The 72,089-nt window shown below is 35.0% G+C and overlaps 2 protein-coding genes across 2 annotated transcripts; one reads left to right on the top strand and one right to left on the bottom strand.

Moving 5' to 3' along the window:
- The first annotated feature begins 27,651 nt into the window (after positions 1-27,651).
- LOC149572891 (StAR lipid transfer-like protein) lies at positions 27,652-46,378 on the top strand. The gene is made up of 4 exons (XM_089813996.1): positions 27,652-27,801; positions 27,959-28,254; positions 28,380-28,454; positions 45,934-46,378. The coding sequence occupies exons 2-3, from the start codon at positions 28,018-28,020 to the stop codon at positions 28,449-28,451; spliced, it is 309 nt and encodes a 102-aa protein (XP_089670122.1). The 5' UTR covers positions 27,652-27,801; positions 27,959-28,017; the 3' UTR covers positions 28,452-28,454; positions 45,934-46,378.
- LOC149572892 (uncharacterized) lies at positions 39,131-42,403 on the bottom strand. Its single transcript, XM_089813995.1, has 4 exons — positions 41,898-42,403; positions 40,332-41,765; positions 39,908-40,196; positions 39,131-39,789 (listed from the first exon to the last, which is right to left on the bottom strand). The coding sequence occupies exons 2-4, from the start codon at positions 41,723-41,725 to the stop codon at positions 39,226-39,228; spliced, it is 2,247 nt and encodes a 748-aa protein (XP_089670121.1). The 5' UTR covers positions 41,726-41,765; positions 41,898-42,403; the 3' UTR covers positions 39,131-39,225.
- Positions 46,379-72,089: the final 25,711 nt, after the last annotated feature.

Genomic DNA, 72,089 nt, shown 5'->3' with positions numbered 1-72,089 from the left:
AGGCCCTCTTTCTCTAATTCCTCATGCAGTGTCGATGACACCTGCCTTTATTTGTGTTTGTACCTCACTCTCGATGAGTTTGGCTCCTGTGTTGTAGGAGATTTTTGGCCCATCTTTTCAGCTGCCTGTCACCTCACCTGCCTTAAGGGGAGGTTATATTGCTGTTCTATGCTTCTTTTGTTGATGGTTCATGCCTTCTATTTCCATGGAGGTTCTACAGATCAGCATTTTGACAGAGTTTTGCGGTTCTTCATGCTTCAATGATTCTCTTCTGATCTCTTTGTTCCTTCTTCTGGAACATTCTTTGCTATCTCTTTTTGGAGTAGGGTTTTTCCCATGTGGTTTTCTCTATTCCTCCTCTTTATAGATATTTTTTTGTAATTGGGTACCTGATCTGGCCTTGTTGCCAGGACCCAATTCTCCTTCATAGCTGTGCTAGGTTAGCTTCCTCCCAAGCTTCGCTTAAGGGGGGGTGTTAGAGTAATGATTTGTTCTAACTTATTAATTAAATCACTTTGATTTAATTAATTAAGTTGGAACAAATAATTACTCTAACAGTATTCAAGTGATTGAAGAAATTTATCTTCAAAATCTTATTCAATCCATTCAATATCCTTTATTGCATCTTCTACATCCATTTATCTTCATTTTCTTGATCCAAATCAATTGGTGAAACAAGCAAATTGCATTTAATTCAAGAGATCCTAGTATTGTAAGGTGAATTCATATATTTACTTTACATATTGTGTTATTTTCAATTATTTCAATTCATGGTTAATTCCTAAACTAAGGTTTGACCAAGGAATATCCTCCATCAACAACAAAAACCCTTTCTTATTGTAGGTTGTAGATTTTGAATCGATGACAAGGTTGCAAATTTGAGTGTCATTTTCAGCTTTCTTTGGAACTACATAAATAGAATTAGCATCACACTCATTCTATCAAGGCCAATAAGTCTATCCCTAATGTATCAATGGTGACTAGGCCACTATTGATCACCCAATTCACCCCTAAAAGATCACTAAAACAAATTTTGAGTTTTGTCTGTTGCACAATTTCAAGCCCAAATTTGACAATTTCCTTTCATTATAATTAGTACAACAAGCATAAAAATATATTCTAAATGTATGTTCTCTACCCTCTTTTTTCTCTTATCGTATTTATGTATATCTATCTCTATCTTATCATATCATCTAGGGATTTTAGAATCTAATTATCTTTATCCTTTTTCTTCCTAGACCTAGTTTGCATTAGTGCTACTTTCTTGTTTGGTTAGCACCAATCTCTCTAGAATTGGGATTGAAAGGACTTGTTTTATTGACTTCCCCTTCTCTATTATGTATGTGTGTTGTTTATGTGATGAATTTAGGCTTGATATCTTTGATTCACATTTCAAACCCTACACACACACATTGATGCAAGAGCATCATGGGTCTAGAAGCAATCTTACACTACCCAAAAATATTTCCTTTATGTTTTTTGAATAAGGGTTGTCTCAGTACATAGTTTTTATCTTTGGTGGCTTGCTACTTAGTAAATCATTCACATGAACTTAGAATGTCCTATATTTAGAGGTGGAGATTCATCTTGACTATATCAAATTGCTAGTTGAGGCTTAGTGCCATATCATGAGTATTCATGAAGTTATTGTAGAGTTTTGGAGAATAATTTTGGTAGAAAAACATCATGCTCAATTCTTTAATCCTTAGATGCCCTGGATGGACTCCAAAAAGGGGTCACTAGAGCTTATGCTAGTCAATCCCTATAGATTAGAAGCTGAGGATTCTAGAATGGGGATATAATAAATAATCAGATAAATAGTTCACAAGTTATGGTCTTTTGAAGTTGGGTCAAACAAAATTTCCAAAATAAATGTCATCATTGATTTGAGCCAACTCTATATGTAATTTTATGTTTGGTTGACCTCAAGGGTAGGGTTTGATGTCTAGAAACTTCTCAGGCGGTGTAAAATTGCCTATATAAAGAAGGATAATAGATTATCAATGACAACTCTAGGTGATAATACACATCTCTATCTTGCAAATTATTGTAAGGAAGATGTCCATGAGAGTTTTCTTATTGTATTTCAAAATTGTGTAATTCCTCATTTATGATGATAATAAGAAGTCCATATTTTACTCTCACATATTGTTGTTATTTCTTTGTTTCTATTATGTGTTTGTAGTATTAAGGGGAGCACCCTTCTTCAAGTGGAATCAAAGAAGGAGTTCCTGAGTGTGTAAATAGATTTTTGAGCGTGTAAATAGATTTTTGACTATGAGGTAGTATACACCAGGACTATAGTTTGGGCTAAGTGTGTAGATAGATCACCGATTATAAGGCATTTTGCACTAGGGTTTCATCAAAAGTGTGAAAATGCCTCCAAAAAAAGAGATTGGTGAAAGAGCCACAAGTGCTACACCTAAGGATTTTAGATTCCTCTAGAGACAGATGCAAGCATTAGCAGAAAAAATGCATAGAGGAATAAATATTTTCATAAGAGATGAAAGTAAGGATGAAGGAGAAGAAGAAAATATTGAAGAAGAGGAAATTATAAACCAAAAAGAAGAGAGGATTTTTTGGGCAATCTCCAAGATCGGAAAAACACCTAAGTTTGATGTTCCCACATTTTTGAGAAATCTTAACCCAGAGGAGTTGATAGATTGGATAAATGAATTGGAGGAATACTTTAGGTATGAAGATATTGAGGATATTGATAGGGTCAAGTTTGTGAAGGCCAAACTGAAGGTTCATGCAAAGATCTAGTGGTAGGAGATTTAGTTGGAGCAAAATAGAAGAAGGGAAAAATCACAAGAAGGGACTAGATGATAGCTAAATTGAAGTGACCATTCTTGTGGATTATGAGCTTGATCTACCAAAGAAAATTCAAGGCTTGAAGAAAGTAGGAAGATCTATTTAGGAGTATACCAAGGAGTTCTATCGAGTTCTTGTCAGAATAGGCCATGCAGAAGTTGACAATGAGAAATATTCCCACTACATTAATGGGTTGAGCCAAGTATTAAAAAGGAATTGAGTCTAGTCCAAATCAAGAGTATTGAAGAGGCATACCCATTTTACCTAAGGGTTGAGGAAAATATGAACAAGAATTTTGATAACAAGAATAGTGGTAGAGGGCGTGGTGGAAGATTTGGTGGATGATCTTATGGAGGCCAAAATGAAGATCCAAAGAAGGATGAGGCTAGAAGTAGTAGTTAGAAACAAAGGAAAAATAATTCCAATCATTTCTATGATTAGAATAATAGAGATTAGTGAGGAAGAGGAAGAGGGAAATGATCTAGTAGATGAGGTTTCCATGGAACATATTTTCACTATGGAGAAGAGTGGCATAGGGCATTTAAGTGACAAGTGTCCCCAATGCCAAGGAAGGATGGATAGGAGAAATGAAGGTTAGGCCAAAGTTGTACATGTTGATATAGATGCCCAATCATCATATTCTAAAGATGTTAAAAGAGGAGAAGTCCTAGTTAATAGAAGAGTCCTATTGAGTCATGAGAATTAACTTGATCAAAGGAGGAACTTGTTTCATACAATGTGCAAATGTGAAGAAATTTTTTGTGATGTGATCATTAATGGTAGTAGTAGTGACAATCTAGTGTCATAAAAGAGGATTACAAAGGTAAATCTCAAGAGGCAAAAATTCCTATGCCCATAGTATATTTCTTGGGTGCAAGATGGCCACAAGGTCATATTTAATGAACAATGCCTAGTGAAGTTCAAGATTGGAAGCTACTAGGATGAGCTGCTATGTCAGATCATACCTATGGACATATGTCATATCTTGTTGGGTAGGCAATGAAAATTTGACATCCATGTTGTACATGATAGGTGTACAAATACCTACTCTCTAAAAAGGGATGGAATGAAACATAAGTTGAAGCCATTGAAGGATATAGATGAAAAGGTACGTAGTGCTACTAGAATATTCTTTATTGATGGAAAATGGTTCTTAGAGGGTATGAGGCATGAACATATGTGTTTTTCTATAATTCCAAAATATAAAATAAGAAGTGGAAGAGGGACTTTCAATAGTTGTAGATTTGTTGGAACAGTTTACAAATATTGTATCTGATAATGTACCTAATGGATTACCACTAGTAAGGAAGATTAGTCATCAGATGGACTTGATTCTAAGAGCTAATTTTCTAAATAAGGTAGCACACAGAATGACACCAACAAAAAGTGAAGAGTTGAAGAAACAAGTGCATGACTTATTGCAGTAGGGGTTGATTCGAGAGAGCTTGATTCAATGTGCTATACCAATAGTATTAGCACCAAAGAAGAATAGAGAATGGAGGATGTACATAGATTCTTGAGCTATCAACAAGATCACAATCAAATAAAAATTTACATTGTCGCAGATGGATGATATTATGGACTATTTGAGTAGAGTTGTGTATTTCAAAAAGATAGATATAAAGAGTGGGTATTATTAGATTTGGATCCGAGAAGGAGATGAATGGAAGAGTACCTTCAAGATAAGGGAAGGATTTTATTTGTGGTTAGTCATGCCAAATGGGCTAACCAATGCATTGAGAACTTTCATGTGGTTCATGGATGAGGTACTAAAGGATTTTTTGGGTAAGTTCGTCATTGTTTACCTAGATGATATTTTGATATTTAGTAAGACATTAGAGGAGAATTTTATGCATGTTAGTAATGTGTTAGATAAGATGAGGAAAGAAAAGTTGTTGATAAAGTTGAAGAAGTCGATTATTGTAAAGAAGGACTTGGTGTACATGGGATTTGTAGTTTCAATAGAAGGTCTAAAAATGGGCCTTAAGAAAGTGAAGGCTATCCTTGAATGGCCTACAACAAGGAGTGCAAATGAGGTAAGATCTTTTCATGGATTGGCTAGTTTTTATAGAAATTTAATCAAAGTATTTAGTAGTATTTGTGGACACTTGACTGAAACAATGAAAGAAGATAGGAAAGAATTTAAGTGGATTGTAAGAGTAGATAAGAGTTTTAATTTATTGAAACATAAAGTTACAGAGTAGCCTATTTTAGCACTTCCAAATTTTAACAAGGTGTTTCAAGTAAATTGTGATGCTAGTGGTACTACAATTGGAGCAATTTTGAGTCAAAAAGGTAGACCTGTTGCTTATTTTAGTGAGAAGTTGAAAGATTCCAAAAGAAATTATTTTGTTTATGATCAAGAATTTTATGCTATAGTTTAGGCATTGAAGAAGTGGAGACACTATCTTCTTCCTAAGGAGTTTGTTTTATATACTGATCATCGAGCTTTACAATATTTGAATAGTCAAGGAAAACTGAACCAAAGGCATTTGGAATGGGTTGAGTTTTTGCAAAGTTATACATTTGTTTTGAATCATAAGAGTGGGAAGTCTAATAGAGTTATAGATGCTCTTAGAAGGAGACAAGTTTTACTGATATAGATGCATATTGAGGTGGTTGGTTTCAAGGAACTCAAGAATTTGTATATGAAGGTTCTTAATTTTGGTGATGCTTGGAAATATTGTATAGAACCTATAACACTTAATATGACAAAGTGGTTGGATTTTGTAATCCAAGATTAAACAATGTTCAATGAATGCCAATTGTACATTCCCATAATTTATATGAGAGATAATCTCATTAAGGAGAAGCATAGTGGAGGATTGGTTGGACACTTTAGTACAAATAAAACCATTTCTTTGGTTGCTAAGAATCATAATTGGCCACGGTTTCAGCAAGATGTCAAGAAGTTTGTACAGAGTTGTAGAGTACATTAGATGGCAAAAGGAGTGAAGAAAAATATGGGGTTGTGTCAACCCTTTCCTATACTAGAGAAGTTGTGGGAGGATGTCAAAATTGATTTCATTCTTGGTTTACCAAGGACACAACAAGGGCATGGTTTGGTATTTGTTGTGGTTGACGGGTTTTTTAAGATGACACATTTCATTCCCTACAAGAAGACTAGTGGTGTTGTTCATGTGGCAGAGTTTTTTTTTAGAGAAGTGGTAAGAGCACTTGGTTGCCAAAGAGTATAGTTTGAAATTGGGATAGTTAGTTTGTTAGGTATTGTTGGTGTATATTGTGGAAGAAGTTGAAGATAGATTTGAAGTTTAGCTCATCACATCATCCATATATTTATGGACAAACATAAGTTGTGAATCAGAGTTTACAAAACTTATTGAGTGCTTGGTTCAAGATAAGCCAAAAGGATGGGATTTGATTTTATCATAGGAAGAATTTGCATACAATAATTCTATCAATAGGAGCATTGGTAAACCACCATTCCAAATTGTCTATGGGAGTAATCCTAGAAATGCTTCTAAATTGAGGTAGTTAGGTAAAGGAGAGATAAGTAGTGTTGAAGCAGAGGGTTTTGCCAAAGATTTGAAGAACATCCATGAGGAGGTTGTTAAAATGAATACTGATGATATTCCTATGGGGGAGTATTCTAGCATTGTTGGAATAATGGAGAGACAGTAAGCATGACTTTTTTTTGCATTCATGACTATGTTTTCCATTGATCTCAACATATTGAGAAGATTGTTAGAGTAGTAGAGAGAGAATGAGGCCCTATGGATTAAGTATTAATGATGAGGTCAAGTGAATTTGAGGATATGTTCTACATTGTATCCTAATGATGTGGAAAAGTGTGTGTATAGAAAGTCAAAGATATGTGAAAGTTATTTGTGATTTATAGAAGTTAGTGTGTTGATAGAGTACCTGAGAAGTGGTTTCTAGTGTTAGGATTGTATCTCCTAACAAGTATAGAATCTTGATGGGCATAGTTAGACAGCAATAGAAGATAGCCTGATGATGATGTCAGCAAGTGCACAAAGTCCATGGTCGTACGTGTGACAAATTGTGAGGATTGTGAGCCCAAAATATTTTTTACTAATGAAAGGATGTAATGAATTATATTATCTTAATGAGATCCTATTATAATTATAATTGGGAAAGCCTCAATTCTAACTCAATGAATTATTTTGAAGACCTGATATAAAGGAAAGTTATTTTCCTTACAATGACATGTATGAGTGGTAAGTGAATTGTATTGGATTTGGGAAGATTGGTAAATGAAAGTAAGTGATCAAAGGGATCATTGTGATGTGAAGTTGGAGATTTGGTATTGAGATATGAGAAGTATTTGGTGCAGTATTGGCATAGTAAGAGGAAAGAGCAAGATTTTGAATTACTGAGATCAGTTGTATTTTGATTATTCTAAAAGGAATAATAAAGAGGCCAGTTGGACAATGAGTTTGGTGGTCTTTCCCCATAAGTTATTTGGACAATGGTTCCATCTACCTTTTAACACTCCTAACAAGGTTACCACAACTACTAATAGGGTTGGAATCTTCTCATAGGGATTCAAAGTCTCCTCACAGGGACTGATATGTACTGAATGTATTTAATTGACTCCTAATAGAGTCCATCCTCTTATAAGGAACATTTATATTAGTACATCATGTTGTGGGTACCATCCCTACTGGGGTTTTCCCTCTGATCAAGGGTTCCCCTTGTTAACATATTTGGTGTTATTGTGTATGTGTATCTTCTTATGGTTACTATTTCTATTGATTACATATTTAAAGTTTAATACTGTTGATAAAAATTGTATTGATCAGATAACTAATTCACTCCTTCCCTCCCAGTTATCTTGGTGGACTTTACTTTCTAACAATTCATATTAGAGCATCAAGTCCTTCAAGGAAAATCTTAAAAACTTAAGAAGATCAATGGTGGGTCATTTCAGAAAGGATAATCTAAAGTTTGATGGAGTTAACTATGATAGTTGGAAAGAGAAGATGATGACACATCTACTATGTATGGGTCCAAGATATTGGTTGATTACGAAGTGTAAAAAGGTAGTAGTTGAAGAAAGAAATATTGAAGAGTGTAGTGAAGATGAAAGAGATTTGTTCATGTGTAACATGCTTGCTAAAGAAGCACTTTTGTTGACTCTTCCTGAAACTGAGTACAGTCTAGTAAAATATTTAAGACTATCTCATGAAATTTGGATAGCTTTGGAATCTACTTTTGAAGATGATAAGAATGCTAAGAGAATTAGATTCCAAAACTAGATATATTTATTTCAAGAGGCTAAAATGATGGAAGATGAATCTATAAGAAGTTATATTGGGAGAATATCAAAAACTGTTGTAGAAATCAAGTCTTGTAATGGAACTAAAGATTGGGATTAGATCATATGGAAGATCTTGAAGACTTTGACACCACCATTCAAGAAGATAGCATAAATGATTGAGCAAGTGATAACTTGTACTAAGAAATTTTCCAGAGAGACTCTTCATGGAAGATTAGAAGTAGCAGAAGTAGCTTGAAACAGTCTAGGTATTTTCCTAGAGTGGAACTTACTTTTAGTGCATTAAGTGTCTATGCTTCCTTATTAATAAGTGCAAGCACTAGTAGAGATTAAGCTAGTAGCAATAGATCCATATTTGAAGAAGATATAAATATTAAAGAAGGAATTGCCTTGCTTGTGAGGAGAGAACTAGATGGTAAGAGAATCTTTAAATGTTGGACTTGTGATTAATTTAGTCATTATGCTTCTAAATATCCTAAAAGAGTGAAAAAGTACAAAAAGAATTTTAATTCTAGAAGGCCTAGAGAATTTTTGTATGTAAATGATGATGATAAGTCTAATGAGAAATTTCAGAGTGAAAGTGATGACGAGTTAGGATTTGTGGCTATAAAAGAAGAGAATCTAGAAAAAGAAGTCAAAGAAGAAAAAGACCTAGTGTTACAGGTTGAGAAAAAAATTTGATTGGATCATAGATAGTGGTTGTTCATATCATATGACTGGTGATATGAGTAATGTTAAGTTCAATAGCCATGATGGAGGAATTGTCAAAGTTGGTAACAATGCGGCTTGTCATATGAAGGGAATAGGATCTACTACTCTTGATGGGAAAGCTAATATAGATGATGTTTACTTCGTTGATGGATTAAAACACAACCTATTGAGTGTTGGATAGTTGGTTGATAAGGGGTATCAATTACAGTTCACAAAAAAGACATCATTATTAAGAACAAGAATGGTAAGTTCATTGGCACTGATACAAGATCTAGAGGTAATATTTTTCAACCAAACCCTATAGAGATGACATATTTGGTTGCTAAAGTTGATAATATTTGGTTTTAGCATAGAAGGTTTTATCATATAAATATTGATAATATTGTGAAAGAAATTAGTACATTTGTTGTTAGGGATCTACCAAGAATTGTGAAACCTACTACTGTTGTGTGCAAGGAATGTGTTATGGCTAAGTAGAAGAAAAGTTATTTTCGTAGAAAGAATTTCACTACAACAAAAAAATTGGAGATTGTTCATATAGATTTGAGTGGTCCCACAAAAACAAGAGGATTCTATGGTGAAAGGTACTTCATGATTATTGTTGATGACTTTACTAGGATGATGTGGGTAGCTTTCCTTAAAGAAAAATCTAAATTATTTGAGAAGTTTAAGTTGTTTAAGAGTAGAGTTTAAAATGATTATGGATTGAAGATTAAATGTTTAAGATGTGATAGAGGTGGAGAATTCACCTTGAATGATTTTACCACCTTTTGTAAAGTGAATGGAATTAAGAGGCATTTATCATCCTTTAAGACTCCTGAGTAGAATGGAATTGTTGAGAGAAGAAATAAATCTATAATAGAAGCAACAAGAGATATGATGTTTGAGAATGATGTATCAAAGAAATTTTGGAGAGAGAAGGAATTAATACAATAGTGTATACATTGAACACAGTGCAAATCAGAAAAGACACAAACAAGACACCTTATGAACTATGGTTTGGACATGCACCATTAGTGAAGTATTTGAGAATTTTTGGAAGTAAATGTTATATCAAGAGAGATGATGATATTAGTAATTTTAATGCAAGAAGTGATGAAGGTATGTTCCTTGGTTATTCATTGAAAAACAAAGCTTATAGATGTTTTAAACAGATGACTAAGACTATTGTTGAAAGCTCAAATGTAAAAGTGGATGAGAAGTTTGGAGTTAAAGAAAGAATGCTTGATTATAATTCTAATGATGAAGAAACTAATCCTAAGCATATCCAAGAAAATGTTGAGACTTTCTATGAGACTAATAATGATTTGCAAAATGAAATTCAAGTTGTAGAACAAAGAGAAGAACCAAGATCTGAACCTAGAGCATAAGTAAGAATTAAGTTAGTGACACCAAAACTAAACAAGAACTTCACAAAGAATTACCTTGTTGATAAGATTATTGGAAGAAAAGATAGGGGAGTTGTGACAAGAAACATTGTACATGAAGAATTTTTTTTGATTTCTCAAGTTTAACCAAAGAGTGCATATGAAGCATGCAAGGATGATCATTAGATTCAAGCAATGAAGGAAGAACTAGATCAAATTGTGAGGAATGAGACATGGGAATTGCTCCCTAGACCTAAAGATAAGAATGTTATAGGAACTAAGTGGGTTTTCAAAAACAAGATAAATGAACAAGTTGAGGTTGTGAGAAATAAAAAAAGATTGATATGTAAAGGATATTCATAGCAAGAAGGTATAGACTATGAAGATGCATTTGCACTTGTTGCTAGAATTGAACCAGTAAGGATATTCTTGGATTATGCAGCAACTAAGAAGTTCAAAGCATATCAAATGGATGTGAAGTCAATATTTATAAATGGAGAACTTGAAGAAGAAATCTACATTGAGCATCCTGAAGGATTTCCTTTGATAGAAGAAGGAGATATGGTATGTAAGTTGAAGAAAGCATTGTATGGATTAAACCAAGCACCTAGAACCTGGTATCTAAGGTTGGATAAGTATTTAGAAAAATTGGGATTTACTAAAGGTATTAAAAATAATAACTTATATTTGAAAGAAATTGAGAATGGTTTGTTGATTATTGTGATATTTGTGGATAATATAATCTTTGGAGGTAATGATGAAGCAAGTGACAAGTTTGTTGATGAAATGAAGAATGAATTTGAGATGAGCATAATTGGTGAGATGAAATGATTTTTGGGTTTAAAGATTGTGCAGAACATTGATGGTATTCTCCTATCATAGACTAAGTATTTGAAAGACTTGTTGAAGAGATTTGGCTTGCAAAGTTATAAGCCTAGTGGTACACCTATGATAACTAGTCACAAGCTATCTAGCAAAGATGAGACTCCTACAGTTGAGAAAAAGAAGTACATATCCATGATTGGAGGTTTGCAATATCTAACTCACAGATATAAAAAATGCAGTTGGAATAGTAGAGAGACTTCAAGCTAACCCTAAGGAATCATATTATGCAATAGTAAAGAGGATATTCAGATATCTAAAGGGTACACCTAATTTTGGGTTATGGTATGATATATCAAATGACTTTACTCTGTGTGCATAGATTGATGCAGATTGGGAAGGCATAATGGATGAAAGAAAGAGTACATGTGGTGGAGCATTTTTCCTTGGAGGAAGATTGGTTTCTTGGCTAAGAAATAAACAAGATTGTATTATACAAAGTGCAACAAAAGTAGAGAATGTAGCAGTAGCGAACAATTGCAATCAAATCATGTGGATGAAATAGATGCTAAAGGATATTGGGATAGAGTTTTTAGATAATGTTATCATACATTGTGATAACACAAGTACAGTGAGTATGTCTAAGAATCCTTTGTTACATTCTAAGATAGATCACATATTGATTTAGTATCATGTTCTGAGAGAGAAAGTTATAAGAAAGAGATCAAATTAGAATATGTTAATACAAAGGAGCAGATTCTAGATATTTTTACAAAGCCTTTGCCTAAAGATATATTTGAGTATTTGCAAGGTATGCCTAGGGTTATGCCCTTGCCTACTTCATAGTAGATAATGTAGGTTTTGCATCAATTTAGTGGTACAAAGCACTATTGTTTATCTTGAATTGAATGTTGATGCTTCCTCTATGAGGGGAGTATCTCTTATTGAATAGAGTCATGAAGGACTCATGGTAGCTAGTATTGAATAGTGTCTTTGGACACTTGAGTTGGTTGAAGAATTTGAGTAGATGATTGACATAATGAGGCATTTGTCATTGATGTCAATATGGAGAGTGTGTATAAAAAACATATCATATGAATGGGGAGAAGTAAATTCTTATCAGAATCTACAATAAATGGGGGAGAGTTGTGAATAAAAGCTAGATTTGATGTCAATGGGAGAAGAGATGTTTATCAATGAGGGAGTAGCAGTTGTGCCTAAAAGTTTTAGATTTGATTGATGAGGAGGATTTGAAAAGATAAAAGCAACAACTATATAGTTGGATTTGGTATTCTTGGAACTTAGATGTTTTTTATCTATGTTTCCATCAATGCAAAAGTAGGAGATTTTTACATGAATGTTGATAATATTCCTATGGGGAAGTATTATAGCATTTTTGAAACAATGGAGAGACAATAAGCATGATTGTGTGTTGCATTCATAACTATGTTTGTAATTGATGTCAACATATTGGAAAGATCCTCAGAGTAGCAAGCAAAGACTGAGGTTGTATAGATTGAGTATTGATGATGAGGTCAAGTGCAATTGGGGATATTATCTACATTGTGTCTTGATGATGTGGACAAGTGCACATGCAAAAATTTGAAGATATGTGAAAGTTGTTTGTGATTTACAAAAGTCAATTTGCAGATAGAGTACCTGAGAAGTGGTTTCTGGTGTTCAGGTTGTATCTCCTAACGTGGATAGAATCTTGATGGGAATGGTTAGATAGTGACAAAAGAAACCTGATGATGATGTTATTGAGTGCACAAAGTATGAGGTTGCATGTGTGAGAAGTTGTGAAGACTTTGAGCCAATAATATTTTGTAATGATGAAAGAATGTAAAGAATTGCATTATCTTAATGAGGTCCTATTATAATTTTAATTGGGAAAGCCTCAAGGCCGACTCAATGACTTATTTTGAGGACATGGTATAAATGAAATCTATTTTCCTTGTGATGACATATATGAGTGGTAAGCAAATTGTATTAGATTTGTGAAGATTGGTAAATGTGAGTAAGCGATCAAAGGGATAATTGTGTTGTGAAGTTGGAGATCTAGTATTGAGATATGAGGAGTATTTGGTGCATTAATGACATAGTAAGAGGATAGAGCAAGAGTTTGAGTTATTGAGATCAATTGTGTTTTGATTAGAATAGTGTAAAAATTGATTACAGTAAGTCCATCATGAACTGTTCAGCATATAGAAAAAGAAACTTCTAGAGTATCATAATTTAAAACTACCCTATCAGCCTTATACATGACTTATAGGGTAGTCAACCCGTTTGACTTACTTGAAAATGTAGTAGAATAATATAATATTTATACTATATATCAAAAAGATTTACATAAAGTTGACTATCAAATTCAAAACATGCTATTCATTTGTAGTCAGGCCCAATCCATCATTAGAATCCAGTGCTTGCAAGAAAGCTGCATCGAACAATTCATCATTCCATCCTGCTAGAACACAATCTTTAGTTAGTTTGAGATCAGTTGTATTTCTATTATTATAAAAGGAATAATACAAAGGCCAATTGGACAATGAGTTCAATGGTCTTGCTCTTGACATTGTTTGGATAGTGGGTCCACTTGCCTTCTACAACTCCTAACAGTGTTGGCACAACTCCTAATAGGGTTGGAGTCTCCTCACATGGATTCAAAGTCTCCTAATAGGGACTGATATGTACTTAATGTATTTCATTGGCTCCTAACAGAATCTATCCCTTACAAGGAACATTTATATTAGTACATCATTTTGTGGGTACCATCCCCACCAGGGTTTTCCCTCTGATCCCTAGTTAACATATCCAGTGTTATTATGTATGTGTATCTTCTTATAGTTACCATTGTTATTGATCACATATTTAAAGTTTAATAAGGTTGATAAAATTTGTATTGATTTGATAACTAATTCATCCTCTCCCCCTCTCAGTTATCTTGGTGGACTTTACTTTCTAATAGAGGTGAGAAAGCACATTACAAAGATGAATACACAATAAAAGGCTAATATAGATGTCTAAAGGAGGTATAAGGAATTTTATATTAGAGGTGAAGTCATGTTTCATTTTAGGAAGGAGATATTTCCAGTGGGTACATATAATAAGCTAAAAATAAAGTAGTTTGGACCATGCAAAATATTAAAAATGCACGATTCTAGAAATGCCTATGAAGTAGAGTTACCTATTGAAGTAAATATTTTACCACTATTTAACATTTCATATTTGACTAAATATCATGAAGGAGGTAATGGAGATGAATTCACAAAAGCACAGTGGAGTATTCTAGTAGCTACTTCAGCTAAAAAGGAGATTGAAGAGATATCGAACAATCATGTTAGAAGAAGCACAAGGAATAAAACATAGGAAGAGTATCTAGTCAAATGGAAAGGGAGGCTAGTAGAGGATTTATCATGGATAGGAAGGGAGAAGGTTGACCATCTTGGTTTTCCTCTTACTACCTAAGACATGACATGGTCACTTCTCAAATTACCTCGGGTGTCTGATGCAAGAGCATCCTATGTGTAGGAGCAATCTTGCATCACCAAAAATGTTTCCTTTATGTTTCTTGAATAAGGGTTGTTTCATTGTATAGTTATTGTTTCTGGAGGCTTTTTATGTAGTAAGTTAGTCATACAAGATTAAAATCTCCTATTTTTAGAGGTGGAGGTTCATCTTGGATATATCAACCTTCCAGTTGAGGCACAATGCCATATCATTAGTATTTATGAAGTTATTGCAAATTTTTGGTGTGTAACTTTGGTAGAAAAACTTTAGGCTTAGTTTGAAGACCTTAAAGGCCCTAGTTGGGCTCTGAAATGAGGTTGACTAGAGCTTGAGCAAGTTATGCCCTATAGATCAAAAGCTAAGGACTGTAGAATGGGGTTATAATAGCCAATCAAAGCAATGGTTCACAAGTTATGGTCTTCTAAAGTTGGGCCAACCAAAATTTCCAAAACAAATGTCATAATTGATTTGAGCTGACTTTATATGTAATTTTAGGGTTGGTCAGCCTCAGGGGTTAGGGTTTGATGTCTTGAAACTTTTTGGATGGTGTATAATTACATATATAAGGAAGACCCACAGAATGCCAAGGACAGCTCTGGGTGATAGTTTGCAACTCTGTCTTCCAAATTATTGTAAGGAAGGTGTCCATGTGGGTTTGCATATTGTATTTCAAAATTTAGTAATTTTGTATTTGCTGCAATAATAAGAATCTTGTGTTTTTTTCTTGCAAATTTTTGTTATTTATTTGTTTCTTTTATGTGTTTGTGGTATTAAGGGGAGAACCCTTCATCACTCACACACACACACACACACACACACACACACACACACACACACACACACACACACACACACACACACACACACACAATTTGAGAGAATAAATAAAAATGTGCATGAATTGAGGATGCAAGCTAGTGGCCTATTGTGATAAAATGAAGTATTACCAGTGAAAAAAAAATTACAATGCTCAACTTAAGATAGATATCCCATGCCAATTAATTTGATTATCCCAGTTTAAGATAGATATCCTTGCAAATTATTTGAATCTCTCGGCTTAAGATACATCTCTCTTACAAATTATATGAATCTCCTATATAAAAGAGATTCAAACAATTTGTTGGGGAGATCTATCTTAACTCAAGTATTGTAGTTTCTTATTCACTAGTAGTACTTCATTTTATCACAATAGGCCACTAGATAACATCCTCCCTTCATTCACATTTATATTTATTCTCTCAAATAGCTAAATTTTGTTACCCCTTCCTCTTCAAGATCAATGTCCCTTACAAAATAAAGAGGACACTTCTCAAAAAATAGGCCAATGGACATTAGGGGTGGTCATCATTTTTCCCTTGCTTAATATTTAGTGAGTATTTGTAGTGCTCAAAAGTTCAAATATCACTAGGATGCAATAAATGTGCACCTCATTTATGGTATGGTTAGGTGCCTCATGCATGAAGTACATGGTAGTTTTTTTTATTAATGTAATCATATGTAGACACAAAAATAAATGAATGGTATCATGGACTATAAAATCTCTTTTCCTTTCCTTTTGTCTTATTCAAACCTAGACTTATATTTCATTTCTATTTGGATACTTGTGTACGTTCGATCAAATGGTCCATAACACCACCCATACTCACTTCCAAAATATTACATTTCATGCTAACCATATAGAAGTAGGTACTTGTGTTTACTCATAGTCATCCAACTAATTAAAATCTACATAATAAAGTAGATATTTGAAAAAAAATTAAAGTGTCTCCTTGGGATGGTTTGGTTTTAGTTGACTGGATATATACTTTACTCTCATTGATCAAGGTTCCATGCTTCATAGGAAATTTAAAATATATCTATTACTTAACCGTAGTTTACACATAATGGGATATACCCCTTTTGTAATCAAATTATTTGTGAATCTTTAGGATATGTTATATGTTTTTGATACTTTTGATGATGTGCTTAAATAATATTAGGAGTGCATAATATATATGAGTTAGATAGAGATAAAACTAGAATTAGACAAGGTATGTCAAAATACTTTGACAAAAATATTAGAGTAAAAAAAGCATGTCCCTCTCCCCTACTCTATTTGACTTGTATATTGATAGACTTGAATATGGTAAAATAAAACTATTTGAGAAGGCATACATCTTTCTACAAATGTGAAAAAATTACTTCTTTATGTAGATGACCTCATTTTAATTAAGTTACCCATGAGTTTTAGAACATTTAAAAAGTTTTAGAGATATTTTTATAGGAGGTTGTAATGCAAGTAAACACCAACATAACTAAGAGCATGGTTTCCTCTTTAAAGAGGAAGAATCAATATGTTAATTTCATCTTAGAAGGAAGGTCGCTAGATATTGTTAAGGAATTAAAGTACTTTGGAATTGATTTGTACGACAAGTTTATCCAGACAACTTACAGAGAAAAATAAATACAAAGGGGTTGGAGAACTTTCCTACTACAAAAATATATATAGAAAAGTAATGTTATGGGATTGGAAAACAAACAAAATAAACCTTTTAATATGTTTTTCATGGTAGATGCATCCTAGAGTTGTAAGGTTTAAAGGAACATCCTATCAAATCACAAATAAAAATAAATTGAATGAACCCAAAAGCATCTTATCACTAGTAGCCTCAAAACCAAACCAATACTCCATAAGAGATTCTCTTAGTTGAAGAAGGTATAATTTTTTATAGAGGATTTAATGGTAATTTATTTGTAAATCTATCTAAAATAAGTAGAATATATGGATGACTATATTTGGTCCAAAATGGTTGTTGAGGAGAAGCTAGTCCACATAAATATGTGGATGAAGGAAAATAAGAAGTCAAAGACAAAATAAGATATTAACTTGCAAAAAAGCCCCACAAAATTAATAAAGAAATAAAAAGATTTCTATCAAAAAAATTTAGGGTTTCCATGTGCACAAAGAAAATTGGTCAAAAAATCTTAGTATGTTGAAGAATGTGTCACTCACTAGGATATCTATTGTCAATATGAGAAAAAATTGAATAAGGACTATCCATACGAACTTTTTAAGGAAGCAAGTCTTCACAAAAGTGTAGGATTCTCATTAATGATTTGGAATTGATGGGTTGACATTAGAAGAACATGAAGACTACTTAAGATGTGATTTTTGGTCCCTTTGACTGCTATTCTCATGAACGCCATTAAAACTATTTCAGTTCAATGTTATTTTCAATTTAATTCAACAATCTAGGGGTTAATAAAATCAAGGAAATATTTAATGCATTTTGCAAGTACAACTAAGACTCTCACTCTCTCTTTTACTAAATCAATCAATATCAAAATAAAAATAATAATTGGGTAGTTCATAGATTATTGAGAGGTAAAGGAGAGATAAAACTCTAAAAAATACAATTAGTGACTGAAATCATACTCTCTTTCTTTTGGCAAATTTAACTATTTATAGCATTAAATTTAGGACATTTTATTGCTAATAAAAAAATGCACTATTTTCTATTGAATAAGTTTCAAATAATATTCATCGGGTTAGCTATTTTTGTGCATACACATTATAATAATACTAGATATAAAAAGGAAGATGCCATGTGATTGGGATCTAAATAGAGGTGAGACTCAAAGTTTTTTGGTTGTGTACATAATGATATACTACAAAGAGAAGTTACTTATATATCACTTGGTTAATTTTATAATTAGAAATTCATAGTTATTTAATTTAAATTAATTAATGTATATGCACGAGTATTCTTATTTATTTATTGTGTTGTATAGGGAAGGTTTACCTTAAACCATTACATAAGAAATGCACTTGGACTAAGGACTATTATAATTAATTGTTGCATGTTAGAGGGTAAGAAATATACACTTATATCATTATGTTTCTTTTGTTAACTACTTGATATTCAAATATTGTCCATTATATCTCTTAGAATGAGCATTAACAATATTTTACTCATGGACACATGAGATGGAATAGTAAATATATGTGTCTATTTGAGTCCAGCTTCATATAGTTATATATACATATATAGAAAATCATAAGTATGTTAAGGTCCCCTAAAAACTACGATGTATCAGTATCATTATATTTTCCTTATTCAGTAGCAATATATGCTTTTATCAAGTTCAATAGAAGGTAGATATAAGTATATATTGTTATTAAATATGGAAGTCATAAGCTTATGAATTTGAATTAGTAGTATTAAATACATTATTGTTTTACTTTCAAAATTGGATATATTCCTATTGCATATTATAATAATGAGAATCTAAATGAGATATATAAGTTTCCCTTGCTTACAAAGACCTTGTGTAAAGTTCTAGATTAAGGTAAAAGCAGGTTTTGGAGGGGTCCCGAAACCCTTTACATCAAAAAGAAAGATAAACCTTTAAGCACACCCAGGTTTTAAGAGGACCTGAAACCAAAAAAACACCTAAACCAAGTTTTACAGGGACCTGAGACCAACAGATGTGACTAGGAAAATCAACCATAAGAACATTTGAACCTGTAAAGTCAATAGATTGGAACAAAGCAACCTGACAAACCTCCCAAACCAGTTTCCAGCAAACCAGAAACTCGACCAGTTCACCATCACTAAAAAACCAATTAGCATAAGGGAACAAAAGATTTTCCTTTTGATTTGAAGTTATCCTTACGTGACTGAAGGATCATATCTAAAGGGGGAGCAGAAGACTTAGTCTTCTTCCTTTTAACCGCAATCCAACCTTCCTCAAACTTCACTGCCTCAACAACCCAATCCTTAGAAGACAAAGACCCGAGGAACCCAGGGGACACAGAAGTTGCAAAAAACTCCTTGTGAGAATCAAATGACATATGGACCCTAGGAGGATCATCTGAAGCAGGGGAAGACACCAAAGCATCCTCCTCAACGACCGACACTGAAAGAACACAATCTACAGCCACAACATCCGCAGGAGCATCCAAGGAATTCACCAAATCATCCACCTCAACCACTGACTCAGAATGGATGCTAGCCTCAGCCTCAGAATCCATAAGAGTAGCCCGAGTTTTTTTCACCATGCAGTGCTTAGAGGAGGCCCCAGACCACCAAGAAGGTGGTTTCCTAGACTTGGATTTCCTAGCAGCACAATGGGCAACAATGTGCCCCATCAAGTGGCAATTCCTGCAACGAAAAGGGATACCCTCAAAATCCAACAGTTGTGTCCAAGAACCCCTTGGGGAATCCAAGAAAATTGCCTCAGGAAGGCCCTTAGAAACATCCAAGTTAACAAGAAAGCAAACACAACTCGAATGGAGAATATCCAAAGTGTCAGCATCCACATATAAGAGATCACCAATAGCATTACCAATAGTTTCAAAAACTAAATCCTACCAAAGATGAATCAAAAGATTAGGAAGCTAGACCTAGATAGGGAACTTATTAAAGAATTTTGAGAGTGGATCAAAATCCATGTGCCACGATTTGGCCATAAGTGGAAATCTACCTTGCCAAGAAAAATTATTGTTACACAAAATAATCTTCCTGTCATCAGAACTTTGAAACTTAGCTATAAAAAAACCTTTTGCACATGGGAAGATGTGGACATTATTTTCTATAAGTGGCATCCAGTTCTTGGAGATCCATACATGTAGATCGGCAAGAGAGGGCCAGTAACCTCGAAAGTGAAATATGGTAGCAAGAGAGGAAAGCTCTTCTGGTGTTTGAAAAATATCTTCAACAAATTCTGAATCAAGAGAAACCTTAATGGGTTTTAAAGCTCTTATAGGCGACACAAGAGGGGGCCCAGTTGAAGCTGCATGAGGGAGAGTTCCATGTAATCTAGCATGAGGGAGAGTGCCATGTAATTCGGCTTCGAAGGTAGCCATGTCTGCAAAAGTCCTTCCCCCCAAACAAGGAGGAGACTCAGGAGCCGAGCGAGGGGCAGAAGAAGCCCTAACCCCACCCACAAAAGAGGCTAAATGAAGCCCATCATCACTGGTAATAACAACACCTCCACCTGTGTGACCTGCAGGGGAACCAAACGCAGAAGGAGGGATGCCATGAGTAGAAGGTCCAAGATTGTGAATAGGAGCAAGAGCAGAAGAACCAAGTTTATGAACAGGAACAAAAGCCTCTTCAAGCCCTGAAAGAGCCCCATCCCCAACTGCAAACCATCCTCCAAAATTAGCTCCACCACCCAAATGATCAATGGGAGCAGAGACCTCAGTGTAACCAACCGCTAAAGAAGTAGAAGTGCCATGAGTGAGAGAACCAAATTTTTGAGCAGGAGAACTAGGTTTTCGAGCAAGAATAAGAGCGGGAGCCATATTCAAATTTGTCATATAGCTCAAATTATTTATAATCATAGCTCAAATTATTTTAATGCTTTACTAGATCATATTATAACACTAGGTAAATATCAATTAGATGATATTCATTCTAATGGATGGGATATTTGAGTAGGTAGTGTTGCTTCAAACAATTGGTAAGGTTATCATGTTGGGTGCAAAATAAGATATTACAACTACAAAGAATAAATCATGGGTAATTGTTAACACAAAAGTCTACACCCATGCTTTAGCTATGACCTCCAAGAAATCATGCACAATATTGAATTAAAGTGTGGGATCTTGTGTATGTGAAGTTGAATATTTGGAGAAGGTCAACTTCCTTTCCAATTAGGGTGCACCTATTATAACCTAAGCTAACAAGTTTGTGTGAAAATGGAGAACGATTGTAGGAAAGTTAAAATGGTTGATGCACCATATTGAAACATGTTTTCTCCTTGCCTATAGGTGAAGATACCATCAACTAAGCACTACTAGATACATAATTTATATCTTATTATTTCCTTAGGACATGCAAGAAAGTTAGAACTTAATATATGCTACAAGGAAAGCCATTCACAAGGCAATAACTATCAAGAAGATATAACACAACACATTAACTAATAATAGAAAAAGAATCATCCAACACAAGGAAATGGAATAACCAAGAGAGTTAAATGTAAGAAGAGTAAAAAATAGGGAGTTATATTAATATCAAGCAGAGGAAAGTTCTAAGTTTGGAGAATAGCTACTATAAAAGAACCAGAAGGGAAGCCCTAAAATTATGTACAAAAAAATGTCTTTATAGATTGGGCATAACTTATATTCTGTAATGAGTTTAAACCCCAAGATAGATAGAGTTTGGTTATATAAGGTAGAATAAATAAATATAAGATTAGAATCCACTCTTTGCTTTCAACTTTATCCATATAAGTGATACAAAGAGACCCAAATGAATGCATCCCTATTGTCAAGGAATAAAAGCCCATACCCAACAACAAGTTGACATGAAAGATATATTTGACAGAAAGAATGACAGTTAAAAATGGAAAATAGGCATGAGAGCACCTTAAAATTGAAGTATAGAGCTATAGTAGTAGTTATAAATTGAATTTAGCCCTTGTGGTTATGCCACAATTATTACAAGTTAAATCGAGTTACTAAGAAAATAAAATGTTTTGATTAAGTAAAAGTAGGCTTTAAAGGACCCAAAACCTTTTTACAAAATACAAAAAGTCTAGCTAGAAACCAAGATAGCAGTTAAGAGCAAACACGAAACAGACCTCCAAGGAGAACAAAAAAGAGGTCATAAAGAGGTCTACTGAAAAAGACAACAAAAAGATAGCAAACGAGACTACAAAGAACCAACCAAGTAGCCTTGATCAGGTCCAATGACTGGTCCACCAGAATCTACATGTTTTCAGCCACTACCTTCACCTTGTCCTTTTTGCCCATGTCTTCAGTCTTCTTGGAGTGAGCCCTAGCATGCTTGCCAGGACCTTGACTTTCCACAACCTGAGGAGAATCCTAACCAAGAAAAGAAAAGAAAATGTTGAAGCAACAAACATGATGGATTATTGCTACCCCACACACCTAAAAGAAGCATTGATTTTCACATTTATTTTTTATGAGGATGTGGGACACAAATCTCATCTACATCCTTGGCACTAAGCTCATTGCACCCAAAAACATCATTTCCTTCTTCCCCATGTATGACCACAAGGATTTAAGGTGAATTTCCTTTCCCTTGTTCACCCACAAACATCAAGGAATACTGGATAATAACACCATGGCAGTACATGGTGACCATAAGGGGAGGAAAAATGATGTATTAGATCTAAATTAACCTTTGGATAATAGAACGTGTTAGCAAGAATTCTATAAAACATGACCTGACCCATTGGCCTTGAAAGAGTTTAATCCATGATGAAGGTGTCAACTATCTATGATGGAATAATGGTGCATAAAATAGCCAATATTTCTAGTGAATCAAAAGAGATATTTTTATGCTAAGTATATGATTAATGACCTTAAGAAATCCATTGGTGATAGACTCACTAGTTCTGAAAATATGATGTGTTAGCTACATAATACATGAAATCTACAATTCTACAACTTGAATACAAGATCACTTTTTTCGATCTCTAAAAAGGAAACAATATGTGTTTGTGCACTTCTTGTAAAGTAAAAAATCTACTCTACTATGTACAAATAACTATAAGGAAAACATAAAACTAAGCTATTAATTGGCTTATTGAAGTAGTTGTCCTTTCTAACCATCTCTATTTGTTCCATTCATGCACATGGGAAACTAGCCAGGAAAACCAAAAAGATAAGCATTCCACAGAATGTTGGAAAAATTTCCCAAATATGAGAACAAACAAATTCTACAGTGATGGGGGTACTATCATTTTGAGAAACAAAATCTTGCCCCTTCTTCTGATAGTCACCCTCATGCTTTGAAGTAAGCATGATCAAGGGCAACTTGCATATCTCTTACAAAGATATATGCTTGATGGACCATAATCATGAAGTTATTGGGTCAAAGCAATCAACCTTGATCTTATTTTGTGATCTACAATATTTTTATCACACTAGCTTGAAATGTCTCTGATAGTATGACTAGTGGTGTGTGCACCTCCACTTGTTATTGTTGCAATTCATATTTTTCAATTGAAAGAGATGATGGCTTAATATCAATGGAAAATTATATGGCATCAAACACTTCGTAAAAGTTGTCCTTGCCTCAATCTCCTCTATGACTACTGCAATAATATGCATAGGCTGAGGGGAAACATCATGCTTATTAGTAAGCTCTCTAGATTTAAGATATGGAAGCTTAATGCTAGTAGATGGACATGATGCTTCAAGCACATACAAAGCAAGATCCCTTATAATTTGTGAGCTCCCCATGTCACAACAATCCTCATGATGGATTAAAGATGCAAAAACATCCCTTTCCTATGTTTTATCTATTGTGACATCATGCATAGGTTGGGGAGCAACCTCATACACACGAATGTGTTCATCCTTAAGAACATGGGTGTCCTTAAGTTCTTCTACCTCCTCCACCTCCATTTTCTGTTGTAGCATTGATTTCTCTTCTTTGGTAGTTTCTCCAAATCTATATTTGGTGTGAGTAAAGATACATCCACCTCCTCAATCTCCAGAAGGAAGGGATGGTACTCAAAAAAGAAGACCAAGTCCTCTTCCTTTTATTTATTTATAATATCATGTTATTGCAACTCGCGATTTTTAGATGTAGGTGATGATGATAGCATTAGTTTAGTCTCCTTTTATAGAGGATTTGAAAGAATGGGATGAGGAGCCTTAAGGCTTGGAGTCTCAACTTGTGGAGGCTCATTGTGAAGCTAGAAAACTTGCATTTGGGGGCTCTTCTTTAGATGGTGGATTTAGCAATGTGGCAAGTGAGTGAGACTTGAGATTTTTATGTAGACCCTTGTAATGGATGGGGCCATCTAAAACTTGGAATAATAAGTTTGGAGGGAGGGCTAACCTCTCCTTCTAGGGTTTATAAACAAGCTAAATGGAGCCTTATTAATTGTTCTTCTATAACTGCTTACTTCACAAGGTTCTCCTTAAATTATCTTTTTTGTGCCACCCTCTCCTCCACATTCTAAAAGTAGGGACAAATTATGAGCTTGATCAAATATCAGGCCTAGGCTTGCAAACCTAAGGCCAAGGTTCTTTATTTAGTTTGTAAGCTCACTAACCTCCATATAGCCTACATGGTAAAGCTGATCAATATATTAGATAAGGGGTTTTGGGTCAAATCTTGACTCTAGTTGAGATAAACTCTAGGCCAAATTTTACAATATGGGGGTGGAGAGGGGAGATAATAAGAAATTCTATGAAAATTATCCATGATTAGGTATTCAAGTAAACAAAAACTTCATAGAAAACTTTGAAAAGCATGAAAGATCAAATATGATCTTTACACATACCAACACAATGACTACTCAAAACTAGTAGCTATGCGCTTAGGGCCACCAAATGTTTGATTGAATTGATGAAGGAGCACCCTAGGTTGCCTTTCTATCTTGCTCATCTTTGTTCATTTTTCTTTTTAGTGTCGAGTTCCAACAGTTGCCAAGCTGCAGTTGTTACCGAGTTGTTTAGTATTGGCTAAGTTGTTCAGCGTTGGTTGAGTTGCCCAGTATTGACCAAGTGCTTTGGTAGCCAAGTATTCCTTCACGTGTCAAGTGAACCTAATATTTTCTAATGCTCGATTCCTTTTTTGATCAAGTTTTTCTATGATTAGTTCTTAGTTTGAGCCAACTTGTGTATTTAATTTAGGTAATGAATTTAATGTATGAATCTTATCTTGGGATGGGTGCAAACCATTTTGAGGTCGACCTTATATTCTGTAATAATCTAGAATCTTTTGTAATCCATTTTGGAAAGTATAAATAGGGGTGTTTAGGTTAAGTTAGGTATGCTAAGAGGGAGAGTGTGAAGTTGAGGGAGATGAAAGTCTAAATTAAGGACTTGTGAAAATTCTAAGTCTGGGATTTTGTAAATCTTGTTTGTCATAACCCGGAAGGCCTCACAACTGGGCATGTATGCAGATGATTGGATGAATTAATAAAGTATTTTTTGTTCCTTCTCTCCTTGGTGTTGTTCTCTATGTTGTTTTCTTCCATTATGTTTACTTAGCAAGGTGATTGGATAGATAGGTGTGCATCTAGCCCTAGCTTTTAATCCTTCCCTATGTCACGAATTACCTATAAAGGATAAACTAGTAGTGAGAATAACACCTAAATTCTCAGCGAATGGAATTTATACTAGCTAATCGATAGAAATTTTATTAATACTAATTTGAATCTTTGTCTCATCGAGTGTGCCAAAAATCATGCTTAAGGTATGACCCCCAAGAAACTTTGTAAAATAGTGGATCAACCTCATTTTATGTGATTTGGTACATGTGAGATTAAATATTTGGATAAGGATGACTTCCTTCCAGTTAGGGTGCACCTATAATCTAAGGTGACAACTTTGAGGGAAAATAGAGAAGGATTGCAAGAAAATAAAAGAGCGCGATGCACAAAGTTGAAACATGGTTTCTTCCTACCTATAACTACATAAAAACATCAATTAAGTACCCCAAAATACATAGTTATTATATCTTATTCCATTCCAAGGACATACATGAATGTTAAAAATTAACAAATGCTACAATTAAATTGGCAAGACAATAACTAACAAGAAGATCTAACACAACACATAAGCTAAGAATAGAACTTTTTAAACTAACACAAGGCAAGGAGATACACAAGATAGTTGAATGTAAGAAGAGACAAAACAAAAGATTAATAATAATATTAGGAAAAGGAAAGTCACAAGTGCAAAGCATAGAAATTGTAAAAGAGCCACAAGAGAATCCGAAAAATAATTTACAAAAAATATGTTTATAGATCATACATAGCTCAAATTTTTCAATGAGATTGAACCCCAAGCTAATTTAGAGTTTGGTTATAGAAGGAAAAATAAATAAATATTACATAAACATTTGCTCTCTATTTCAAATTTGATCCATAGAAGTGATAGAAAGAGGTCCAAATGAATGCACAATCTACAGTTAGGAAATAAAAGCTCATACTTAACAACAAATTGGTATTAAAAAGTGTCCCTATCAAAAGGAACGACAATTGCAAATTGTAAATAGGTATAAAGCACCTTCAAATTGCACGCACATGGCCAAATAAGTAGTTCGGCATTGAATTTAGCCCCATGCGCTTACCTTACAACTGTTACAAGTTAAACTAGGTTGCTAGCAAAAAGAGAATGTCAAAGCAATATGCATGATGAATTATCGCTACCTTATGTACTTGCAAGAAACACTCATTAGTATGTTGTATCCTAATGGGGATGTGAGACATAAACCTCCTATATATCCTTGGTGTTGGCTCCCCACACACCCACAAACATCATTTTTTTCTTCCTCACACCATTGCAAGGCTGTGATGTGCAAACTTTCTTTCCTCCACACACCCATTAACATCAATTAAAACCATAAGGTAACGTTGTAGGGGTACAAGGCAACCACAAGGGGAGATAACAAGTTGTGTTAGCAACTAATCTTTAGATAACATGGTGTGTTAGTAACAATGTTGAAAAACATGACATGTTGGCCTTGACAAAGTTTAGCCCATGATAAAGGTTTCTAGGATTGACTTACCTATAATGGGCTAATGGTGGCAAAATTAACTAATAATAACTAAGTGTCACACAACTTTAGACTATATTGTTAGTTCCTCTACTCTAAGCCACTATGCATTTCATTTGTACGAGTTTGTGTACTTATTAGATGTAAAAATAATATTTGAGTTTTCTTGCCTTACAATTCAAGCATGACAATTATTAAAAAAGATAGAGAATAGTTATTATTCTGTGGAGAACCAAAATCTTATTGCTCAATTAAAAACCAACTCATCAACTATAATGTAAAACATGAAGATGAAAACGAAAACACAATGATAAAAAGGACACATAGAAACATAAAAAATAGTTTATTATAGAATATAATGTCTTTAAGAATGGAAACCATCATTCCAATCTAATGGTTATTTGTGAGACACAATTTATTGAAAAACAAAGACCATTAAAAAGATGAAGACGCTTCTATCTCCTAGGCCGAACAAAAAAGAGTAAAATCTTGTTCCATAGACTAGTTTTTGTAGCGCCATCTACGATGCCACCAAAATGCACCAATTTACAATGAAAATATAACTTCGTTACACTATTTAACATTGTAGGGGGTGCATAAAAGTTGTCCAATAGCCTTTGGCCTAGTATTTGGCCCCTCGAAAAGATCCATCTATTAAAATGTACAACTTTAGGTAGCATTCTTTCTCCTCTTGGCCTTAATGAGTACTGGGAGTCGTGAAGGCTATTAAAATCCTTCATTCAATCAACTCATAAATTCTCACAATGAATTTGAGCCCTCTCCTGAATACCGGTTTGATTAGAATGACGTGAATGCAATTGAAAGAAATTCAACTTCGATTCATGTAATCCATTCAGTTCATTTCTGTCAATGTAGCCGAATTGCGTAGTTCAAATCTTGTTCCACTTGAAGAGAATCTCTAGACTTCGCTGTTGAGATAGCAGATCATTACATCAAAATTTCTGTGTTCTAATGTAAACTCAAATGGTTTTTGCATGCAGACTGATGAGAACGCTTACGGTGGCCATTATCACAATCTGAGCGCAGCAGCGATGTGGTGATGATAGTGCAGTGCATATCAATGGAGAAAGAGGAGGACGGAGGAGGAGGAAGAGGAGGGGCAGGGTTTTGGTGGGTTGCAGGGGGAGTGACGCAACTGGCAATAGCAACAGTTGTATACAGAAGGGGATGCGGGGACGCGTTGATGCCCGTAAAAGCATTTGGAGTTGCCTCTCTGTATGTAGGAGCAGCGGCCTGTGCTCTTGGAGGAGTCCTCCACCACTCTGGTATTCATCAGGTATTCCTTTCTTTAGAGCTTCGTTTCTCCAATCTTCACCTTGGTTGCAGCCAATTTGTTGCTTGCCCTTTTCGTGGAAGTACATACATTTTCACTGATTTGGGTTTTGTGCTTTTGAACACCAGGTGACCGATCTGGTTCGACTAGGAGAAAGTATTAGAAGAAGATTAGGGGTTCCTCCTCGACGTCAGTCATAGCAGGTTAGAAATCCATATTTGATGGATAAAGAATGGCTCTTTTTGATCCGTGACTCTGTGTGTTTGTTGTATTCAGTTTTGTACTGTTTGTCTTGTGTGAAAAAGTGATCTCTATCTTTCCTTCTAGAAGGGCAATTGAAAAACTTTGTATGCCTTGTTCCGAAAACTTGTGGGATTTGATAATTGGGTTTTCTTTTTATGTGCAATGACAAATTTTTCAATGGCTTCTGCGGCATTGAAGCCATCGAATCTCATTTTGCTGTTGTGCGCTTCGCTGATTCCATTGATCGTTGGCATTTTCGGATTGCGTATTTAGGCACAAAGACTTGCCATTTCTTCCGAGTCATTCACTGCAGCAGCCAAAGTGGAGATTTTGTGAACAATTTAAATGATGAGCTAAAAAATGGCGTTTGGGGAGTAGCAGCAGTCTTCTAATTGGTAAAATGTCAAGGAAAAGACATATTTTTAAGTTAGATAAGAGTTTGCAAATGGAATAAACAATCTAAGTTGCATATTTCAGTTTCCAAAGTTGGCAAAAGTCTCCAAAACATGCAATGCAAGTTTAAGAGTGGCAACACCTTATAAATCGTGTGGGAGAAAGCTGGAAATGGTGGCAACACAATGCGACTCATGCAACAGGGCAGACGAATGATGGTCGAAGCTATAAATCTGTATGACTGAAGCCTGATGTTGGCAAAATGAACAGAAGGGAGCGACCAAACTCAAGCTAAGTGGCATATGATTGTGATCAGTTGGCATTAAAGAGGAAATTGCGACCTCAAGGATTCTTAGTCAACATAACACTCTCAACTACGCCCATACATTGTTGTCTGTCAGCCAAGAGGTTAAAATCACTTGACAGGAAGGCTTAGGTTGGCAAATTGAAAGAAATTGTGCCTTTATCCCAGCTGCTTAGGGTCTTGAAATACTTCAACATAAAGGGGATAGAGGCGAAGCTGATAACTCAGACAAAGTGCTATTGCAATGATTCTTATATGCAACTTGTGTGTTAAACAATAATTCTTCTATTCATTCAACTTGTGTGTAAAACCGTTGCACTATTCCTCAATTCACAGAGGTTTTTGATTACAACGTTTTAATACAAATTGGAAGTTTTCGTATGCTGCCAAATTCCAAGAAACATTCAATTTATTATCAGGTGGAGAGTCTTGCTTGTCCTATGTTATTCTTGTTATCTTTCATTTACATAAGTACAGGGATCATGGGATGAAGCTTTTGAAGCTATTTATTGAGGCATAATGTAATTGCTTTTACACACATGTTGAATACAAGAAATATTTAACAATTTGTTTAAGTTTTCTGTTTTGTCTCTATACCCTTAAAAGTGGTATTAGAGTGAGGTTAGGAGATCAAAGCTAGGTTGTGAAGATCATGAGTTGAAGATTAAATTTGCAATATTGAAATTGCTGTCTCTGAAGATTGACACTGAGCATCTAGTGAAGTTGTGGAGAATTTTTTTCTTGTTTTGGAAAGAGATAAGATAAATTTATTAATGTCCAAGAGACCACCAAAAGGGTCTAAGGGGAAAGTTTACAAACAAGGAAACAACCAACACCAAGAGCACCAAATGGTGTTCGAGAAAGAGCAAGCAAGAAAGCAGAAGAAAACTGCTGAGGAAAGGACTAGGGGTTCTGCCTTGGCGAGAAGAAGTCCAACACTGAAGGGTACAGTCTGGGGCGAGCAGGAGACCTGGTCAATCTTTGAGTATCGCTGGAGATGGAGTGTTGCTGCTGAGTGAACCCGTTGCAGGGTCTCATGGATCTAGTGTGGCTGGCGAACAGAGTACTGGGTGACCGCTTCATGGCCCGGACATGAGATATGATAAGCTGATCCGAGGCCTAGGTCTAAGGGAATAGGATCTGCAGAGTGTGGTCACAAAGCTGCATGGACTTACAGAGGTAAAGCGCAAGGCATCGCTGGTCGGTGTATTTAAAGAAAGCTGATAGGGATCTGCACTCTCTGAACAGGCAGTGAAACCTCCCTCTGATCTTGTACTATATGGGACAGCAGATAATGAAGTGGGTCCCAGATTTTGCCTGTTAGAAAAAGGAACGCATTTGAAGTTTTTGGTTGAAGACACCTGTGTTGTAGCTGCTTCCAGACAAAATTAATTCAGCTTGTAATTGAATTAAAGGAGATTGCAATGTTCAAGTCAAAAATTAAAAAAAGAGGGATCAATTTGAGAGAAGTTGCAATGTAAGAAAAGGGATTCATAGTCTTTTTGGAGGCCAAAAGAAAATAAAGAATCACGTAAATAAGGAGCTAGACGACAACAATGATAAATAGAAACAACATACACAACCCCAAATTTCCATTTTCATTGGCGAGAATTACAATTGATGGGTTTTAAGATGAACATATTGTTTTACTTACAAAATGTTTGGGATTTAATTCAAAATGGATTTGTAGAGCTCATAGATCAAGCTGCCTATTGAGCTTTGACATTGAGAAAAAATGTTCAAGGGAGAATTGGAAAAAATAAATGCCAAAACATGATTTCTCATTCAACAAGCAATGGATAAATCTATATTTCTTAGGGTTGGAACATCTTAGTCTAAGAGAGCTTGGGATATTTTGGAAACAACATATTAGGGGGCACCAATAATGTGAAATTGTTGAAATCACAGTCATTGAGGGATGTATTTCGAGGATTTGCAAATGAATGATTCTGAGTTTGTAAACTAGTTCGTGAGTCAAGCTATGAATTTTATTAGATAAATGGAGATAAAATAAGATAAAATAACTGATCTACAGATTATAGAAAAATTCTTCAGAATTTACCTTGAGAGTTGATGTTATAGATGTAGCAATTGAGGAGTTCAAAGATTTAGCACAATCATTAGTTGATGAATTAATAACATTTGTGTTATCAAATGAAAAGAATGTTTTCAAGTCTCAAGAACCTTTTGGTAGAGGAAGAGTAAGGTCAAGCTTCATAAGAAGAGGTAGATATAGAGGTGGATGGAGTAGTCTATATCAAGATGAAAATAATAATCAAATAAATCAATGCCACAACAGTAGAGGACATGCCAATAATCACTTGCAACAACATTTATAGAGGTTTGATAAACCCAACATTTAATGGTATTATTGCAAAAAATATGGACATCATGCATATGATTGTGAGAATATGGGCATCTTGCATATGAATGTTGAAAGAAACAAGGAGACATGGACAAGGGGAATGCCAATTACACATATCAATTTACATCTAATTTTGGAAGTTTATTTATCACATTTTATGCTCCTCAAAACATTTTTAGAGATATTTGATTCTTAGAAGTGGATGTGGTAATCATATGACAGGAAATAAATAATTATTTGCTAGCTTTGATGATTTTGTAAAGCCAAAAATGAAATTTAGAAATGATAATAAATCTGTAACGATCAAAGGGTAATAAATGTTTTGACAAAGAATGGTGAAAGAAGATCTATCCTTGATATTTATTTTGTATTTGGAATGAAGCATAATCATATGAATGTTGGACAACTAGAATAAAAACACTTCAAGGTACCTTGCAAAGTTAATATTTCCACAGAATAGGTTGATTCCAAGAGTATAGGTGACTAGAAATCAAATGATTCCCTTTCAAAGTCAATACTCTTGATGCAGTGCAAGGCTGGTGTAACCCCAAAGGAGATGACCTAGCCCCCAACAAATAACTACACAAGGGAAATATAACAATAACATTGAGATTCAAATTAACTGCAACATATAGTCTCACTATAGAACCATAAGACTTACATTCAACATGCATGGCTGTAAGGCCTTTCGGTTATGGCCAAATACATAAGAAAATACTACAACAGTTCTGCAAGATCTTGCAAGATCCAAACCCTAGCTAGCCCAACTCCACAATTTGGTAGAAAACCCCACATGCTTGCAAGCCACCTTCTTGTTTCCCAAGCTCTCACTTTGATACTAGCTCTGCTAAACTTTGCCTCTCTTAGCTATTCTATGCTTTCTTCCTTGCTGAACTCAATGACTCTAGACATCAGAAGACCCTCTACTTATACTAAACCAGGTCACAGATTGGTCTAGCAAGTTACATTAAATAAACACTCAAGCCACAAGTCAGCTTGATAGACTAAATTAAATAACATACTTAGGACAAACCCCAAGTGTACGGTGCATAACTAGCTCATATGACAACATTAAATTATGCGGCCTTAGAAATAGGGCCACATGCCATCCAATGATCCACATCTAAGATCGCACAAGCCAACTCCCATTGATCGAAGCTTGCGGAAACAATCTCCAAGGTCCACCTAGGAAATAGGAACATGTTACTAGCAAATACAAAAAATGGTTCTAACTCCAACATGACCACTCCAATCCTTATGTGCACATAGGATAAGGTCCACCAATATGCCTCAAACATAACCCTAACAGCCCAAAACGTAAGGTCTACAAAATCCAAGTTTGATGCTCCTGAAGGATTGCCCACTACCCTAGGATGCTCCTAAATTAGACACCCTAGGTGCGAAAAGATGTTCTCAGTAGGTGGAAGAACATCTTCTAGGATTCAACACGTAAACCCCGAACTAGTTCTTCACATACACGTCCTCCAAGTTATCAACTTGTGCACTCTTGCCTTTATTCCACTTCTGCAACTTCTTTCTTGCAATTATTATCTTCACATCTGTCTATATTGTGCCACAAGTTTGTTTCCCATGCTGATCTCTAATCCGGCGAGAATCTTCTAACTCAACTCCCCTACCAAAACTCAAGTTTCTTCTATCGAGTTCTGCATTCTGCAAAGGAATCAGTGAAAACTTCTTGCCACCCTTCTCAACAATAAACACATTCTTGACACAATCATTCACTGCCCTGCAATCATATTGCCAAGGTGTACCAAGTAATATGTGACAACTACTCATGTCCACAATATCACACAACACTTGATCAACATACTGCCCAATTTGAAAATTGACAAGGCACTGCTCCCTCACTTCCAAAGCATGTTCATCTTGCAACCAATTGATCCTATAAGGACAAGGATGTCTCACCCTCTATAAACCAAGTTTCTGAACCATCTCCTCAACAACTAGGTTATCAGTACTACCACCATCCAAAATCACATTCAAGCATTTACCTCCAAACTTACAACGAGTCTTGAATAAATTCTTCCTTTGACAAGGTTCTAATGCCTTACAATACTCACCGAACCAACAAATTATCTTCCACCTCGGGCTCATTTACTGAATCCACATTCTTATTTACCACAGTAGCTCTTCTATCTCCAACCTTCCAGTCAACATTGGGACATTCAAAAGATCTATGTCCTTCACCACATCTGAAGCAAGTACCCTTAAATTCACCTCTATCTGTTCTTCTCCTCCGTTCAACAGTTTTTGGTTCATCCTTAGTAATCCGTTTGTTCTTCACCAAGTGATCCTGCTTCTCCTTCCCTTAGGAATTACCTTGATTTCTTCTCTTCAACTTATCTTCTGCCCTTAGAGCATACAGTTAAGCATCCTCAACCAAATCAATCTTCAGCATGCCAATCTCATCTTGAATGTTGAATTTTAAACCATTAATACATCTACTCACCTTTTCCTAAGAAAGTTCTTTATGTTCAGACCGAATTGTTAAACTTTTAGAACTCCTCGGTGTAATCCTTGACACTCATAACCTTTTGCTTCAAATTCTGCAATTTCTTAAACAATTCAAGTTCATAATCAACAAGAATGAACTTGACCTTCAATTTAGTCACCATCAATCTCCACCTAGTGATCTTCATTTCACCTTCTTCTCTATCTCTTTGTAATTCTTTCCACCTTAAAGCAACACGTCCTTCCAGCTTAGTCTGTGCCAACCTCACTTTGAGTGTTAGGATTAAACCATGGACAGAAATAACAATTACATGCAAATATAAACAATATTAGAAAATAATAGATCACACAAAAAAGAACACAAGACACCAAGATTTAACGTGGTTCACCTAATCCTTGGGCTACGTCTACCAAACAACAAGTCCGATATTATTACGATCTAGTGATTACAACCTAATTACAATTTGTAATCCCTTACAGCTCAATACCGCCGCAAGAACCAATTTTCGCATCACCTTGTGAACAATCCCTAACTCTAAGCCCTTTTATACAAGTATTTTTACCGCCTTAGGGTTATAATTAATAATTATATGTTGGCCCAAAATCTCGATAAAATAGGGCCCAAATTTTTTTTCCAAAGAATTTATAAAGTATGTGCAAAACTTTCCTGATCAGTCACCACAAACTAGCACTGAGCAGATCACCAATACCCTCTAACTCAAAGTAGTCTTTCAACTCACCAATCCAATCAATCAAGTCTTCAAGATTCAAAGTACTTGACAAATTAGAAACATCCATCTTATGCTTCAACTTCAACTGAGCTTCAAATCTATCCAACAAACCAATTATGTCTTCCATAGATCTCTCCATGCGACTCGTTCTATCTTCTCATTATATCCAACTATTTCAAAGTCTTCAACAACTTCCTCATAACCATCCTTAGTACCCACATTCCTTGGTACACCGGCTATAGCTCTCATGATATCAACAACCATATCATTCTTCATCAACTCTATCTCAGATTTGAAATTCGCTTTAACCTGCTCTAAAATCCTAGTCTCCACAACATTACAAAGATCTGCAATTGCCCTAGGATCCAATTTTCTCAGAAGCATCTTCCAAGATCTTCAACAACCTAAAGCAACAAATCCACCTGATCAGCGAGCTTTGATACCACTTGATGCAGTGCAAGGCAGGTGTATCCCCAAAGGAGATGACCTAGGCCCCAACAAATAACCACATAGTGGAAAAATAACAATAACACAAAGATTCAAATTAATGATAGCATATATTCTCACAATAGAATCATACGATTTACATCCAACATGCTCGACTATAAGGCCTTTCGGGTAATGGCCAAATACATAAGAAAATACAACAACAGTTTTGCAAGACCTTGCAAGATCCAAACCCTAGCTAGCCCAACTCCACAATCTGGTAGAAAACCCCAAGAAGAATCTACACGTGCTTGCAAGCCACCAAGCCACATAATTGTTTCCCAAGTCCACACTTAGCTACTAGCTCTATTAAACTTTGCTCCTCTCAGCTATTCCATGCTTTCTTCCTTGCTGAACTCAATGACGCTAGACATCACAAGATCCTCTACTTATACTAAACCAAGCCACACGTCGGCCTAGCAAGTTACATTAAATAAACACTCCTATTAAACAAACACTCAAGCTAAAATTCGACCTGACAAACTAAATTAAATAACATACTTAGGACAAACCCCAAGTTTATAATGCATAACTAACTCATATGACAACATAGAATTATGTGGCCTTAGACATAGGGCCACATGCCATCCAATGATCTCAATCTAAGATCACAAATGCCAACTCCGACAAATTGAAGCACGCAAAAACAATCTCCAAGGTCCGCCCAAGAAATAGGAACACGTTCCCAGTCGCCACCAAAAAAGGCTCTAACTCAAACACAATCATTCCAATCCTTATGCGCACATAGGATAAGGTCCACCAATATGCCTCAAACATAACCCTAATTGTCGCACGAAATATAAGGTTTCATAAATCCAAGCCCGATGCTGCTGCAAGATTACCCACTACCCCAGGATGCTCCTACATTAACTCCCAATGGGAAGAGTAATTCTATTTCAAAAATGTTTATTTAGACCAATCATGGCCATGGCATTTGAGGTATGAACATTTACATTTTGAGTTTTGAGTTTTTTTAGAAGAAATAGATGGTGAAAAGATTGCCACCTATAGAGCCATTATCTAGCTCATTTGAGAGATGCATTTAGACAAAAATTTACAAAGAGAGTTTTCTAGTTAAAGTCTTATATAGAGCATGGGCATTATTGGAGTTAGTTCACTGTGATTTATATGGATTAATGCAAACTCTATCATTTGGAGTTTGCACTTATTTTCTTATCTTCCATTGATGATTTTAGTGGAAATACTTAGATATTTTTCTATCAAGCAAAAGTCTAAAGCCAATAGAAAATTTAAAGAATTCAAAGCTAAAGTGGGAAGGTAAATTGGTTAGTATGTTAAGGTTGTCAAGGTTAGATAAAAGACATGAACATATGTCTAATGTATTTTTAATTTTTTGCAAATACCATGAAATCAAAAGTATGCATAAAGACAAGGAATTACAAGATATCACATTTGAATCAAAGTATGAAGAACAATTTGACAAGGCCTTTAAAGATGTCATTGCCACCATATTCTTTGGTGGGGTGCTTAAGATATCATGAAAGAAGTACAAATGGAGTCTTTGCTAAAGGCATCTCAAGACAAACAAGTTGTTGCAAGTGGCATGATCCACCATTAGCTTCGACCTCTAGACACCTTGCCACTTGAAATGGCATTCGATGATCAACCCATGGAGGTGTTTGATGATCTTCCTATAAATTTTGAAGAGACCATGTTTGATGAGTATGCTTATGAAGAATTGCAAGATGTTCCTAAAGAAAAATCAATTGGCAATCTCATAGAAGATGATTATCAAGATGAAGATGAAGGGTAGTTTGGGTTGGTGTTACAATTTGATATTGCATTTGGACAGCTTGGGGAGATATTCAAGGGAGAACTCATCAAGGAATCCTTGATATTTGAGGATGTGCTTAAGGATATTCACGAGGACGAATGGTTCATGTTGTACAAGGACAAGTCTCCAAGAGCAATATTTCATGGTGTTGATTTCATGATTGTTCTTGCCTTAACCACCTAGGAGTTTGATGGTGATGCTAGTGGGGCGATTCATCTTCAACTTTGACCCCCTTAAGCTATAGATGATCAGTGAGAGTTTAAACAAAAGTTGCCATTCGAAACACACCTAGTTGTCTCTTTACCTACTTTTAGTGATGAAAGTTTTGGAAGTTTCTGTTTTGACTATGGTAGTTTCAAAAGGACAACTTGCATTTGGATTGACCATGGATCTTATGATTTGCGTCATTGTTGATCTTACACAACATATTTCCTGAGTTTGAATGTGTGGTGACATTTTTTTTTCAGAGTACAAGGATGAATTTGCCAAATTGAGAACCATTACCCAAGCCTTGTTGTTCTTGAACATTTTGAGAAATCATGTTAGATCATGTGTAAATATAACTCTTTTGATTGTTGTCCCTTTGGAGTCTTGTACATACTTAGAGTAGGTTTGTCTTGAACTACTTGGTTCAAGAGGGTTAGAGTAGGTTTCCTTAGTTGCCTTAGGAGCTGCAAAATTAATTTGCCTCGAGTTAGTTGATTTGAGATTTGTTGGAGTAGCTCGGTCAATTAGTTGTTGTTTCTCTAGAGAGTCAGTTGGTAAGTTTGCATCAAGTCTTTTGACCCAAGTTGTTTGCTTTAGTTTAGGTTTCTACTTTGGTTAGTTTAGTTGGAGGGATTCCTAATTTGTGAGAAAGGAGAGGTATCATACAACACACTCTGGTATTCTTCCTTGTAGATTTGTTTGGTTTATTTCCTGGATATCTCTATATGAAGTCTTTCAAAAAGGATTTGTCCTAAGTTTGGGATAACGTCATGGTTGTGTTTTGAGTACTTGAGTCTTTCGATTACTCTTGCTTAATTGCTTCGAGTTCTCAAAGTAAAGTTGGGATTAGTGAAAATCATACACTTACTTTTAGCACTATGGTGGGGTTTTGAAATCCTTTAAAAGCTTCTATACCTTCTACAAGCTTCACCACTTGTAAGCTAAATTAAAAGATTAAAAAGAAAAGAAAAAGAGTATTAAAAGAAAATAAAGAACACAAAAGAAAGAAAATTGAGAAAAGTAAAGAAAGAAAAACAATTTGGCTTTGGGTGTGCGAATATCTCTACTAGTGCTAATTTTTTATTTCTTAAAAGTAGAGCAATGTTTGTGGTGGACAACAATGATAACCTCGTCAGGGCTATGGATGCTTGACTAGTAGTGAGGCTCTATCTAGGATGCTTTTGGAGTAAGGATCTCAAAACAACAAACTTCAATGGATCTAAGAGGCTTTCACATTCTTGTCAAGTGGGGAAAAATACACTTGCACATATGCGGGTGGTTGAGGATGAAGTCTCTTAGCTCAATTTGTGGTTTCTTCCATATAAGTGTATTTCATTGTTGTTTGGTAGGTGAAAATGGAATTGATCAAAGGTTTTTGGTTCCATACAAGTTTTATCCTTGAAATGTTCAAGAACATTACTTTGGATGGGTGTTAGAAGGGCTCCTAAAGGGATGAAAATGACTGAGTCCAGGGTTGTAAGCTATGCTCCACGGAGTTTCCGGGACGGGGACGTTTTAGGGGACGGGAACGTGTTTCCGGTACGGGTACGGGTCGAAGCCAAAATTTAGGGGACGGGACCTCAGGGGACGGCTATAAAATATAGGGAATTTTAAATTTTTTATATATGGAGAATTAGACTTCTTTAGAGATATATTTCTGATATGCATACCATAACAATGATAAATCATAACATTGATAAACCATTCACCATAGAATACATGGAAATTGAAAACTATTAAGATTAGAATCAAAATGAGAATATGATATGATGATATATCCGAATATCGCATACAATTAGCAAAAATGCCCAAAGGCTCCAAGTATCAATCTATCATCATCATGCATGAAATGAAAATCAAAATGACACAATGAAAGTAAATACTAGAAGTGTAAATGAGATGTCCAACTCCATAATAATCAAAAGCAATAATGTATCTGAGTATCTGAAAAGCAGAAAGCCAAATATATGGCTGTCCTCTAGGAATCTAAATCTCTATCTAAATCAAGATCATCATCAATCTCATCCTCTGAATCACTGGCAGGGGTAGGCAGAGGGTCCTCATCCAATGGAACTCCAAGCAGCCCTGGGGGTGTGTTATCCTCATCAATCTGCAATGCATCCTCAGGATTAACATCCCAACGTAGTGCTGGAGTCTGTCGATACTCAAGACTCTGTCGCTCCTGTAGTCGCAATACACTATGAACAGCCACAAGCTTCTCTGATCGTCTAGAGGTAAGGTTGTTCCTCTTGACCGATTGAATGAAGCTATATGTAGACCAATTCCTCTCTGCAGCAGAGGAACTCGCAACCTGTGAGAGAAGACGGGTGGCAAGGGCTTTCAGCTCAGGTGCATCTCTACCATGCCATGTCCACCATCCAATCGGGTCCTTTTGAGCTAATGTAGCTCTATCAGTCCTCGCCTCTGGTCTACCAAATGTTGGACCACGAAGATTGGCAAAGTCAAGCCATTGCCCTCGAATTTTTGCAGCATCCTCTGCACTATACATTTTTGAAAGGGCCTTGAAGAAGCCGTCCTTCACCTATATTGAACAAACAAAAATTAAGAAGTGAGAACTTAGAGTTTATAAACTTTACAAATAAAATAAAATATTTAAAAATGTATTATAAAATCAGAATTCTTTAATAAATTAAACTCACCTCCTCATCATTAGATGGAAGCACTCTCCCAGGCCTTGGTGCATACCATTTTGGATTGACTGCATAGGCTGCCATATGAAGTGGGTTGTTCATAGTGTTCCACCTTTTCATTACAATGGGCTTAAGATGCTCCTCGTAGAACTCCAAAGTAGGTTCCTTATCTTTAACAGCTTGCTTGATCTGCCCAAGCATGCTATCAAAAGTCTCATAAATCTCTCCAAGGCTAGGAGAGTCAGTATCAGCATATCTAATGACCTGCACAATAGGGTCAATGAAGGAGCAAATGTATCTGCAAATGAAAGAAAATTGCAAGTGAGAAACATAATATGTTAAAAAAATCAGCAAGTGCTTAAATCAATTTTTTTTTTTTATTAAATCAGCAATAATAACAATTATGATATCCACCAATTCTTAAGTTTCTTACCTCATTGTGGTCCACCAATGTTCATCTAGGATTCTTCGTTTGACAAGTCTTCCATCTGGGGTGCTTGATTCATGCCATCTATTCCACTCTGCATTGACCACCATGGATTGTAAGGCCTCTTGGACCTCAAGCATCCTCTCCAACAAAATGAAGTAGCTAGCATATCGAGTCTCCACAGGCTTGAGGAATTCTTTTTTGGAAAATGTCCTAAATAATGCAAGAGATGTGTGATGATTGCAAATAAACATTTGCATGTCTCTAGCCTCAAACACCATAGTCTTTATCCAATCAATTTTCCCAAAGTCCTTCAAGGTGTTATTCAATGCATGTACACAACATGGGGTCCAAAAAATGTGTCTATAGGTGCTCTCTATTATCAATCCAGCTGATTTACACACACGGGCTGAATCAGTGACTACTTGCACAACATTTGAAGTCCCTACCTCTTCTATAGCATCCTTCAAAATCTGAAATTGGAAGGATGCATCCTTCTTTTTTCCCGAACAATCAATGGCTCTAAGAAAATAGGCCCCTGCTGTACTAGTGACAATAAGATTGATGAGTGGCCGATGTTTGATATCGGTCCAACCATCCATGATAATAGAACATCCATCACTCATCCATGTTTGCCTCATATCCTCCATCAAAATGTTTACTTTTGAGTACTCTTTGTCAAGGATAGTGGTGCGTAATTTAGTCTCTCCTGGTGGTACAAATGAGGGACCAGCAGCATAAATATCTTTGCACATTTGTTTATAGAATGAGGAACGAGAAACATGGTATGGTATGCCATGAGCAACAAGAAATCTGCCAATGGACTCTTCAGCTCTATCTTTTGCTTGTATGTTAAATAAATCAGCCACATTGGTATCTCTCTTAGTCTTGGCCTTTCCCTTCCCTTTACTAACAGTGCTAGTGGGAGTCAATGAGGGTGTGGGTGTGCTACTCATAGGACCCCCGGATTTCAATAACTCCCCCTCCACATACAACCTATTGGCCTCAAGTTTTTCTTCCTCCGTAATTTTTTTGCAACCTTTCACCCCTTGCCCACCTATCCATAAAAGATGGCAATACACTCTTGTGTAGCTCCCAAAATAATGCTTCTTACATAAATGACACTCCCATTCCCTACTACCCCCCGAATTTTTCTTCTTATTCTTGTCTACTTTTGTGGCAAATTGTAGGAGAGGTTTCTTAGGGTTGAATGGGCCTTTGGCATATTGTTTTAAGGCTTTGGAAGGGCACTCAAATGGATTAGGCATAGGGACATCTACATTAGGCTCATCAATGGCTGCCCTAGGTCTTTTTCTTGGTCTTTGTAATTGTGACACTTGAGTTTCTTGCATGGCAACTTCCATGCTATCACTACTTCCCTCACTCTCACTGCTGCTCATGTTTTTGCCTTTGGATTTTACAATGATTTATAGTATACTGCTGCAAGTTATAGAAAAAAAAAATATTTCAATGTTCCATTAACATGCCCTCTTTATGTCATTGAAAAAAATGAAAAATGACAACAAACAACAATGAAGTTTGAATCAAACAAAAAGAAAATAAAAAACATACCTAGAATGAAGTAGAAATGAAGGCAAAACTTTCTCTTCCACCTCCAAAACACACTCCTCTTTTGTTGTTGTTGAATGTTCAATGTTTTCCTCTTCCTCTTCCCAACTTGCAAACAACTCCAAATGAGCAATGAGCTCCAACTTTAACTATTTAAGAAGACACATTAGGGTTAACAACTTAACATCCATGTGGGCCCTAGGCGGAATAGAAAAGATTAAATTTTTTTTAAAAAAAACCATTTTTTTTAACTTTTTAACTCACCCATGGCCGGCTGGAAAATAGGGGACGGCGTGGGCAAAAGGGTACGGGCGAGGGACGGGAACGCCGTCCCCGGTACGGAAATCCGTACCCAAGTTTCCTACGAAATTTTTTTTTGCGTTTCGGGGACCGTCCCCTTTCCCCTCAAAAAGGGACGTCGCAGGGTACGTCCAAAATCCGTACCCGCGTCCCCGTTTCGTACCCGGTACGGGTACTAGGGTACAGAGGCAGGGGACGCGTCCCCGTGGAGCATAGGTTGTAAGTATGAGATAAATTCCCAAGAGTCCCGACTTATCATTGTTGTAAGAACATTACTTTGGATGGGTGTTAGAAGGGCTCCTGAAGGCATGAAAATAACTGAGTCCAGGGTTGTAAGTATGAGATAAATTCCCAAGAGTCCTGACTTATTGATTCAAAATCAGTTTAGATGGTCAAATTCTTAGGTGAGCTTGAGGAATCAGATTTCAAGATGTGCAATTCAGATCAGATCAAAGATGAAGTTTGTCTTCAAAACCAAATTTAGGGTGTTGATTGAGGCAAATAAGTTTAAGGCAAAGTGGGGATAAAATATTGAAGTGGAAGAAACTCCCAAGGGGTGGATTCTGCTCTCTTCTTGGGATTTTGGTGCCAATACTCACCCAATTGCCACCTCCCCAATCAGGCTCAATCAGGCTTTTGAAACTCTAGGTCAGCGTGAGATGATGATAGAGTTTGAAACTCAAGTGAAACACTTGTTTTATTCGTGTGCTGTTAATAAGCTGTTGATGGCCTCTACTTGTAAAAGCCAGCACCCCTGTTTATCTGCTGTTGTTTTCTTTGACGCATTTGGGATGTGGTTGTGTAAGGGTCAGCCCCCTTGTTAGGCTGCTGATTATAATCAAAATGTACATGCATTAAAAAAATTCCTTCATTTCGTAAAAATGCATGAGAAAACTCCTTCAATGTTGTGCGTTTTAAAAACCTTGGCACAGGCTTCTCCTTTATTAGCGTTGAGCTCCATTTTTAAAAACATATTTTTCATACCGCTTTTAGGGATGTACCTGCATACACCAGTTTTTTCTGATTAAAAATTGTTTCAAATGTACATTCTCTTTGATGGGTTTCATGCCCCAAATGTAACTTTCAGTATTCTGCAAATTCTACATGTGATTCTGGGATGCACTAGAATCAATAGTCTTTTTTATCCACCAATTCTTCTATCTTGAGCACTCAATCAATCATACAAAGGGACATTGTTGCTTTTGAAAGCATACTAGTCTGAGTTCTAAGGCATGCAATTTCCACCTTATATATGTGTTTTTGAACTCACAAAGATTTAGTGCCCTTTTGTGGCACATGACTCTATTTTGGGCATGATTTTCACCTTGAAAGCTTTCATTTTCTATCTAAACAAGGCCTGTGCTCTAGCGTCATCACAAAGTTGCAAAACAGATTGAAATGCCTCCTTTTTCATTTAGGGAAGCAATGTACATCATTGCTGAATGTAAATTCGGAAAATGCTTGTGCTATTATACAAATATGTGTCTCTATATGCTCTATTTTTTGGCTTTAATTTGATTTTAATAGAGACCTTTGAAGACTTGTATTTTTAGTTCAAATATTCCTTGCTATTAGTGTGCACTCCAACAAGCACTCTCATCATTTTACCTTGTATGGAGGGTTCCCTTGAAAGTAGAACTCTGACATTGTTATATGCAAATCAGACACTTGCAAAAGCCAAGCTCATCTTCCCATTTTGAGTGTGCGCTCAAAACGCCTCACACAGAAAATTTCTTTGGTGAGAACTTCTTTGTCCTTCAGCAATAAATAGCTCCAAAAGCTTCATTACATAATCACTGCAATGATATAAAAGAAGAGGGACAATAATAACATAGGGCAGACAAGATTACCTGACGAACAAGCTTGGTATTTGGTAGGCTACAATTTCTTTTGAATTGGGTATAACACAAACAGATCAAATGTTGAACTTGATGCTCTTGATGAAGAGCAATATGAGGGTTATTGAGTTTATTTTTTGTATTGGTTTGACATTTGACATTTGACATTTGATGTTGAATCAATAAATAATGATTATTGATTGTACATTATAACAAAGAATATATGAAAATATGTGAGAAAAATAATCTGCCATACCATCATATCTGAGCTGGAATTGTCAACTTAGTTACTCAGTTGCTTCAATGATAGGTTAGCTAAAACTCATGCTGGAAAGTGAATATATTTTTTGGATGCAATGCCTTGAATCAAAATTATCTAATGACAAATCATCACCTATATTACTACATAATTGACACAGCTGACAATTTTAATTTATATTGTAGTATTTCAATGGCATTTTTAGATCTTTGTAACAGCTTGACATAACACTGACTTAAAACATTCAGCTCGAAAATTCTCAAAGTAAATTTTCTTTTTACAAATCATTAAAAAACTACTTGTATTAAACTTATAATTGGGATTTCCATTCACAACAAAAAGAACTTATCTCCAGACATAAAACTCCTTTTTAGGAGACACTTTCAACAAAAAACTCGAATCTTTTGATCTGACACATTTTCCTATAGTTTCATATGTAAGCTAATCAATAAACCACCATCTCTTCTTAGTCTCTAGATCCCTACATGGGAGCAATGCCTCCAACAAACTGGACTCATGGCTCCTTTTGAATGCCTCTTAGCCTCAATTTTCAAGAATTAAGGTTGGGATTCATCCTCGAATTTCTGCTTTGCTGATGAGGCTAATGAAGGCCTTACAAATAATAATCTGGTACACATGCATACAAAGACCTTTAATATACTGACTCATTTTTTTGAGAAAGAAAGAAATTATATTAATGTCCATATAATATTATAATGACTAAAATAGGCTAATTTGACTTGAAAATAATAGTTATGGGACCTAAGGTAAAATACTGCTAGGAGTAGGCAGTGAAAGAAACCAAACACTCAAAAGCTGAAACAATGAAACAAAGCAAGAGAGGCTAAACTGAATTTGGTCAAAACCCCAAACCATAAACACATAAATTAAATAAAATCAATTATATAGTAATAAACGATTTATCAGATTAATTTTAAAAGAAGGAAGTGCAATCGAATCAGGAATTTGAGGACTATTGCTTCACTATATGTTTCTCAAGGTTCTTGTCAAATTGGTTGATGGTGACTGACATATTTGAGTCATTTGATTACCAGGGGCTGTATTATATGACATCAATTGATTTATTGAAGGTCTGTAGTATGATAATTGATAAAGTTATTATATGTATTTGTTTCGAAAAATGCTTATGGCAGAATAAAAATGCCCTTTATAAACATGATGATTCAGGAGATTTTGTTGAAGATTCATGATTCTTTAGGATATTGTTCAAGATTCAGGAGATTTCTCCTGATATTTTTTCTAGATGCCCAAGTTCATGTAAATATATATGTCTCTAACTGAAAATAACATTTCAATTTTTAGGCATGGTTTCTGATTTACTCCATTTATGTTTTTTAATGTCTGAATCTTATAGGCTGGAAGAGTTGTGTTTTAAATTTCTGGTAAAAGGTCTATCACTTCCAAAGCGACAGGACACATCTTGCAAGTGATTTTATCGACATTTTTTTATTTCCTTTTCTGCCAAAAGAAAATGCTGATAAATGAAGATTAGATATTTACAATTCTGTGTCAGGATCAGAAGTTAGTTCCTCAAAATTCTTATGCTGTTGATTGGTTTAGTTAGTCTCCCAATGGTTATAACTTTAATGATGTATTTAGAATGTTCTTAATTAACTGGCAGGATATCTTGGAGTTTAGAGATTTCTTTTTGAGAATATGGCCTTGAGCAATGGAAAGAAAATTATATTGAACTGGATGCCCCGGCAACTTTTTATTCTTGGCTGGAAAATTTCAAGTCTCTCAGAAAGGTTTTAGTAGCATTCTCCATTTTAAAATTTTCTCTTTACTATTCAGAATGAGCAATTTGACTGTTGAACAACATAATCAGAGACTTTCTTGTTGCATGAAAGGTTAGTAAAGTGAGACATGTTAAATGGTTCTTTTGTTTGTGCTAGATCCTGAGTGTTTTGAGCTAAGCAAAATTAAGCTTCAATGTATGGATCTTGCAACACATTTGACTGTGAAAATTTTACATGATAACAAACCTTGAAAAATGCAAGGAACAACATTTTTCAAGGGATCCTAAGAGAGCATATGAATGGAATTATCCCTTTATTTGATCGGAATTTGTATCACTTATTTGGGATTTGACAAGAACTTTTTTTTGCTACAAAAATCTTGTAAATTTTAATGCACAAAAGTAGAAAACTTCAAACTTACTGGTGTATTTCTATAGCTCTGTCAACTACATATCAACTGTAAAGAAAACCCTAGTGTAATTTATGTTATTGATTTGGAAAATCTGTATAGTAAGTTTACCAATTTCCAAGGAATGCTTATAGGACATACAGAGATTTTTCTTTTTCTTTTTGAAATCTTTTGATGTGAGTTGGCCCCATTTGAGTTTCCAACAATGGAGGATAATTTTGGTATGGGAGACACATACCGAGAGCCAAGGTATGAGTTTACCAGCAACCATGTCATATATTAATGGGATTTTGTTTATATATATATATATAGTATCATGAATTTTGAAAGAAGAATTTTACACGAGAACATTTTCCGAAGTTGTCTTTGAGTATCATTATCCATAAGTCTTTGAGAGCCTTTCATTTCTTCATATTATAGGCTATAGTTTCAAGTCGACAACGGTAAATGCATTTGTCAAAATTATATTGGAGTTTGAGTGTGAGCCATGGAATTGATTTTTTTAAAAATCTCATATCAAGCAATCTCGAAGGATTAATATTTTTTCATAAGGAATGAAAAATGCACATAAATATCTCAACATGCATTTTATGTATTTTTGTTTCTATTAATTTTGTTGGGTTGTAGTAGATATTAAGCATTTGGCCAAGATTATAAAAGATCTTTCTATGAACTCATTCCTCTTTGTTCATTCAAATTTTGTAAGAAGGATTTTAAACATGATACATAATTATGTAGCCTTTTTGCTATATGTTTGACGTTTTTTTTTTTTTTTTAAAGTTCTAGGAAACTAAGTATTAGATAGGGTTATCCACAATTGCATTTAAAAACTCTCAATGACATTTGAGAAATCTTTATTGAGCCTTACTAAATTGCATAAAGATGTCTTCCATAAACTTTAGAGGATTATTGTCTTTTTAGTTTGAGGCTTGCTCCCTATCTAGTCTACATGTACCTTCTCAACTGTTGAAGATTTGCTTCACTAAATTGCAAGCGCCTATGCTCAATGATATCCTATTTAATATTTTGTAATCAAGCTAAAGGGAGTAATCATTATAAACAACATCAACTTAAATCGGTATAATATGGTTGATCAACATAAATACACACCAATCTAGATAGTAATTGCGAGTCAATGCTAAAATTGCACATATATATATCATAGATGATAGCAACAATGATTAAAGATGGGGTAGGGGGAGGAGCCAAAATGTACACACCCTAACACGAGGGGTCCAGTGGCAGAAAAAATTGGGTGTGAGATCTATGTGGGTCGCCACATGGATCTCACACCCAATTTTTTCTGCCACCATAATTGGTAGAGTTTGCAACCCCAAATTAAAATTTGAGTCCATTTGGAAATTAATTGCCATGTGTTTGATTGTCCAAGGTGTGTATTGTGGCATTTTGGTGCCTCAATAAGATGTGTGTAGGGTCCAACCAAAACCTAAGCCCTTTATTGTGCATACAGGATGGGTTAGTTGCATGACATTTCACCACGTTGCCACCCAATGAACCACCTTGACCACCATTACTTCCCACAACCAACTTACATTGCGACATGTAGCTGCATTTATTATGCATCAACTCACCCTACATTTGACTAAGGGGATGCCTTTTGAAATAACATCATTCAATACACCTGACTCCTTGTAGGTTGAGACACCTAACATTCTTTTCTATCCTAACCATTCTGGATAGTTTGATTGTTTTGGATCCATAACATGTTTGGTAGGGGATTGCAACTTCATCATGCCTCCACAAAGCATTTTGTTTTGGACCACCTTTTGTTTCAATTTCGTAGGTAGCTACAAATGTTTTCCCTTCGATAGGTTTTGTTGGTGTTAGATGCTTCTGAAGGTCATTGGTTTACTTCCTTGCATTGTCATTTTGTAGGTAACTAGTTGGTTTGTCATTTTGAACATGTGGAGGGAGAGGATCTCAACCGTTGGGAGGATTATGGGAGTTGGTTTATTGTGCCATGTTCGACAGAGTTCCCCCTTCCACCTTTGGAGGCAATGAAATTCATATTATTTCATTTTTTTGCATGTTTCTCTAACCATAACTAGAACTATTTGTTTTTGTCTCTGTTTGGTGGCTATTGTGATTTGTCGGTCACTTTGTGTTTATGGACACAACTTATTGTGTTTGTTAAAACTTTTATCCTCAAAGGGAATCGTGCTCCTTCGTTTTAGCATCATTAATAGTGAAGGGAATTAAATGTTTTAATACTCTCAAGCATCATTATTCTTATTTCACTTATTTGTATGAATACGATTGTTTTAGTATTCACATTTAACAAATGTTATTGGTTTTCATTTCGAATGTTAGGGATAAATGATTCAGTAAGCTTTTTGTTTTATGGTTTTACTATGACTATTAATGAGTTACAGTTTCTTTTCACTTTATTTGTTAGATGCAATAAGTTATCTATTAAATGGTATCAATATGATAGATCATGATTTTCAATTTTAGTGTTAAGGGTTTTGAATTTTTTTCCATTGTTGGGGATTAAGAGTTTAATAAGTAATGTGTTTAATGGTTTTAATATGATGGTTAAGGGATTTCAAATTCATTTCTAGTTTTTAGTTTTAGGGTTTTAAATTTAGTCTTAAGTTTTCAATTTCATTTACAATGTAAAGGATTAAGGGTCTAATAAGTCACATGTTTCAAGGTTTCAATATGTCTGTTGAGGGGTTCTAAATTTATTTCAATTTTAATGTTAAAGGGTTTTTAATTTCATTGACAATGTTAAGGATTAGGGGTTTAATAAGTTATATGTTTTAAGGTTTCAATATGACTATTAAGAGAGTTCAAATTCATTTCAATATATCAGTTGTAGGGTTTTAATTTTAGTGTTAAAGGTTTTCAATTTCACTTCCAATGTTAGGAATTAAAGGTTTAATACGTTATCTATTTTAGGGTTAAGGGTTTCCACTTTCTTTTCAATTTGTTTGTTATAGTTTCAATTTTAATGTGAAGGGTTTCCAATTTTATTTACAATTTTAGGGTTTAAGAGTTTAACAAGTTATTTGTTTTATGGTTTCAATATGATTGTTAATGGTTTCCATTGAACCTTTTCAATTTTTGTAATATGTTTTCAATTTGTGTCAAGGGTTTTAAATTTCATTTCCAATGTTGAGAATTAAGGGTTTAACAAGTTACATGTTTAATAGTTTCAATATGATTGGTAAGGTGTTTTGAATTCATTTCCATTTATCAATTCTAGGGTTTTTGTTTTAGTTGTAAGAGTTTTTAATTTCATTTATAACGTTAGAAATTAGGGGTTTGATAAGTCACTTGTTTTCAGGTTTCATTATGTTTGCTAGGGGATTTCAAATTCATTTCAATTTTAGAAGGTTTTCAACTTCATTTCCATTGTTAGGGATTAGGAGTTTAATAAGTTATTTGTTTTAAGGTTTCAATATGTTTGTTTTGGGATTCCCAATTCATTTCAATTTATCAATTTAATGTTTCAATTTTAATGTTTAAGGGTTTTCAATTTGATTTTCAAATTTAGAGATTTAGGGTTTAATCAATTGTTTGTTTTAAGATGAGATATAACAGTACATGAAAGTGGGTTAATATTGATTGTTTACCTTCCACAAAGCTATCCTTAATATTCAGAATTTGATATAACCAGTACCTTTCGAATTGGAGAACAGAGTCAACTTTGATAAGTACTGATTTGATCTTACATCTTGGAGATGGGTGCGCCACCATCAACTAATAAACAACCAAACTAAGAGATTTTAACAAACCTTAAGCAATTGAATTTAACTTTGAACTGAAGACTGATTGAGCAAGACACACAAGCATATGAGTTCTACTTCACAAAAAGTTTGCCTCAATTCAGCTCTACAAATAGTATAAATCCAAGAAGAATTCAAGTTCAGTAAAATCAATGTCCAATTCCCTATCTTTAAGAAGAGAACACGATATATTTTATTAGTTCAAAAAATAAGGTACAACTGGGTTGTAACAAGTTGCAGTATCTAACATTCACTATCTCTGTTATCTCTTTATCCTTTTTATATATTGTTCACTCTCCTATCTAGGCCTTGGTATCCTTTCTTATAGAACATGAAAGGATGCAAAAAATGCCTTAGGCCCGTTCAGTAATTAACTAAAAATTAACTACACTTTACACTTAAAAAATATCAAAAGAGTTTATAGTTCTCTCATCATATCTAGAATTTCCACCAATCGCTCGACCACCTCTTCATCCGACACCTCGACAAGCATGTTCAAGACTTCACCTTTTTCTTCTTCTATCAAGATCTCATGGCAATCACTCTAGTACCGAGCATAAGTTGTCCGTAGATCCCATGCAACTGTATACATGCTATTGATGACATTGAATTGATCATTTTCTATCAGTTCCAATCCAGGTTGAATGACCGGTTGAGGTACTCCATCCTCGTTGCGTGATTGAATTGGAAAATCCATTTATTTCACCTTACAAAACAAACACAAAAAGTCACACAAGTATGTTTTCTTTCTATAATAGAATAATCTTACCAAATGCCCTTATAATGGTGATCATGATAGTGCATTTTTAATGACCATATTTCCTTTAAATCCTTTGCATGAGGATCCTTCGCACGAGTTATCCTTGATCAATGTTATACTAGAGACAAAATTCAAATGAGCACAATAAATCCTTGACATAACCTCATCTGCCAAACAATTAATGGAATAAATGCTCCTTTTGCAACCCTCAAAATTACACAAGGTTACTGAAACTTTAATATCAAAATTGTGAAATCAGAAAACAAGAATATCTCTTCAATCGAAATCGTGAAATCGGTAATCAACTAGAAGTTCATCTTCAAAATCACGAAATTGGATGTCATAAAGATTATAGTTCTGAAATCGCAAAATCAGAGACTAGAGATATCTCCCTTGTCGAAATCGCAAAATTGAAAAGTTGCTTATAACACGGCCTCGACTTTGCGAATTTAATCAATAGAATTCAATTTTTTTGTAGGCTTCCATTAGTGGCTCTTTTTGGGGATGCTTATACCTTCGGAATATGACGAGAATCGAATTATCTTCGAGACAAAAAATGCCATAAAACAAAAAACATCAGTCCTATTAAGTCTAAGCAATAAAGAAATAATCAACTAAGAGAAGAAAGTCTTTAGATACTATCTGTGAACAGGAAATTCTAATATGTGTCCATCAGTCTCTTAAAGAAGAAAGGAATGCTCTCCAACTTTTTCCAATATAATATAAGACCCTAACCACAAGGGATCAAATTTGCCATGCTTTCCCTTGTCTTGATCTTAAACATTCCACTTTAAAACCCAGTCTCTTAGATTAAAAGTCCTTTTTGAGGATTTCTTATCATGTAAATATTTTACAACCTTTTGTCTTTCAAGAGTGTGCTACAAAGCTTCTTTTCTATTTTCATCTAACCTTGCCAAAGAAACAATTCTTTCATCCATAAAATCAATATCTTCAAGTTGTTCAATTTGATATATATATATATATATATATATATATATATATATATAACAAATTGTTTTTAGGAATTCTAGCCTCTTGGCCATATACAAGTTCAAATGGTGAGAATTCGATTGACTTTTTCCTTGTTATCCTCTTTGTCCAGACAACCAAATGCAACTTTGCATCCCAAACCCTCTTATTGTTATCCAACATTCTTTTTATGATCTTGATGATACTCTTATTAGTTGATTCAACATGACCATTTCCTCGTGGATGGTAAGAAGATGAATATGGCACTGTTATTCCATATTTAGTACAAAATTTTGTGAATTCTTCCGGTCTGAAACACATCCCATTATCAACGATAATCTTTCTTGGGATACCAAATCTTGTTAATATATTATTCATCAAAAAATTTGTAACAACAATATTGGTAGATATTCTGGTTGGGATCATTTCAACCCACTTAGTAAAATAGTCTATAACAACTAAAATTTAGTTGAATCCACTACTTGATTTAGTACTGATCCCACCTATGAAATCTATTCCCCACATTTGAAATGGTTCTTTTGCTTGTAGTGTTTTGAGAGGAAAAGCTCCATCTTTTTTTAATTTACTTGAAAACCTTTGATATGCATCACATTTTCTGACATAGTTACAACAATACTTGAATAGATGGGGCCAATAATATCCTACTCTCAAAATTTTGTTGGCAGCGGTTCATGCACAAAAATGCCTTTCATAGACTCCTTCATGCAGTTGTTTTAGAATAAAAGGTGCTTGGTGTGAATCAAGGCAAAAGTGTAGTATGCCATCTCTATTCTTCCAATATAAGTATCCTTCAATGAGAACATATTTAGCTACATACAATTTAACTATCCTCTTTTGATTTTCAGTCCAATTGTCATGGGTTTTCATGGTTCTCAAGTAATAAACAACATTATTGTGCTAAGGACACCTTTCTATGCTAACTACTCATGATTAACTTCTACTTGATTGATTTGCAATGCTTCTAGATTAGCATCTACCATAAGTCTTGCCAACCCCTGACCTCAGACTAACTTGGTTATTTGGATATCAATATTAAATTCTTGGATTTGGTTAATCCATCTGCATCTTTTTGCTATGCTTTCACTTTGTCTGAATATGTCTTCAACAATTGCATTGGGAACATAAGCAATGATGCTAGCACTTACCAAATATGAGAGAAAGACTTTAACAACTTTAACCAAAGCATAAGCTTGTTTCTCATTTATATCATAATTTAGCTCCAACTTTTGCAAACTTTTGCTGAAAAAGATAATAGGTTGTTCATGCCCTTCCCGATTCTTTTGAAGCATCACATCAGCAATGGTGTGATAAGATGTGAAAAAAAAAATCTAAAAAGGTTTATTAAAATTTGGGGCTTTAAGAATTGGTGCTTCCTTAATAGCCCTCTTTATATTCGCAAAGGCTTGTTAAGCTTCATTATCCCAAACCAAATCAGCCCCTTTTTAAAACATTTTTTACATTGGCTTAATAATTTCAGCAAAATTGGATACAAATCTTCTAACAAATTGATCTGACCAAAGAATGATTGTATAGCTTTAATTGTCTTCGGGAATTTTATATTATCAATGGCCTTTACTCTAGCAGGGTTTATTCTGACACCTTCCTTGGAAACTATATGGCCTAATAATATTCCCTCTGTTAGTTCAAATTGGCACTTCTTTGGATTAAGGGACACTCCATATTCAAGAGCTCTCTTGAAGATTTTCTCCAATTGATCACAATGATCCTTTGCCTTCTTTGAATAGGCTATCAAATCATCCTTGATAAATGGCTAGAATGTGATCAATTAGTCCATCAAATGCAACATCCATAGCTCTCTGAAATGTTGCCCCAACGTTGGTTAAGCCAAAGGCATCCTAAAATATACATATGTTCCCCATGGAGTAGTAAATGCAGTTTTATATTGTTCAATTTCTTTAACTTTTACCTGATTATAACCAGAGAAACCATCCATAATGGAAAGCAACACATTACCTGTAACCTTTTGTAACAAGGCCTCCATATTTGGGAAGGCATAATTATCTTTTAATGATGATACATTCAAATTCCTAAAATCTACACATAATCTTACATCACCATTCTTTTTTCTAACTGGTACCAAATTGGAGACCCATGTAGAATATCTTATTGGTTTTATTATCTAGACATCTCTCATTTTGATAAACTCTAACTTCATTTTTGGGGCCAACATTGGGTTTATGGGATGTTGCTTCTATCTAAATGGTTTTGCATATGGTTTCAGAAGAATTTTCATGCTGGAAGAGATCCTCTTTGTAAGCTTTAAGGTCATTGTATGTCCAAGCGAAAACATGTCTGTACTTTCTCAATAAAGAGATCAAACCCATTCTAACTTCTTTTGACAACTTCTTACCAATAAACATTTCTCTTGGTGAACATTCATTCCCTAGGTTGATTTTCTCAACTTGATCTTCTATCATAATAGAGGTTTGTGTCTTGGTCAATTCATGCTCATCGAAAATTCTTTCTAACGTGAGCAACCCTTTAGGTATTTTGTTAGATTTAAGTTGAACAATTTCATTACCTAAAATGGTGTCCTTTCCATCCCGACCTGACTCTCTATTAATCCATTCCAATCAATTTCAGTATCTCGATAATTATTCTGACATGTCAAAAACTTCAAAACATCATTGTCATCTTCAAAGACCTGCCAATTATGAACATTATTTAGTATAGATGACCTATTTTTTTTTTTAATCTCTACTTGAATCATGTCTTGTATAGGTATATCAATTTGTTTGACAAATATGTTTTCCATTAGATCAGCCAAGGAATTATCATTTCTATCTATCCAATTAATTGAAAAAGCATCAAAATGTTCAATTAAATCCCAAACATAATTTCTATACCTTTTCAATTTAGAACACTTGGTTACAAATTCATTCCTTATTTGATACACAATTAGCTCAAAATCACCAAATGCTGATATCATTTTAATTTTATGATGTTTTGCAATGTTAATTCCTAGAATCAATGCTTCATATTTGGCAACATTAGTAGTACATTCAAAATTGAGTAGGCATGCATACTTGAAAATCTTACCTGAAGGGGATGTCAAAATTATTCCAGCACCATTTCCTTCTTTACCACATGCTCCATCAAAATGCAAATACCATAGTTCTTTAATTTCATCCTGCATGCTAAAATGCTTTATTTTTTGGATAGGTTTATTAACATTTGTTTGAAAATTTTCTATATCCATTTGACAAAAAAATGTTTTTATGTTAGGGCTAAAGTGCTCAATAATATAATCAAATCCAGGCTCTTTAGTAATTTTTATATCCTTACCATTTACAGGAATTGTCGCATAGGATAAATCTAATTGGATATGTCCCCCAACTAAATTTGACCATTGTCTAGAAAGCAACATACCATAGGAAGCGAAGACATCTACCATAGTTATATCCATCTTATATGTAACATCAGGACAAGAGGGGAACCTGAAGTCAACATTCTTAATAACCTTGGTCACTAGGACAAACCTATTATCTATTGCATAACACTTCCCATAAGGTATGTCCACTTTCAATCCTAATTCAATCATAACTTCCGCAGGCATAATATTCATAGCATCCCTTGAGTCTATCATACAATTTCCAACCAGTCTATTATTTATAAAGAGAGTAAAGTAAAAGGGGTCAACTTGAGGCATTGTCTCATTCACATATGTCCCTAAATGAATGACTGGTGAGGCTCCTTCAACATGACTTTTTGTTAGTTTTTGATACAATATCTAAAACTAGGAAAGCTAATTGAGATAAAGCATTAGAAATAAAAGAATTACTCACCTATTGCTTACTCGATGCCTGTTGTTCTATTATCGGTGTTTGTTGTGAGGTTTTATGCAAAGGCTTACCTGATGCAACTTCCTTGTTCATAGTAGGTTTATCCTCTCCATTTGGGCCAGGATTAATTATCCTATTCCTCAATCTGTATTTTCTCTTATCCCTTTCAACTGCTGCAATTATAAGAGCTTTTCTTTTCTCAATTGGTGCAATTCTTCTAATTCATTCTTCATCTAAAAGGACTATCTGATTCGAGTATCTCTTTCCTTGTGCATCAATGTCTGACACGTATTCATCTTTTAAAGAATCTTCACCCCAAAAGGGTTATGAAGATAAAACATTTATTTGGGATGCATGACCCAAATTAGAACTACCATCATAAACATTCTTGACTACTAAACATTGATATGGAGAATGTGGCATCTTACACACTTCACACCACATACTATCTTCAACATAATGATCATTTCTTTGAAGTGGATAAGGAGTATCAGTATTTTTGATAGGTTTACCATCCCTCCACGATGTGGTAGACGGCATATCCTGCATTCTATATCTTTCCTTTTAAGGTTTATCGTTTCTATTTCCCTCTTTCTTACCTTTCAAATGCAAGCCTTTGATCATTCCAAACAATTTATCATTTGTATCTTCTTCTTTATTTTGCTTAGGTGCTTTAGGATCAAACAATCTAGGATATTCCCTTTTTCCAATCCTATGTACAACCCTTTTATCATATTCAATAGTCATGGCCACCTTGAAGGCGTCCTGCACTGTATTAGGTCTATGAGACCTTATCTCACAATGTGTTTTACTTTCGAAGGCAACAATCTATAGGCCTAATGTCTTGAGGTATTCTATTCAAAACTTTGTCAAATCTCTTATTAAACTCAAAAACAATCTCATTATAATTATTCCTCATACTAGTTAATTCATGAGATGCAAATGAAGTGACAGTATCATTCCCAAACTGATCAAGGAACAAGTCTACAAAATCCTGCCAACTAGTTATATAATTTTCTACTATTCCTCTTTACCATTATGCAACATCATTAGTTAGAGATTAAACAAATAATTTCATGAATACGTCTTCGTTATGTTCCTCCAATTCTTCAATAGTACTTTTAAGATTACTAACAAGTATTTCTGCAGTCTGGTTTCCTTCCCCAGAAAACTTAGGGATGACATTTCTCAGATCATTGGATATAGGGTTAGGATAGTCTGCTATTCCCATGAAAGCCAACTTCTTATATCGTTTTATGTTCATAGGAGCTCTCATTCGTGGGTTATTTTGATTAAAGTTATACCTCCGCGTGTTATTTTAATTAGTGTTATTCCTCCAATTGTTTCCCGTTCTATCCGCCTAGTTTTCGTTTTTCCTAGCACAATTATTATTCTCTTCATTGTTATATAATGGATTTTTGTGCATAGTATTGAAAGATGAGTTTTTATTTTTATGAGGGGTGTATTTAGATGACTAACCTTTTTCCTTGTTCACCCATTCTTCAACGCACTTTGGTGTAGTAATAACATCTATTTTCAAACCATCCTTTTCCAGTAATTCTTTAGGAACTTTTCTTAATGCCTTCATAGCCCTCCTTGGAGACTGCAAAATTTCTAACGCCTCTGAACTCTTTTGGCAATCCTCATTCATTTCTTCCTCATCTTATTCTTTAGATGATTCATGAACAATTTGGTGGGCTCCAAAGCATCTCTAGTCCCATTCAAAAAATGGATTTTCTTCTTGTTGGGTATCGATATGATCATTGTTACTTAAATGTTTTTCTCTATTTGCAAATTTTTTGTATTCAATTAATGACATATCTTCTGATTGCATAACTTTTTTTCTCTTTTCTGGAGTATACTGTAAATATTTTCCTGAGTGCAGAGATCTTCTACCCCACATAAAATTTAAGGATGAAAGTCTATTACTTCTTTTATTAAATACGAAAGTAGTAGAGTCACCAATCTCACAACTTCATACTCCAATAAAGTGTAAAAAATACCATTCACTAGGTCTTCTAATTTCTTGCTCTAGTAAAGTCACACTTTTTCTTTACTAGTTGTTTGAAATTGAAAAATCTCTAGGTAGTTGCACAATGTGAATTGTGAACAACTTATCCCCACTAGAGTCACCAATCTGTTGGTGCACAAAATTGTTGGTTGACTTCCTACCAGCTTGCCTACTCAATGCTGGGAAATTCAACAAAATTTTATCCAACAAAGGAGATTGAATAAAGTTGAGATTCAATCTTCTTCATTGGCTAAAATTGTGTTGAATATCCCAACATCCAGTAGGCAAGCTTGTAGGAAGTCAACCAACAATTTTGTGCACCAACATATCATCCTAGCTAAAAAATGATCACATATAATACAATTTTTGTCCACAACATTCTCAAATTTGGCAATAAAGAATCCCTTAACCATTGGGAAAATATGGATCGTATGAGTGATGATAGGTTCCTAGTGTTGGGAGATACACACATTTAGCTCTAGTAGATTGGGCCAGAACCCCCTAAATCTACAGATCAACCCATGGGGAGAAAAGACAGAGGTAGCTTGATCAATATTAGCTACCGTCTTTGCCTCCAACCAAATGTCAATAGACTTGGAGATAAGAAAATACCCTATGTTAATAGATTTCTTTATAAAACTATTCTCATCATTGAGAGAAGTGCCATTCAATATAGCTAGGGCTAGATCTTGACCCTCGACAGTAGACACAATACCACTTAGACAAGCCATTGTAGACTTAGGAACCACTAAAGTACCCCCTTCCACAAGGGCCAAAGTATAGAGAATGAAGGGAGAGGGGGCCCAACTAAAACCAAAGGGGCAATCGCACATGCAAAAACTCCCCGATTGGGCCAATTGTTGTAGGACAACAAACAATCATCCTATGCAAGGGGAAGATGGGAAGGCAAGACATTAAACTACTCCCCTTCACGACACCTAATCAAATTGTACGTCACCCATCCCCCAACCTGAGATCCACCACATAAGTCCCCGCAATAATAGAGGTAGAAACATCAGTAACTCATGAACTAGATCAAGAGAGAGAACAATGCCAATGATGATCATCCTAGGCAAGGACATAACCCTAGCATGAGAGAGTGAGAGAGGTATTTTGAATGTATAATGGAGATGTTAAGGGTCTCCAATGTTAGGGATTAAGGGTTTAATAAATTATCTATTTTAAGGTTTTAATATGATTGCTAATGGTTTCCATTTTCTTTTCAACGTTATTATAAAGTTTCAATTTTAGTGTTAAGGGTTTTCAATTTCATTTACAGTCTTAGGGTTTAAGGGTATAAGCTATTTGTTTTATGGTTTCAATCTGATTACTAATGGTTTCAACTTCCTTTTCAATTTCTGTTGTATGTCTTCAATTTTAGTGTTAAAGGTTTTCAATTTCATTTCCAATGTTGGGTATCATAGGTTAAATAAGTAATGTATTTAATGACTTCAATATGACTGTTAAGGGAGTCCAAATTCATTTCTATTGATCAAGTTTGGGATTTCAATTTTAGTGTTAAAGGGTTTTAATTTTTATTTAAAATATTAGGGATTACAAGTTTAATATTCAATATGATTTAAGGTTTCAATATGATTGCTAGGAGATTTTAAATTAATTTCAATTTATCAGCTTTAGAGTTTCAATTTTAGTGTTAAGGGTTTTTAATATCATTTCCAATGTTAGGATTAGGGATTTAATAAGTTATCTATTTTAAGGTTATAATATGGATGTTAAGGGACTCCAAATTCATTTCAATTTATTAGTTTTAGGGTTTCAATTTTAGAGTTAAGGGTTCTCAATTTTATTTCCAATATTAGGGACTTAGGGATTAATAGGCTATTTGTTCTAACGTTTTAATATGATTGCTAATAATTTCCACTTGTTTGAATTTTCTATTGTAGAGTTTCAATTATAGTGTTAAAGGTTTTCAATTTCATTTACAATTTGAGGGATTATTGGTTTAATAAGTTACATGTTTTATGGTTTCAATATGATTCTTAATGGTTTCCACTTCTTTTTCAATTTGTGTTATGGGTTTTCAATTTTAGTGTTAAGGGATTTCAATTTCTTTTCTAATGTTTTGATTAAGTAAAAATAGGTTTTGAAAGGACTTGAAACCTTGTACAAAGGGACAAGAAAGATATAACAATGAGAATCTTAAAACAACTGTTGGAAACCACCCAACAAACTAAAGGGATACGCCAAAGTTCCCAACAAGGGGGCAAACAATCCAAGAGTCCATAGGCCATCAAGATTTACATTTTGGTCTAGTCTTTTGAGAACATAAAGACATATCAAAAGAAGGTTTGGAGGATTTGCCTTTTTTTCCCTTTAATTGAAGTCTAACCATCCTCCACCTTCCTTGCAACCTTCTGCCAATCCCCACTAACCCCCAAAATCCCTATAGCAGTAGAAGCACCAGCAACAGTGTTCTGGATAGAGTCAGCTATAGAAAGGACAACAACAACATTTTGACTCAAAGCTGCCAAAGGGACCAAAACAACAGTAGGAGACAAATTAGCAACAACATTTTGAATCAAAATCATCATAGGGACAACATGCGAATCATCATAGACATCAACAAAATCCTCATCCAAAATGAGATCAATATGAGAAGAGCTATCCATCCCACCCACATCTGAAGCTACTTTATGAACCGTATAGTGATCATCCAAAACCCCCAACCACCAAGAAGGTGATTTCTTCGATTTAACCTTTTCAAAGGAGCATCAAGCAGCGGGATGGCTGGTTTTATGACATTTCCTACATCTGAAGGGAATACCTTCATAATCAAGAAGCTGAATCCAAGAACCACTTGAAGAAGCCAACTTCAACATAGCAAGGAGCCCCTTAGAGACATCCATCTCCACAAGGATGCGAGCATACATTTTCCTATAGACATTGGAGGAGACCGAATCAACCAATAAGAAATCCCCAAGGGCTTTCCCCCATAGCCTTCAAGACCGAGTCTTGCCAAAAGTGAAGAGGAAGATTCGATAACCTAACCCAAAGAGGAATCTTATTAAAGGATTCAATAGTCAGATTAAATGCTGAATATCAAGGTTTGGCCATTAGGGGGAACCTTTCCTCCCCAGAGAAACCATGACACAAGATTGAATTCCTGTCATCAGCATTAGCAAATTTCACAGTAAAAAAACCCCTTGCTATAGGGTAAATCTAAACTAAATCCGAAATGATTGGTTCCCAAACTTTGGAGATCCAAGCATGCAAATCCGAGAGAGAGGGCCACAAACCCCCTAAAATGAAAAATAACAGTAGTAGTAGAGAAACCACCCACATATGTGTTGATCTCATCAACAATCTCTGAATGAAGATTAAGCACAATTGGATTACTTACAAAAATAGGCACAACCACACGACTAACCACAGTTGGATGAAACCCCTTCCTCAAAACTAGAGCATTAATACTTGGTTCAAAAGCAACCACATCTACATAAGAGATAGTAGATCTCCCCACAACAACCTGAGAAACATCAGGAGATGGATCCACAACATGAACAACTGAAGCAACAATTTTGATTAAGATAAGATAAGATAAGATAAATTTATTAATGTCCAACAAAAGACCACAACGTGGGTCTATGGGACTGGAAGCTTACAACAAGGAAAAAGTAGACAAATGGAGCACCAAACGGTGTCCAAAAAAGAACAAGCACAACAAAAGAAGAAGAAAGCAGGAAACATCACGAAAAAGATTAGGTATCCGTTTTCATAGGAAAAAAGTCCAACAGTGACTGATCTATGTGGCTACCAAAAACCCTGTGATGAAGCTGAGTGCCATGAGAGGAGTGTCGCTGGCAAAAGGTCCCCTGCGAGGTCTCACCGATTTGGAACAGCCCGTGTTAGGGAAACTGTACGGTCGCTTCACACCCCGAGCCGGAGTTAAGGGCGAGAAGAAGGTCATAATAAGCTATGCCTGGGTCTGACTCCTGGGAAATGAAAGCTATAAAGTATGGTCACAAAGTTGTAAGGACTCGCGGAGATAGAGTGCAATGCAATGCTAATCGGTGTACCTAAAAAAATTCGAGAGGGATTTGCAATCTTTAAAAAAATAGTAAAATCTCCCTCTAATCTCGTAGTATATGGGGCATCTGAAAAGAAAATGAATCTCAGATTCTGCCTCTACTAAGGTACAAAGTGTACACACCCGATCCTCTCTAGCAATATGGTGATCGACCTAAATTCGGAGTTTGTGTGAGCCCACCCTAAAGGAGCCAAGGGAGATACGTAAGGTGTGAGTCTAGTATCTATGTAAGTACTCAGGGCATACAATAATCCCATCTTGGATAACTAAGAAGTGCTCAGCGTAGAAAGCCATCCTTGGACGTAGTCCCCCTGAAGGATCCACCCAAGTCTGTGTGATATACTTCCTGTAAATGTCAAGTCTGACATGCCCATTCAAATCCTACTGAGAAGGGAGTAGATGAGCAGGGGCATTCAATGAGAACTAGTAGGGAGGAAGATGATCAATGTCAATCCCCATTGAACTCAGTAGGATAGTAGCCTGAGCATACCAGCCGCAGGCTCTAGTGGCAGGATTGACGTCAGCAATAGCAACTGAGGAGTAGTAGGCTAAATAAGGGTATCTGTGTTGGCCTTCCTCCGAGTCAGCAAAGCAACGAAGATGGTGGAGAAACTAGATCAAGTCAAAAATGGCTGCAAGTCTGAATGGGTGAGCATCGAACTCGGCCAAAATAATACTGTGGGGGGTAGAACTATGACATTTGATAATCCGACGGAGGAGCATAATCTGGGTACACTCGATCATGGCCCAATCCGAGTCTAAAAGAGAAGGACCCCAAACCATTGAACCATAGAGCACTGTGGGTCTTACTAAGGAATCCAGGAGGGATAGCTTAGATGATGTACCCTGAAAGTGGTGTCTGAAGCACTATCTCTCGAGCCTGGCAAGGGAACCCAACCCTTTACTGATTCGAGGCTGAATAGCTGATCTCAAGTTGAAACGAGATCCAGAAAACTTAACCCCAAGGTATGTGTAAGATGATGTAATCTCAACTTCCCGACCCTGGAAGTGAAAATGGAGATGTGAAGTCTTCAGACCGTTGAAGACCATAACCCGAGTCTTCTCAAGGTTCACAACCAACTGTCTCATATCACAAAAAGATGCAAGTCTATCTAAAAGCCTCTGAAGACCCTCAAGAGAGGAAGCAAGAAGAACCACATCATCAACAAAGAGAAGGATGGAGATCAATACCTGGTGTAGATGACAACCATCACCTGGAAGCGAGGAGTAACTAAGAAAAGCCTCGAGTTCATCAATGTAGATCCCGAACAAGGTGGGCGAGAGAGGGTAGCCCTGCTTCACCCCAATGGTGCTCTGGATAGGATCAGAGAGGCCCTCTGTGGTCCTGAGTCTACCAATCATAGTCTTATATAACCTCATAATAGCCATCAATAAGATCTCAGAAATACCAATATCTCTCAGTCTCTGAAAAAGGGTTGCTCTGGGATGGAATCAAAAGCCTTACGAAAATCCACAAAACAACAGTAGACTTTCTTCAAGTGATGTCGAGCCTCCTCGATAATAGCTCGTAGTGTAAAGATATGATCTATGGTCTAGTAGTCTGTCCTGAATCCTGCTTGACCCTTAGCCCTGCAATTCCTCCTATCAAGCTCACTGGATAAAATAGTATTCAAAGTTGTAGCATAAAGTTTGGCAAATGTATGCCTGATCATGATGGTCCTATAGTTTCTAGGATCAGAGGTCAACTGAGACTTATGGATCGGGTGAATAATGTGTCTCAACCAAGAGTCCGGAAAACCAAAACAAACCACTCTATTAAAGAGCATAGAGAGATAAGGGCCCAAGATCGTGGTACTGAGTTTGAAGAGCTTTGCCTAAAAACCCTCCTCATCAGCCGCCCTGTTGCATCTCAAAAGTCTGATGGCCTCGTAAATGCTGGAGGTGGAGAATAAGTGACAATGGGAGAGCAGGCTGGGAAGGGGGGCGAGCTGACCCAAGATGTCATACAACGTGGAGATATGGGAAGCAAGGAGATGAAGGTCGGGGGTGGATTGGGGTTGGCTATGCCTGGGGAACATGATGCGCCAAAACAACTTGGGATACTGAATAAGCGTGTCTTAGAGGGATCTGCCCTGTGAAGCAATAAATAATTGCTTCTTATGGCGAAGAAAGCGTTTATAAGAGAGCCGTAAATTGGTGAAAGCGGGGGAATGAGTATCAAAAGCTAAGTGCAAGGAGCGGTGGAAAGTTTTACAGTCATCATCAAACCACTGATTCATGGGACATATTTTGAAGGGATGTAAAACCCTTAACAAGGAGACCACTAAAGGTATTCAAAGAAACCTACAACACAAGACAACCCATGACCAAAAAAAGGGTTTTAACTGTAGGCTCCCTTAACTTGGAATTAGCACAATGTGATAAGGACAACATGCCAACAAAAAAAAAAGAGATTATCTATTATCCATTATTTCTTTTCTCATGTTTTTGATTAAGAAAAAGCATATTTTGAAGGGATGTAAATCCCTAACAAGGAGGCCACTAAAGGCATTCAAAGAAACCTACAACACAAGACAACCCATGACCAAAAAAGGGTTTTAACTGTAGGCTCCCTTAACTTAGAATTAGCACAACATGATAACAAAAATAAAAGATTATCCATTATACCGTTTCTTATGGGACCGAAAGATCATGTCAAAAGAGGGAAAATATTTCTTAGAACTTTTACCTTTTACCACAATTCAACCCTCTTCCACCATTGTAACCTCACTTTTCCAAGCCAAAGAATCCAACTATAAGGGCACACTAAACAAATATCGAGATAAAACTAGCATTTGCCCCAAGAATGGGCCCATTAGCATCTACAAAGAAACCACCAACAATAGTGTCAATAGAGCCACCCTCTACCTAAGAGACATGGCCAATAATAGCCAAAGAGACAACTCTAGAAACACATTCAACTATAGGATCCCTTTTATAATCATATTAAGATGCAATTGAATCAAAACTATTAACCTTATCGAGATCTATACTAGATATCTATCACATGTTGCCATCAATAGAAAGTACATGATCTACATCCACAACCACCTAAGAGAAACTCCTAAGGGAGTATTTTTTATAAACTGTGTAATGTTGAACATTAGTACACTCAATTTCATCTCCAAAGTTGGAATTATGGGTTTTATAAATTTCATGTTTAATGGTTTCAATATGATTGTTAAGGGGTTTCAAATTCATTTCCATTTATTAGTCTAAGGGTTTTAGTGTTAAGAGTTTTCAATTTCATTTACAATGTTGGCAATTTAGTGTACTTAAGTTATCTATTTTAAGGTTTCAATATGATTGTCATGACATTCCACATTCATTTCAATTAATACTTTTTAGAGCTTTAATTTTAGTGTTAAGGATTTTTAATTTTATCTCTAATCTTACGGGCTAAGGGTTTAGTAAGTTATTGTTTTATGGTTTCAATATGATTGTGAATGGTTTCCACTTCCTTTCAAAAAATTTAGTTATAGGTTTACAATTTTATTGTTGAAGGGTTTCAATTTCATTTCCAATGTTAGGGATTAAGGGTCTAATAAGTTATTTGATTTGGTTTCAATGATTGTTCGTGGACTCCATTCCCGATTTTGTTTTGTCGTCCCAAATCAAAAGATGAACCCATATGGAAATTATTTCCCATGTGCTAAGGGATTCCAAATTCATTTCAATTTATTAGTTTTAGTGTTAAGGGTTGTCAATTTTGTTTCCAATGCCAAGGCTTACAGGTTTTATTAGTTATTAATTTTAAGATTTCAATATAACTATTAAGGGATTTCAAAATTATTTCAATTGATTAGTTTTAAGGTTTCAATTTAGTGGTAAGAGATTTTAACTTTATTCCAATATCTTTTATTATAGAAAAATCACGTTTTGAAGGGACCCAAGACCTTTTATAGAAAATATTACCTAAGATAAACCATGAAAGCCCACCAAAACATGAAAAAAACATATCAAGATCACAACATGGTTTTCACCAATAGGATCCCACAACTTGAAACAAAAGATACACAAAAAAGAGTAGCAACCACATACCAAAGAAAGGACCAAAGAACCATCAAAAATTACCCTTAGCACTTCCCTTGGGCATAGATAACTTATCTTCCTTACCCTTAACAGTGATCGAAATCTCTTCCACATTTGTAGCCACATCATGCCAAACCAACAAACCCATCACTGACACATCATCAACCTAAGGAAGATTGTCTACAAAGAGAAAATCCACCATCATAGAGGAAACACCACATTTCCTCCCTTATGCAAAGCATAGCCATGGATGCTACTAGAATTGATAGCCTTCACACTATAACAAGAAGTAGTCACCAGAGGCATATTCCCACATACTAGGGAATCAACATGAGGAAGATGAGTTTGTGTACCAACCTCAACAACCACACCACTAGTAACTAGATCTATTTGAGAAGACACTAAATTATCCTACACCACCACTTGAGAAAAATCTCTTTTTAAAAAAAAATTTCTTCTCAACTGTGTAATTCTGATTTGAAGCACCTTTCACCATGAGGCTAACAAAATCTTATTTTTAAACCTAGAGTGTTGAGTTGCATGAGCACTTGTAAAATATCTTCTGCACTTAAAGGGGATTTCTTCATAGTCCAATGTTTGAACCCAACTACTCTTAGAAGACTTGAATAAGATTTCAGTAGGAAGCCAATTTGAAAGATCTAACTTGGCCAAAATACAAGTAAAGGTGGAATAAAAAATGTTAGATGATTCCCCATCCACCAATAAAAATCCCTAAGAGCACTTCACACTTCCTCAAAAAGACAATCAACTCATATACAAAGGGGGAGATAATGAAACCAAACTCGAATTGAAATCTTATCAAATGTTTCAAAATAAGGATTGAAATTGCCATGGTTTTACCATTGACAAAAATATCCTTCCAACTGAAAACATTATCCCATAAAATTTTCTTTCTATCCTTAACAACATCCTCAAATTTTGAGACAAACAACCTTTACCCACATGATATATATGAAAAGTACCTAAAAGGAGAGGTTCCCAAAAATTAGAGATCCATGCATGCAACTAAGGCTAGGCCAAAAGTCCTTGAACCGACATAACAATCCATGAGTGAAAAAACTAGCCACATAATGATTTATTTCTACCTTTGTATCCTCATTCAACTAAACAAATATAACACATAAATCAAGGATAAACCTAATGGAAACATTTCAACATTTGAATTGCTTCTTAGGAGGGTCATCTTCAACTGAGAGGGTAATGATAGTAGACAACCCAAAGGAAACAAAAGAAGACACCTTGGAGATGACAAAAGATAATGGGGAAACACCATTTTCACCACCAAGAGAAGACCTAGTGGATGATAGAAAATCAATAATAGAAAAAGACAACAATGAGCTAACAACACCCCCCACCCCCCCACAACACATTTTTCATCAAGGCACTCCTTCCTAAGTGCACCATTACAACTAGAAAAAATCTATATATAATTTGGAAAAACTCCTACATCTCCATGCTAAACTTCTAAGAAACTCCCACAACCAAATCCTTAGAAACCCTAGGCTGTGATGCAAAAAGACTCCCACCCATCAAAGATTCAGGGGCAAAAGTTGTGCATAAGGAAATACTGCAAGATACTAGAAGGGGAGTGATACATGTAGGTGCAGAAGAAAAACAAGCCATAGTAGCAGTAGTAAAATGAGCACCATTTTCATTTTCTATATGTTGTACCCATTTTATTCCAATGTCAGGTATTAGGGGTTTAATACATCATCTACTTCAAGGTTTAAATATTTATTAAGGTATTTTGAATTTATTAATTTTAGGGTTTCAATTGTAATGTTAAGGATTGCCAATTTTATTTGTAATGCTAGGGATTGGGGGTTTACTAAGATTTCTTTTATGAGGTTTCAATATAACTATTAAGAGATTACACATTCATATCCATGTATTAGTTTTAGGGTTTCAATTTTAGTGTCAAGGGTTTTCAATTTTATTCCAATTTTAAAAAGTATGGATTTAATAAGTTATCCATTTTAAGGTTTAAATATTACTATTAATGGATTCTAAATTTATTTTCAGTTCATCAGTTTTAGCGTTACAAGTTTTCAATTTCACTTCCTATGTTAGGGATTAGGGTTTAATATGTTATCTATTTTAGTTTTAATATGAATTTTAAGGGATTCCAAATTCATCCTAGTTGATTAGTTTTAGGGCTTCTGTTTTAGTGTTAAGAGTTCTCAATTTTATTTCCCATGTTGGGAATTAGGGGTTTAATGGGTTATTTATCTTAAGGTTTCAATGACTATTAAGGGACTTCAAATTCATTTGAGTTGATCAATTCTAGGGTTTCCATTTTAGTAATATATAAATTTCAATTTGCTTCTTATTTGAAGCCTAATTAATATGTCACATACATTATTTTCACTTTGAATAAGGTTGACTCATTGTTGAGTGTGAAATTCTTCTTTTAATACTTGCTGATTATGCACTATGAGCACCAGAAACTCAATCATTTTGTATTTGTTCCAAAGTTTATAAACCATCCATATGAAAAATGTCATTTGAAGGCCCAAATTGGCAAATGCAATGTACATTTATGGTCTTCCATAGCTAAATTGCAATATTGGCAAGGTTGTGAAACGTTCTTAAATCATCACAAGCTCGAGAATGAAAATTATTTTAAGGTGGTTTAGACACATAGATGGACTTGAAACATCATTCATTCATGTGAGTTGTTCATGTAAGTTGTTTGAAAAGTGAAACAAATTTAGGAGGAATATGTTGTGGTTAACACAATGCACAATTATGCTTATACTATTTTGCGTGAGTGTTGTAGAGAAGAATCCAATGTTGTAAACTAGTTTGGTAATAGTAGTCACATTCCTTCGTCTTTTTGAGATATGTTGTTTTCAATGTAGTCTTAGCAAATTTTTTTGTGAACTACATCTTCTCACGTGTACTTGACAAAATAGTTCTTGCACCCAAGACGAATTGTCAATTTCCATTGTCATGCAAGTTCTAATAATACTAGTGCCTATGTAGATGCAATGGTCCTAAACCATTAGACACAACCCTTGACCACCCTAAACCATTAGATATCGCTCCTTTAAATTAATAACCTCATAGAGTATGTGAAAATTAAAACAAATAAACTCTAATTAATTAAAGGGTACAAAATAAATCACCCTATGGTTACTTGTGCTATTTTTCCTATGTAGCTGTGGAGAATCCAAGTCACAAACTAGTTTTGTAATAGTTTCACATTCCTTCCTCTTTTCAGGTTATGATTATTTTAATCCTACTCTTACTAAAATTATTTGTGATTTTGGGTTCTCAGCACCTACAATAGATGAACATCTTGTGTTCACTTTAACACTAAATCACTTGCACCAACAAGAAAATTGTGTAAGGCTAACAATTAACATTCAAGGAAAATCAAACATGATATTAAAGAACCAATGGGATGAGTTCTTGCATGTGAAGCTTCAAATTCAAATTTCAAATTTACAAGAGTGCACAAATTAAACACACCACCAACACAACAAGCTTGTAACATACAAGTAGACTTAAAACTAACTCATTAATCCCTTTACAAATTTAATCACTTACAGAACCCCATACTCATAAAATGTTGTATTCATGTCAATTTGTTATTCTCTCACATGGACATTACTTCCACCACTCTCATTGCCATTTCTTTCTGCTGGCACCACACATTACAACATATACTAACATTTACTACATGTTAACTCACCTTACATTCGACTACGGGAACACCTATTCAAATTATAGCTCCACTCAATATCCTTGACTCCTTGTAGATTGAACCATGTAATAATTCCTTTCTTTTAGTGGCTTTTGAACTTTCTTTCATGTCATTGTTCAATTAATTTTTAGGTATCTATAATTTTTACTATTTCGTTCATGCTCATTTCTATTTCACATCCTCACATATTTACAAACTTCACTTAATATTTTTTGTATTATTTCTATCATGTTCATTTCACTTACATTTATCTATACCCATACTAGTTGTTTCACATACTCGTGTCTTTTTTTTATATTCCTTGACATTCAATTCACTTTCACTTGTCTATTCTTTCTTTATATTTTCTGTGTTACATTCATATAACCCTTAAATACTTGAAAAAAAACCCTTATACATGTATAGGTTATATAATTTAATGTATCTTCTATTATTTTTTTCTATTTTTACACTTAGTTTCATTCAATTTCTATTCTTTTGTGTCATTGAATTATTGGATTAACTTGTTTACTCTCATTGTCTTGTTACTTGTACCTTGTTAACACTTAAATTTAATGCATTGAATCTTTAATTGTTAAATTGAATATACTCAACTTGACTTAATCATTACATGAATTGGATACAATGTTTTCATAACATTGCTTTCTAAGATATGGTATCTAATTGTTGGCTTGTCTAAGACACTTTTCATTACTGGTATTGTAAAATATTTAACCACTATACATATTGCTCTTCAATTTTTGATACCTTTGTTGATTGATTTACAATCTCATGGTTTGTATTCTTTCTATATTATCCTTGTTGTTTGATTCATTTGCAATTATCAACACTGAAATTGGAACCCTTAATTCCTAATATTGGGAATGAAAGTGAATACCTTTAATGCTAAAACTCAAACCCTATAAATAAAGTGGAAACATATAAATTATATAAATGTAACAGTAACCTAATGTTGGGAATGAAAGTGGAAATTCCTAAGACTAAAATTCAAACCATATAACAAATAAGTTTAAAAGAAAGTGGAAGCATATAAATCATATAAATGTACCAGTAATTTTTTTTTTCTGCTAAACTCAGAACTCATAAATACCTACATAGACTCACATATCCCATACATACATATGTACATGCACATAGAGACACATGCATGCATTTATGTATCTATGTATGTGCATGCATATATATACATACATATCATATATGTATATATGTATTGTAATGCCTCTCCAGAGAACCTAAAATGATAAGACAAATTGATGCAAAGTTTAGTGAATATTTTTGTTAAACATCTTTTGCTTGCTAAATTCACTTAATCATAGATGTAAAATCCTAAAAAGTTGCCTAATGTCACCCTTAAACAAAATTACTTAATTTCCTTTCTAACATTTCATCCTTACTACTTAATTTAATCCATCTATTAGTGTTACCTCTACTTATGATTTACTACATTATCCATTTAAATATCCCTTTAGGAATTACGAACTAATGTCCTAGTTCTTACAATCAAATGTGATGCAGTTCTAAACATCCAATAGTGCAAGGGAAATCTTGTATCACCCAAAAATATGCTTAGTGTTAGTTTCTGTTTGATGTGTTTGTATTTCTAAATACCCATTTGTGCCAAATAGAGATTCCAACTCTCATAGGTCCACTATTATATTTTTGGGTTGGTATTTTTTAAAACCACGGGCTACATGCCATAGCAAAAAATAAGTTGTTTTGTAATTGAGCCATAATTATGATGAGTTAGAGGGTTTAAGTAAAATGGATGATTGTGCTTGTAATTTCAAGCACTCCAAAAAAAGAATTAGGTCAAAAGGCTCTATAGTTTGAAAGTAATGGTAGTTTAAGTTGCTTGGAGACCTCCTAAGAACACTTCGAAATCAAATTTGAGGCACTTAATGGCCTTGTATGGAACCAAAAAATGGGGGATGTGTACATCTTGTTCATAGGGCTATAGAGCGCTCATTGAGATTTCCAAAAATGTAAACGATTTTTCAATCAAAGTTTTAGATCAAAAGTTATTTCTCTTAGAAGTTGGACTACCATTTCTGAATTCTTCTAATTCTGCACCGACTTCTGATGTGTCTTCTAGAACCTTCTACTTTGGTGGTGGATACCAAATTACATATTCTCAAATGTATTCCTAACCCTAAACCTTTGGGATAATTAAGGTCATTTCTTGCATTGTAAAGGTACTTTCTATGGAGTTTGGGAGAAGGTACTGTGAGAAGGGTTTTACTCTAGAATCTCATAATATTGTTAGCCCATAGGGCATGTAGTTGAGTCTATTTTTTTCTGTACTAAATGTAATAGCATATCATTTCTAATAATAAAATTTTCCTTTTTTTTGTTTGTTCATTTTTTCTTGGGTTGTGCCCTCATCAAGTGGTGTCAGAGCGGAAGTTCTTGAGTGTGTAGATAGAGCACTATTTGTGAGACTATTTGTACTAGAATTGTGTGGTTGTAAGTTTTGAGATAGTGAGAAGATGCCTCTGCAAAG

Source organism: Cupressus sempervirens, chromosome 2, assembly GCF_028749045.1.
Source record: "Cupressus sempervirens isolate cs-2001-9-10 chromosome 2, ASM2874904v1, whole genome shotgun sequence".
NCBI lineage: Eukaryota > Viridiplantae > Streptophyta > Pinopsida > Cupressales > Cupressaceae > Cupressus > Cupressus sempervirens.
Note: the sequence above shows the minus strand (reverse complement) of the source record. Positions and strands in the feature narration are given on the sequence as shown.

Bases quoted from the DNA above. Each gene is read 5' to 3' on its own strand.
- LOC149572891 (XM_089813996.1), top strand. From the start codon at position 28,018: ATGATAGTGCAGTGCATATCAATGGAGAAAGAGGAGGACGGAGGAGGA. The intron at 28,255-28,379 runs GTATTCCTTTCT...TTTGAACACCAG, and splicing joins ACCACTCTGGTATTCATCAG to GTGACCGATCTGGTTCGACT.
- LOC149572892 (XM_089813995.1), bottom strand. From the start codon at position 41,725: ATGAGCAGCAGTGAGAGTGAGGGAAGTAGTGATAGCATGGAAGTTGCC. The intron at 40,197-40,331 runs GTAAGAAACTTA...TTTCATTTGCAG, and splicing joins CATTGGTGGACCACAATGAG to ATACATTTGCTCCTTCATTG. The intron at 39,790-39,907 runs GTGAGTTTAATT...TGTTCAATATAG, and splicing joins TTCCATCTAATGATGAGGAG to GTGAAGGACGGCTTCTTCAA.